This window comes from Ylistrum balloti, unplaced genomic scaffold (genome assembly GCF_031769215.1).
Source record: "Ylistrum balloti isolate Yb309-2 unplaced genomic scaffold, AGI_CSIRO_Ybal_v1 Utg369898, whole genome shotgun sequence".
Taxonomy (NCBI): domain Eukaryota; kingdom Metazoa; phylum Mollusca; class Bivalvia; order Pectinida; family Pectinidae; genus Ylistrum; species Ylistrum balloti.
Window position 1 is genome coordinate 1 of NW_026782027.1, and position 72,089 is coordinate 72,089.

A 72,089-nucleotide genomic window follows, 5' to 3' on the forward strand; every position below is an offset into this window, starting at 1 on the left:
AATGTTATACATATGTCATTTAAGTGCAATTCAAATGACCAAAATGTAACACAAGTGGGTTATTTACAGAACATATAGGGTGCGACCTATTCTACTGATAATTCTCAAGGATATTATCTTGTCAGGTTGTCAGTCAATGAGCAGCATAGATTTAGGACATACCAGATAAAAGAAATGAATGCATTAGAATTAAAGTAAAACATTTTCAAAACGATTCGGCCTGAATGTATCGGAATACAATGTACATGCTACTAAAATATATAAATTACACTATGATGACATTTTTAATTATGCGTTGTATACAAGGTAAGCGTTTATAAAATAAGTATGTAATACGAAAGCAACAATTGGATCAATCTACGTGATTTTAAGTACATATGAGAAACTTAAACATATCAACACAAAGGGTTGGCATCAATCATCTTCACCCGGATGTTCCATCAATCATGATCAAATAGTTTACATTATACTGCAGAAACGAACACATAATATCCCATTTCAGGCCCCTGCCTGCAAGGAACAACACGAGGATAGGAATTACATGGATACAATGGGTCAAATTGAAATAGATTGCTCATATCTTATAGATAAACTTTTGCTTGGGCCAAACACACTTAAATGAAGCAGATGTCATGTTAGGTAATTACAAAAAGAAATGATGATTTATATGGAATAGGCGAACAGTGTAAATATATACTATTTCCTCTCTCGTAATTAAAAAAAAAAAAAACTGTTGAAAAGAAATCGTGTACCAAAAATTGTTCCCTAACATTTATTCATGTTTATATAATTCCAACCTCCTATGTCTGTAAAGTCCGCCATTTTGTATCAAATGTTGCTGCATGAACTAGATCACTTGTGCGTTTGAAAGAGTACGCATGCAAAATATGCTCAGCCATATTAGAGCCACTAAAATTATCACAAATAACTATACAAATATTTATATAAGTGATATCTAACAGGTATGCTCAGATCCGACAGTGCGTGAATTAGACCGGGAGCTAGAAGGGTCCACCGTGTACTCCTCCTCCCCATCCCAAACTTCCGAACCAATCTTTTTCTAAAGCCGATGATGCCCTGATTACGAAAATAAATGTTAACATTACGTAAGTAGGGACGAACATCCGGTTATGATGCCATCAAGTTTGCCGCCATAGTGAAATTTACCCAAAGTGTTAAAAAACCATATACTTGTTATTTGCCGAGCAAATTTAATAAAAGAGGTATCAAAATGACCGCAATAGAATAACAAACAGATCTGTTTACAAAACAAAATACTATAAATAGCTTAATTTCAACAAAAATGAATTTATGTCGATTTTGCTGTCAAAATCACAATTTTTCTCAAAATAATTGTCGTACTTTTTATCAAATCTTTTCCAGAAAGCAAATAAACTTAATTATGATTCAGAAATGTTTTATTCATACTATTGAGCTGAATGACGACACGCTGTTTTGTTCATATACCAATTCTGTGTGTCTAAATATCTCACAAACACAGAGTTCATGTCATTCGAGGGTACATATTGTCGATCCAGATCACTGTCTGTGCTTTCACTGCACTTTGTAAGCTACACTGATCTAACACATCTGTCAGCTGGTATATAGTTTCTGAATCCACATCGTTGTCAGACTCTAGTGGTAGGCCAGCGATGTTGATGAGTTCCTGTGGCAGAATATTTCCATTGTACCACAGTGGCTCCAGCTTTCAATCCTTGACCTTCCATCCATGGTCACCCGTCACATCTGGGATATCTGTTTCGGTAATGTGGGCCCTCTTCCAGATTCCAACCTGATAGTTGACACGTCTTACGTGCTGCTCCAAACTTCTTCTGCATGGTGGAAGTGATCCCAGGTCCACATTCTTTGAAGGGTGGGGGTTTGGTCTTCTTTGGCACACAACTCCTGTATGCAGATGTATCGCAGCTCATTAACCTTGTACACTCTAGCACGACCTTATATGGCAAACGTGAATTCCTCCATTTCATCAACGAGGTCTTCGATTATGTCCCAAGTTTCCCCCAACCTGCAGAGTACAGCAGCAAACTTTGGAGTTTTCTGAAGAGTTTTCAGTAGCTTGATCTTTCCTATTCCTTTGAATGCGCTGGTAGTGTCTCATGTGGCGTATGCATGGAGACACATGGGTGCTGTGCAGTGGTTCTGTGTATAGCCCTCTGCGAGTTCGGTGATGCTTATCAGTTGATCGCATTTCCAGTGTCAAATAGAATCACTACATTTGACAATGTGAGGGCGTAGTGCTGAAGGATGTAGAAAACACCACTGTCTGGACTTTTGATCCGAATGTACTTGTATCCCATGTCCTTTTCACACATGCATTACAGAACTAATCTGAAATCAGTTTCCTCTTGGGATGAACTGTGTTCTTTAAAATATTACAAGATGCAACTTATAAATCATCTCTTGATTTTTTCTGCATAATTTAGTTTAATCAAATTTATTTTTTCATTATAAACCACCATCAATTTCGTTATATAAAATGTGCTTTTTGGCTTGAAAACCTCTATAAATACATTCGTGTTTAATAAATTATCTTGACAGGATTGACAATGGCGATAGCGCGAATTTCAGCTTGCCTATGAACAATTTATTACTACGATATTGTTTGTTCAGGTGTGATATTCAGGTGCTAGATATATATAATGAATTGTTTTATTAAAAGTTTCGGGAAACCTATTGGCCGAGAACAGATTTGTAAACGCGGATACAATACTTAGACAATCATAAACAAGCAAAAATAACAACACGAATTATCGAAAAAGTTCTAAATCTTCCATCTTTCAAGTCATACGGCCATGACAATTTAATTAGACGTATGTGTAATACCACTGAATAAGTGGAATAATAATAAAGAATCTCGTTCTTTGTGACCTTATATGACTGCCCCGTAGTGAAGAAAGTATTGTCTGCTTTACACGGAAAATTATTTGCCTATTTTTATCTATTTTACACTAACATTAGGTATACGGATTATATGATAAATATAATCTTACACATCGATGAAATCCCTTAAATAACCTGAGATGTCACTGAAGGCTCGTTACGTTTTAAATAAGTTAACCCTTTGATTGAATTCCATATTACATCAGCACTCATGTAATATAGTCCTTTTCGAAGGTACATGAAAGTATTACGGTCATTAATCATATTTCATTATCTTCTTTTCTATATGTGCATAGCCTATACTGAAACGTAATAGATTTTCGCTCTCTTAACAGTTCTACTTCTATTTAATGTCATTCTTTTGCCATTATTTTGAAACGTTCACAGTTCAATAGTCTTCAATCAATGATTCATCATAAAGGTCGCCCTTTTTCTCGTGGTTATCCTACCTCTAGCAATGTCAGCTCCCCAGCAAAAGGTTGTAGACGCAGATATGAACAGTATTTGTAAGTTCATGATTAATAATTTGTATAATTTTTTTTCTTGTCTCCCCAGGTCTTGTTTTTATTTTTATTTTATTTTTTTTTGCGTTAGCCTTTTTTGTTCTCTTAATGTAGAAACTATGTCATATGTATCATTGTATTTTCAATTTGAAATCGTTATAATGAGATATACTTCATGACACTAGTACTTCAAAATGACCTGTCACATTCGTTCGAAAAGATATACCGTCCAAGAGTATTGATTAAGTATTGTTTCAAGAAACTGAAAATAAATAGAGGTCACATCGTTATAAAGGAATTGGATTTAAATGTATTACTTTTAAATTCATCAGCGCAATCCTATAGCTAAAATACTGTTATTGTGTTTCTCAGGAAGCCAGAAAAAGGACTGTTGTGTACTCCAGTGCACTCATCTTGCTAATATACTTTATATATATATAGTATCAATGCTTCAATATTTTTATTTCTACATATACTGATAAACTATGTAATCATTCAGTTGAGCGTTGTGTATGCTATAGTTATGTTCTTGAAAAAAAAACACTACCCTATTTATTGGTTTGAATGAATTACCCGATACCTAGTGCAACTACAGGTATGTGATTAAATTTAAACATTACGTGCAGTGTACGACAACCTGAGTTTCATGCATAACAAACTCTGACTGCAATAACCGCAATAGCTAGAATCAATAGGATACCGATACCTGAGTTAGGTAAGATAATAAAAAATGGGTTTGCTCCATTGTGAAGTTCACTAATAAATTGTCCGGCTGATAGAAACGCTATATCCGCCTTGAGATTGGGCATATATTGTAATGTTCCTTGCAGTTGAGCAAATTTCTTATATTTAAACACCATAGGCATTTTTTTTAATTCCAAAGATTTATCGAATCGATGAAGACATCGCGTCATCGATGATATTTTTACTTACTCTCTTGCTTATTGTATTCTTTTATCGAGCACAGAATATTTTGAAACGTTTACTTGTTTAAAGAAATAAACATATTAATCAATTTTTTTCTTGAAAATTGAAATTTTCTCTACCAATATGAACTAGCTGCTAATCAGAAACTAATGTTTACATTATTTTGCAGCTATATCATATCAAATCTTCAAAGTAGTTACACAAATTTAAATATGTAAAGATATCAAGAATTTCAGCAACGCTCCTGGTAAACTGGCTTGAATAAACGTGTAAAGAAGTATTGATATTATTTCACTTGAGGATAACCATTCCAAAAAGACACATCCACACCCACATGCGCACCTAAATAACAAATCCAAAACACACACACAAAATCTACAACTTTTTTTGTAGTTGAACACATGAAATTATACCGTAATTTAGGATTTCGTTTTTTTTATTAGGATGACAAATTGTTCATATTCGTCTAAGGTTTATAGCACCTTTCTTTTAAGCAGAGGAACCTGGTGTAGGTGTCGGAATATGGAAAAAGTGGACGAGTTCTTGTAGCCTGTGAACGAAATAACGGACATATTATTAGGCATAATTTAGCCCTAAACTGACAACATCAACATATGCGGTTGTTTAATGGGTTGATACATTTATCTAAACTTTCAATGACTTTCTATTGTATTACCTAGGAAAATGAAATATGCCTAGTCAAAAATAGTAGCTGCTATTGACTCCCTAGCGACCAGGCTTGATACTTGGATTAAGATGACCACAAACAACTTTAAAAGGAGAAGAAAGCGAAAAAAAACCCAATTTAAACTGATAGATTAACCGTTTTACCATTTTAGCCATCGATATTCCGACCAATGCATTAATATAGCAAATCAATTCCATTAAAACAGAAGAAACTTTGGCTGAGATCAAGGAATCTTTACCAAATGAAACAGATCAGCTAAAGCCTTAGACAAACGTATAAGAGTTTCTCCAATTAAAAATCAATGATAAAACATCTGCTGGTTGGACATTATAAGGACAGTGTCTATACTACGATCAAATCATAACACAGTGTAATGACACTGTAGTATTGTTATATTTTCGAGGATATCATTTCGCTGTTTCTTAAGGACGGAACAAATATTTGAACTATAATAACCTCCTTGGCATGTATATTTCTAGCCAAAATTTGACAAAAGGAAAATTAACAATATTTTGAAATTTTGATCTCAAATGTCCGTTCGAAGAAAGCAAATACATTTTGGGATTGTAAAATCTAACTGAATACTTACGAATGACAGGCAAGAGGACAAGCATTGTGAGAAATGGTGTTAACAGATCCAGTAGAGAATTGTGTGTCAACAAGCGTGTTACATTCCTTCTCACATTCTGCCTCCCTCTCGTTGGAACCGAGCTGTTGTACTAAATCTGTGACCAGCAGTTTGAGCTCGTTAGCGTGGAAAATGTTAACTGAAACATATGAGGATAAGATTACATTTTGTTTTACAAAATTATAAGGAATAATAACGACATTTCAACAGAATCTTAATTGAAAATCTCGTCCGATAGAAATGGGTTAAGATATGAATAAAAAAAAACGATTTCCTCGCAGACATGTGAAAATTAAATAAGAAAAAGACCAGATAGTTTTAAAGAGAAAGCGTCTTCAACTTCATCGACGACACATGCTGTTCTAACCTTTGTCAATCAAACAAAGTATTGTTATGTTCCAAAATTAAGCTCTGAAGAATATCATATTATATCAGGAAAAGAGAACCTACTCATCAATTTTTCATGATGTTTCATAAGCATACGATACAAAAGAAAAATATCATGGATAAATTGTCGATCGTTGTCGTCAATCATTGGCTTCAGCTGTGTCTTGCTAATTGAAAGCGCTATACAATGTTGTTAGAACATCACATTCCAGTAAGGAACATACAAGTTTTGAATTTGAAGCAATTGGGATACAATCATCGATTGTTTTGTTTATAACGTTATCACAACTTTAAATACGCGAGTATAGTATATGGTTAACAGTGTCATTGATGTAAATGCTACTATTTGGTATACATCGAATAAGATCTAATTAACTAAGTTAACACTTAACTTACGGATGCTGTTCAGGAATGGGTTAGGTTTAGGTGTCGACATTGCCAAAGGCAGGATCACCACGAGTAACAGTGCTAATTTCATGATGATACTCGGCTGAAAAGCAAAATACGAACTGTCGGAAAATAAAAGTGTTGTAAATAATAAAGGAACATGGTAAAATACATCAAGTTTTCTTGCGGCGTACAAAGGTGTTTGTCGAAAAGAGTAAAAGTGTGAACTAGAATCTTAGTAACATCAAACATATGTTACAATGACTATGGAGTCTGAGTAGTCAAATAAGTCAACATTTAAAATCAACAAATAAATGGTAGTTGTGTCAATTATACAGATGATAAACTGTATCGGCAAATCTGTCAGTGATTAACCGTTAGAAATTTTTAAAGATAAAGTATATGAGACACAAAAATACGTGAACAGCTTCAGCAAAGCAAGATGTTTGTTATTTTGTAGTTTAAACACCAGTTAAAAGACTACAAATAAGATCTGACGCTGCACCAACTATAACGTTTATATACGTAAGATGAAAATCATGCACTCTGCGGAACGCAGTAAACACAACAAATTGGTATGTTTAAAAAACAAACGAATTTCTATCGTACGGAACAAAACCATTATTTAAAATGTCTATTTCTTTTAGCAATAAAGTTCTAAAGCAGTATTTTTTTTACAAAAATAAGAAGCTGAAGATACCCTAAAACCAACGAAATACAAAATCTAGTAAAACAGAACGAAATTTGACTTAACTCAAATTATTTAAAACCAATAGGAATGAAACTAACAGGAAACACAGAAGATAAATGTCGACAGGAAATGCTATTTTCTAAAGAAATTAATTGTAATTTTGAACATTTTGAAAATAATGTTAATGATAATGAAATACTTTGTCAAAGAAATTCATTTTGACCAGATATATCGGTAAGAAAGAGCATTATATTCCATATAATCAATGCATAAGGAACTTACCAAAGTGGTCGGTAGTTGAGGACAGGGACGATCGATGGGCGGTAAGCTGTTTATATAGAAATAAATATGTGTCTTTTCTGCTGTCTTAGATTGCTAAATAAATCCATGTGAAATGTCATCTGTACAGAATGTCATACGATTACGCAATCTGTTTTAATTTTTAATTTTCTTATCATGATCAGGCTTTTTTTGTTAGGTGTCTACAACATTTTCGAAAGAAATCAGACTGAGCGAATAGAAAATACTGAAAAATGTGAGATAAAAATATGATTAAAACAGCATTGAATCGACTACCTAATCAATTAGAGGAACATGGTTAATAATTAAAATAGTTTTTTTGAAAATATTATTGAAATACTTGTTTATCGACAGTTTATGGATTTGTGGAAGGGTGGGGGTGTGGGGTATGTGGGGGAGGGGACTGTCGGAAGGATAGGCCAAGCCACTCTCGCACTATCGAATCTGAGCATACCTGTTAAATATCACTTATATCAATATTTTGATATCTTGCTTTTTCATTTGTGTTAATCTTAGAGGTTCTGATTATGGCTGAGCATATTTTGCATGCGTATATTAACTATGATCTAAATTATCTATGACAGTTAAATGAGAAATGCAGTTTTGTGAATAAAACAAAAATAGCCCATACATTTTCTGGAATAACGTCCAAATTTGTTTGCACTATCGACTCTTTCAAACACATAAGTGATCTAGTGAATGCAGTAGTATTTTAAACAAAATGACGAACTTTACAGACATAGGATGTTTGAATAATATAAACACAAATAAATGTTAGGAAACATTTTTTGGTGCACGATTTATATTTTCAACAGTTTTATATATTAAAAAATTACGTGAGAGCAAGTAATATATATTTACACAGTTCGCCTATTATATATAAATCATCATTTCTTTTTGCAATTACCTTGTTTGACTCTAGCGAAAGTGTATCAATAAGATATTATCAATCTATTTCAATTTGACCCGTTGTATCCATGCAATTAATATAATCTTGTTGCTCCTTGCAGGCAGGGGCCTGAAATGGGATATTATGTGTTCGTTTCTGCAGTATAATGTAAACTATTTGATCATGATTAATGGAACATCCGGGTGAAGATGACCGATGCCGACCCTTTGTGTTGATATGTTAAAGTTTCTCATGTGTACTTAAAATCACGTAGATTGATCCAATTGTTAAATTCCTATTACATGCTTATTTGATAAACGCTTACCTTGTATACAACACATAATTAAAAATGTTATCAAGGTGTAATTTATATATTTTAGTAGCATGTACATTGTATTCCGATACATTCAGGCCGAATCGTATTGAAAATGTTTTACTTTAATTCTAATGCATTCATTTCTTTTATCTGGTATGTCCTAAAACTATGCTGCTCATTGACTGACAATCTGACCAGATAATATCCTTGAGAATTATCAGTAGAATAGGTCGCAATCTAGAGGTTCTGTAAAAAAAACATTCTGGTCATTTCAATTTCACTTAAATGACATACGTATAACATTACATAATCGGGACTGAATTCCGTGTTTCTAATTATTCGAATAGAACGTAATTTTATCAGAATCGACATCTTCATTTGATAGTAGGAATGGCGAGTTTGATGTAAAACAATGTCTGTCATATTTCAAAGTATAATCCAAACATCAACTAGTTTGACTGCTGTGTATTATTGACTAAACAATGTGGATTTTGTATCCAAATGCAGAACCATATGAGCTAATCAATCCGTATAATAAGGTCGCACTCAACAGCAGGTCGGAGTTCGGTGTTTCCAGATTAACTATATGGCGGTTAATTTTACGCCTCAACGACGATGACAAATGGAGATCCGGAGTAATTTTGAGAAATCTAGATCGGACGGCAAATAATATCACTGATAGCGGAAAACGTCAAATCCACCCAAAAAATATGTGCGAAATAGACTGCGAGAGTCAACATTTCTATAGTTATTATTTTACATGATTCGTTGATGATGAGTTCGTTGTTTCGATTTCACGATTAGTTCATTATACCTAAATACATTTTGATGATTTTTGTTGACCTTCCACAGACGGCATACATAGTGTTAAAACAGGGCTACTCTACGCCGATTCCTTATCCAAATCAGTAGCATGTGTGTCCACCCCTACCTACAGCCGCTGCTCTTACTCTCCCATCAATGTGTTTATTGACGTTTGAGGGATACCATTCCACTCCTGAATAAGGGGCTGAGTGAGTTGAGCGATGTTATAAGAGACGTTGACGTACTTACGAACGCTCCTGTCCAGCTCGTCCCACAAATGCTCGACTGGGGACAAATCTGGACGTGTATGGTAGACAATTAAGAACAGGGACGTTGTTTTGAGCCAGAAAGTCACGACAAACCCTAGTGAAATATGGCATAGCTTTGTCCTGCTGCAACGTAAGATGTATAAGAGGAAAGACGTGTGGTCTCAGGACTTGATCCCGATATGTTACTGCTCTAAGTTTGTCATGTATAAACACGTGAGATGTTTTCAAGCTTTGAGATATTCCCCTGCTAATACCATAACATACTATCCCCGAATATGTCGCTTTCCGTCACGCAAGCTTCAGAATATCGCTCGCAACGACGTCGATAGGCACGTTGTCGTCTATCTGACTTGTAAAGCGAACCTCGTCAGAGTGAACAGCATGCGTCTCAAATGGGCCAAAGGAGACCGAATAGGTGGATGTGCAAGCGGCCACTGCATTCAACGTTAGCGTCGCCTCTGTGGAAGTGGCACCCCAACGTGAGGACGTCGTGGCATTGCCATACTGGCCAGCAATGAGTGCCATCTCCATGGCCCACGGAAATCGGGAACGTATGTTTAGGGACGTATGCATCTATCTTGACGTCGCGTAGTAACGCTCCTGGTACAGTAACACAATCTCCTTTTGGCTCTGAGACGTCCAACTGGGGTATTGGTGCTTCATATACACCAAATTGGTGGGCTACTTTACGTTCTTAACCCCCCTGCTTTACCAGAGCTATGTTTCAAACCTCTATCGACTTCACTCATTCGTGGCATTTCGCTCTACGATCTATTAAAAAGAAATGGTGTGTAGCTGATATGTATTGTTCATGATACACGCTTTCTTGCAAAATCTGCTTAAAGCAGCTTCGAGAGTGGTCACGGTTGGCTGAATTGTAACAATTTCACAATGCACGGGGGTAGCTCTGTGTCAAATTTAATTAAATTTCTTCCATGCCACAGTTATATTACAAAAACCGAACTTGCGTTTCTTTTTTCTGCTAGTATATACATATATATGTACTGTCTAACCTGAATGCTGTATGTGATAAGTAAGTTCGAATGATAAAGAAAGGATTTAGACATAGAGCTAATGTTGGAAGAACACTTGAAATGTAGCTCATGACGTGAAGTATGGGCCTGTAAATGCGAGCTGTAATTCAGAAGGTGGTGTTATAAATTAACTACTCGTAATTGTTCTTCTTGTATTTCAGTCTACTTTGTTTGTCTTTGTTTGTGCCCTTGCTGTCCCTACTATTTTTGTTTATTTTTTTCTCACCGGTCCGATTAACAACCATAATGGACCCTATTATTGTGTATAAAACAACGAAGTTGATCACAAAAAACTACTCGTAGTTGTTCGTCTTGTATTTCCATCTACTTGATAAGAATTAAAAAGCCATAATGCTAGTTCATAAATAAGTGGTGTAAGTAGGTAAACAGTATACTTGTGGCAGTAAACAGAGTATTATTCCATGATCATACAGCTTGTGGTTTCACGACACTAGTTTTATTGGACACCATTTTTGTATTTTATCGTCCCTTTGACATATGCCGTTTCATTTTGACGATTCCTCTATAAAATGGATTTCTGTTCCCCATTCATCCACACTGCTTTACAGGCCACTTGACTGGTAAGTTCTGCATGTATGTTAGAACATTTAATCTGAAGTTAGTGTACCTTAGTACTTCAGTTTGTACTTTGTTCCACATTATTTTTTCTCAAAGTTATCTCCTTGTATGGAATCTTTTTGGGTTATGCTTCTTTCGTTTTCAAGAGTAAAGTATTTCCTTGGTACAACATGATAATAAACACATTGCTTTGCTTGCTTATTTTGTTTATAGCTACGATCTTACAGCTGATAATAATTATGTGAAAGTTTTACAGTTGTCATCGTGATCTCATTGATAAATATCCTATTTCTTTATGCGATATGCAGCTGGATGTGTTTGATGCTTGTTAATTTTTTTTGTTGGTTCCATTGTTGTATTTCTTGCTGTCATTTGCGAAAATTGACATTACTTACTTGGATTCATCAAGGTTTATATAGTGGAGTCGTCAATGAAACAAAAAACGTTTACGGAGCACATGGTGTTATTGTCCGTGAAATGTTTTCAGAAGTCTCCGTGTTAATCTTCATATACTTCATATTCTTTAGGTATTTTCTTGGATTTTCTATTCAGCAAGAACATGTTCATGTTCGAACAAAAAACTTTAAACGTTATGGATATAATTAATGTACCTTTGTATTTAATTTTGTAATATTCAACACCACATATGTGTGCACCTTGTGTTCTTTTTTATGCGAATTGCATGTTTTAGTACCTCGTCCGTTCCACTGTATAACTTTAATAATATCATGTTTATCTGGAAACTTGTTCACTTATATTTTGTCTACCAATCTGAGAAGGAATCAGTGGACTATTTACCGTAAAATGAGTTTATCAAGCGCGATTAATAAACCGTCATCTCCAGTCTTTTTTCTACATGATTGACAGAAATTAAATTAGATTATAACTAATAATTTGAATTATTTTCGCATTAATGAGAATTTTCAATCATAACTATCCTCCATGTTGCAATATACATGTACCTTTCTGCTCGAAAATTCTCCCTTAATATCTTTGTATTTAATAAATATGACAGACTTGACAATGATGAATTTCTGCTTGCCCATGAAGAGATTATCTTAGTTGATCATTGTTTTAGGTGACATGTGATAATTGGGTGCTTGGTTTTATTAAGAGGTTCGGGAAACCTATTGGCCAAGAACTGTTTTTGTAAACGTGGATGCAATAATTATACAATCCTTTACAAGTAGAAATAACAACATGAATAAAGTAACATCGAACAGGTCGGGAATCTTTCATATTTCTTTGTGACCTCATGTGATTGTCCAGTAGTGAAGAAAGTATTTTCCGCTTCGAAATAAGTCTGCCTAAAAGGGAAAGTTAATTTTTTTACCTTACATCATTTCCGGAAGGTACATAAATGTTTTAGGGCTATTAATCACATTTGATTATCTGCTCTTGTATTACAATATGTGCATAGTCTATACTGGAATGCAATACTTTTTCGCTGTGTTAACAGTTATACTTTTAAAGTCCTTCTTTTGCCACAATTTTGAAACGCTTTTACTTTTTTTCTCACAGCTCAATTGTCTTCAATCAACGATTCATCATGAAGTTGGCTATTTTTCTCGTGGTTATCCTATCTCTGGCAATGTCAGCTCCCCAGAAAAAGTCATTAAACCCATTTCTGAACAGTTTTTGTAAGCTCATAATTATATACTTTATATAAATGCTTTATTTTTCTTGCCTCCCCAGTTCTTAGTTGACTCTTTTTGTGTTAGCCTTCATGATTTGTCCTCTTAATGGAGAAACTATACCATATGTATTATTGTATTTTCAACTTTAAATCACAATAATGAAATAAACTTCATAACACTTGCTCTATCGAGAAGAGATTCCGTCCAAAAGTATTGATTAACAATTGTTACAAGAAACTAAAAAAAAAAAAAAAGAAAAACAAAGAGGACAAATCGTTATAAAGGAATTGGATTTAAATGTATTACTATTAAATGAATCAGTGCACTCCTCTTGCTAAAATTATGTTTTTGGGTTTCTCAGGAAGCCGGGAAACGGACTGGAGTGTGTAATATTTCACTCCTCTTGCTATTACACTATATGGTATCAATGCTTCAATATTTAAACTTCTACATATTCTGATAAAATATGATATCTTTGAGTAGAGCGTTGTGTGTGCCATAGCTTTTGTTCTTGAGAGAAACACTACCGTTATTGGTTTGAATGACATACAACTGGCCTTAAGTTAAAACAAAGTCATTTCTTTCTGAAGGACATGCATATATATGTGCAATAATCACCATACATTTTGTCCTCTCTTCTAGTGAACATTTTCCAAGTCAACGAGCTCAAACTCCTGGTCACAGATTTAGTAAAACAGCTCAGTTCCGACGAGAGGGAGGCAGAATGTGAGACGGAATGTAACACGCTTGTTGACACACAATTATCTACTGGATCTATCAACACCATTTCTCACACCGCTTGTCCTGTTGCCTATCATTCTTAAGTCTTCAGTAAGATGTTACAATCTCAAAACGTAAATTTGCTTTCTTCTAAGGAACACCAAGGATACCAAAAGTTATCTATTGTCCCCTTGTAAACTTGATATCAATGACCTAAATGTAACAAACTTAAAGACACAGTTCACCGCTGGAGTAGTGGATACCCTTTCTGATCTTATATTGTAACTTTATATCAATATATGATTATTTATTGATAATTCTGTAAATTTTGGTGATTGTCAATTGTACATTAAACAACATTAAACTGTATTTGTCTCATAAAGGATGTAACTGTCATTTTGCTCTTGAGCGTTTTCAAACAAAACAATTGATGAATAACTTATGATCGAGACTTATTATGAAACAGAAGGCAACTTTTAAAGAAGTTAGGAACTCCAAGTCATTCAAATCATTAATATCTCTTATCTTATGACATTCTTTTTACCGTTTTACAGGTTACAGGAGTTAGTCCACCATTTTAAAATTTCTGTACCTTCGACAAGTTCACCAGTTCTCTAAAGGAACTTTGTTTGCAAACCTGAACCGTAACGGAATGATTAAGTAAATAAACAGATAATGTTAACGGAGTTTCCATTTTGTCATTTATATTTGTGCGTTGTACAACATTAAGTGATATAACAAAATATTGATCAACAAACAATGATTGCATTCATTGTTCATTGTTCATTTCATTGTGAAAACCATTGGAATTGTAACTTTATGTTAGTTGCCAAATGCACATATAGTCATTTAAAGTATAACTTTGTGCCAACAAAACTTATGATTCAGCCATCCGTGAAATATGTACTTTATGCGAATGTAATAAATACTGAGAGGAATACGAAACACATTTTCAACATTTAGATTTAATAATGTAATAGTCACAACAAGACCGCCTTAGACCAAACTCAGGGTACCCCAATGTACACAAAACACAAAGCGGAAATAACAGTAGTTGCCAAGCCGATCCCTGATATCGTATGATTTCAAAGAGGAATGTTAATCCATTCTTTGGTAAGTGCGTTGGTCTATTTGCGGAGGTTATATAAGGTGTCGGCTGAATTCCCAAGTCTTCTCTCTAATCCATCCCACAGATGGTTGATTGGAGACAGGTCCGGACTACATGAGGCCTATCAACAGGTCGATATTCTGGGTTGCAGAAAACTCGAATGGTGCTTAATAAAGACCGGTACAACATGCGGATCTCATTTTGCTGTATTGTTTTAAAACAATAATCTAATGGGCCTAATCAACCCTTGTATCCGACAGCAAATGCAGGCAGAACTGGTATGAAGTTACTGCAAATACGCAGAAAGAAGAAAACACTTGAAGACCCCAGAAATAATAAAACAAAGATACAAATAAAAAGCCCATTCAACATGAACCAAGAATCAGACAAGGAAGAGCCAAGAGCATTAAATTGTTTCGTCCTTCAATGACTCTTCTCTTTGTGTGCCTCGTTTTCCCTACAAGGTTCTGTCATCATCATGGGGTATTTTAACGCTCGCCTCTGTGGTCATCGCATACCAAACTTTCAAAATTATCGAGGTCTCCGTCTACAACGATGTTTAGAACGATATCAGTTGAGTGCTCTGACTACTTCCTCCGTTTGCTCTTTACCATTATATGCCTATGTACACTCTGATGACGGCATTTCATCTCTTATTGATCATGTGATAATCGATTCATCCAAAATTGACCTCATATCAAACTGTTATATCGATGACCAACCTTACTTGGACGTCTCCAATCACAGACCAATCTTCTGTGATATTCTTTTTCCAACCGCATCGTCCGTAAAATCTCCCCAGCTTGAACGCAATATTTTCAAGTGGCCTTCCGATGGCACTTTTTCAGGTACTGAAGTCTATCGCGATAACCTTCATCAGTTTATAACGCAGTCCAACCTCATTAGTTACACAATATTTCATACATCAACATTTAGACGGACTTTTTGACTAAAGGTATTCAGGACATATCCCTATCGTCTCTCCAAAAGAGAAAGTTTAAGAAATTCTTGAAACCCTATTGGAAAGGAGAGCTGAAAGAGTTACATCGCGATATGTGGCAGTCGAGATGTATTTGGGACGAAGGTCGTCCTCGTGATCCTAACGCTCACTCCGTTTGCTTATACAAGGACGCGAAACATAAGTTCCGGCATAAACAACGCCAGTTATCAGAGAACCATATTATTATATGGACTTCCACATCAAAGTAGCGGCGGATATATATGTCTTTGTACATTATTTAATGCTTTCAGAAGGTTTGATTATGTACCTGTGTCACTAAAACATGGCTTGATTTGCACGTTATATATAGGTCATAATAAGCCAAGAATAACCCAAATAGCTACAGAGCGATTTCTCTCCTACCCGTTATTCTAAAAGTGTATGAAAAAACTACTCTTGATAAGATTAGAATCTATAAACCTTTTTCATGTAAATTCATTACAGCATGTTTTCAAAAACAAGCTAGTATCTCTATGACTTCATATATGGTGCAAGAAACAATCGCGTACGCTTCTGAACATGATAGAAAATTGTTCACTTGTTATTAGACGCGTCTAAAGCCTTTGATTGTGTCTGGCTCGACGGTCTGTTTTTTAAACTATCACGTTTGGCTTTTGACAGATAAATTGTTAGTATGATTATGTCATTACACAAGGATATGTATAGTGTTGTTATGTATCAAAATCTTGTGTCTAAAGTGTTCGAGATAAGCCAGGGAACACGTCAGGACAGTATTGTCTACCCTTGGCTCTACTCTATTTATATCAACAATTTCCTGACTGATCTAACTAGTTCTGTATACTCGCTAGCTATATCTGATGTAAATGTCAAGTGACCTTCGCAAGCAGATGATATCTGTCTTCTTTCACTTACCAAACACAAATAAGATATGCTTATAGCTACAAGTATAGCTGTAAATGGAGATTTAAATATAATGCCTCCAAATCAGTAGTTATTTGTCCTCAACGAAAGTAGTAATGTTCGCTCACAATCGTATCGTACTTGGTATCTAGGTGACAATGTTGTTCATGAAAGCACAAATGTTAAACACGTAAGTATTAATTTGAATAAATTTAAATCAGGTTGGCCTGACTGGAGTCCATATATATTTGTCTGTTGTACTACCTAGAGGTATGTTTGGTTGTGATGTCTGGAACTCTCTCGCCTAGATTCAGTCAATTTATGTGCAAAGTAAATGCAAAATTTCCCACTTCGTACTAGGTCTGATGTAGCATTGGGAATGTTAGATTTGTCTTCTATACATCTTTATGTAGAGCAATATAAGCTTCGTTTTTTTTCTAGGCTTTGCGTAATATCAAAACAACTTGTACTTCAAAGCAACACTTTTTGTTGCGTTTACACCAAAGACATCTTTGGAGTAAATAACGCTAAGAAAGGTTTCATCAACATTTGGGATGCTCTACACAAATACAACTTCCGAGATCTCCTACTTGATTTTCTAAATTCTTGGAAATTTTCATCCAAGATACTTGTTTACTGGTTTTGTGGGCAAATATCCAGTGAATGTGTAGGTATCATATGACCAGGCGGACAGAGATGTCAAGACAGCGGCTCTGTGGGGTGCTCCCAGTGAGGACATGTATTAATCATTTTATGACGATCCATATTTGTTTATATGTTTTATTAAAAATTGTCTCATGTTTTCTGAAAAGGCCTACAATATGACTTTTCAGTAAAGGCCATCTCATATCTAATGTTTGATGTGTTCTACTAGAAATTTCCATTATTGATGGATTTGTAATTAACATTCAATGTTCAATATCTATATACATATATTCTAGCACCTTTTTCTTCAATTTTCACCTACATTTAGCATAATCATCATTGTAATTACAATTACAATTTTTTGGAGGAAATAAAGAAATGATGACGATGATGGTAGAACATCTTTGTATTCTGAATAGTGCAACTACATGTATGTGCGTGAATAAACACCTAAATAACAAACCCAAAACACAAAATACAAAACTATGTTTCGTGTAGTTGAACACATAAGATGATACTGTAACTTAGGATTTAGTTTTTATTAGGATGACAAATGTTTTATATTCGTCTCAGGTTTCTAGGACCCCAATTTTAAGCAGAAGAAGCTGGTTGAGATGTCGGAATATGGAAAAAGTGAATGAGTTCCTGTAGCCTGTGAACGAAATAACGGACATATTATTAAGCATAATTTAGCCCTAAACTGACAACATAAACATATGCGGTTGTTCAATGGGTTGATACATTTATCTAAACTTTCAATGTCTTTCTATTGTATTACCTAGGAAAATGCAATATGCCTAGTCAATGTTAGCTGCTATTGACTCCCTAGCGACCAGGCTTGATGCTTGTATTAAGATGACCAAAATTTCTTTAAAAGGAAAAGAGAGCTTAAGACATTGCTAATTGTATAACAACACAGATACTGATAGATAAACTATTTTATTGTTTTAGCTATCGTTAAACATCGCAATCAATTCTGTTGAAACTGAAGAGACTGAGACTGGATCCAATGACTCTTTAACCAATGAAACAGATCAGCTAAAGCCTTAGACAAACGTATAGGAGTTTCTCCAATTAAAAATCAATTATAAAACATCTGCTGGTTGGACATTATAAGGACAGAGTTTATACTGCGATAAGATCATAACACATCAGTGTAATGACGCTGCAGTATTGTTATATTTTCGAGGGTATCATTTTGCTGTTTCTTAAGGACGGAAGACGTATTTGAACTTATAATTGATGAAGAAAACACAAATCCCTATCATAACCTCCTTGACATGTATATTTCTACAAGCTTCATTAACATAGCCAAAATTCGACAAAATGGAAAATTAACAATATTTTGAAATAGAGATCTCTAATGTCCCTTAGAAGAAAGCAAATACATTTTGGGATTGTAAAATCTACCCGAATACTTACGAATGACAGGCAAGAGGACAAGCAGTGTGAGAAATGGTGTTAACAGATCCAGTAGAGAATTGTGTGTCAACAAGCGTGTTACATTCCTTCTCACATTCTGCCTCCCTCTCGTTGGAACCGAGCTGTTGTACTAAATCTGTGACCAGGAGTTTGAGCTCGTCAGCGTGGAAAATGTTAACTGAAACATATGAGGATAAGATTACATTTTGTTTAATAAAATTATAAGGAATTCCAACGATATTTCAACAGAATCTTAATTGAAAATAGGGTAATATGTGAATAAACAAACCATTTACTCGGAGACAAGTGAAAATAAAATGAGAAAAAGACCAGGTATTTTTGAAGAGAAAGCGTCTTTTACTTCATCGAAGACATCTGCTGTTCTAACCTTTGTCAACCAAACAATACTTTGTTACGTTCCAAAATTAGTATATCAGCAAAAGAGAACCTACTCATCAATTTGTCATGGTGTTTCATAAGCATACGATACAAAAGAAAAATATCATGGATAAATTGTCGATCATTGTCGTCAATCATTGGCTTCAGCTGTGTCTTGATCATTGAAAGCGCATATAATGTTGTTAGAACATCTCATTCCAGTAAGGAACTTACATGTTTTGAATTTGAAGCAATTAGGATACAATCATCCATTGTTTTGTTTATAGTGTTATCAAAACTCTATTTACGCGAGTATAATGTATTGTTAACAGTGTCATTGATGTAAATGCTACTATTTGGTGTACATCGAATAAGGTCTAATTAACTATGTAAAACTCTACTTACGGATGCTGTTCAGGAATGGGTTATCAGATAAAGCTCTTTGGGGTGCCGACATTGCCAAAGGCAAGACAACCACGAGCAAAAGTGCTAATTTCATGATGATACTCGGCTAAATAGCACAAATGCGAACTGTCGGAAAAAGAAAAGTGTTGTAAATAAAACAGGAGCATAGTAAAAATACATCAATTTTTCTTGCGGCGTATAATGGTGTTTGTCAAAGCGAGTAAAAGTGTGATTTAGAATCTTAGCAAGAAACATCAAACATATGTTACAATGCCCATCGAGTCTGAGTAGTCAAATAAATAAACATTGAAAATCAATAAAAAATGGTAGCTTAGTTGCATCAGTTATACAGATGATAAACTGTATCGGCAAACATGTCAGTGATTAACCATTAGAATTTTTACAAATAAAGTTATTGAGATACAAAAAAAGCGTGAACAACTTCAGCAAAGCAAGATGTTTGTTATTGTGTAGTTTAAACACCAGTTTAAAAACTGCAAATAACATTTGAAGCTGCACCAACCATAACGATTATATACCTAAGAGTAAATCATGCACTCTGCGGAATGCAGCAATCACAACAAATTGGTATATTTAACAAACAAGCGAATTTCTATTGTACGGAACAAAACTATTATTCAAAAAGTGTATTTCTTTTATTTCAGCTTTTATTTTTGATTTACGCTGAATAGATCCTAAAACCAACGAAATCCTAAAAATCTAGCAAAGTAAAACAGAACGAAATTTGATTTAACGATCAAATTATTTAAAACCAATGAAACTAAAAGGAAACACAGAAGATAAATGTCGACAGTAAATGGTATTAAAAGAAATTAATTGTAATTTTGAACATTCTGAAAATAATGTTAATGATAATGAAATACTTTGTCAAAGAAATTCATTATGATGAGATATATCGGTAAGAAATAGCATTACATTCCATATAATAAATGCATAAGGAACTTACCAAAGTGGTCGGTAGTTGAGGACTGGGACGATCGATGGGCGGTAAGCTGTTTATATAGAAATAAATACGTGTCTTTTCTGCTGTCTTAGATTGCTAAATAAATCCATGTGAAATGTCATCTGTACAGAATGTCATACGATTGCACAAACAGTTTAAATTCGTTTTTCTTATCATGATCAGGCGTTTTCTATGTCAGGTGTCTACAACATTCTCGGAAGAAATCAGACTGATCTCATAGAAAAATACTAAAAAATATGAGATTATGAAATAGTCGCTTAACATTTTGACGCATACCTGACATATGTTATATGTTACATTATCAAGATAAGATTAAAAAACAAAAAACAAAAAACAAAAAAAAAAAAAAAACGTCCAAACCCAATATATTTCTGGAAGAAAATTATGACAATTATTTTGTGAAAATGTTAAATTTTGACATCAACAAATTCATTTTTGTTGAAAATTAATCTTTTCATAGTAGTTTGTTTTGTTAACAGATATGTTTGTTATTCTATTGCGGTCGTTTTGATACCTCATTTGTTAAATTTGATCGAAAAATAAGAATTTTTTTATTTTTTTTTCACATTTTGGGTTAATTTTACTATGGCGGCAATCTTGATGACGTCATAACTGAAAGTTCGTCCCAACTTACACAATGTTAACAATTATTATCGACTTCAGAAAAATGTTGGTTCGGAAGTTTAGTGGGTGGGGGAGGTGTACGGCGGACCCTTCTAACTCCCGGCCTAGATATAAAATACGAAAGAAAGTGTTCACGAATATTTCATATTATAAACTATATCAGCAGAGGTATTTGTATACGAAAGAAGCATAACCCAAAACGGATTCAATACATATAACGTTGAGAAAAAATAATGTGGAACAAATACAAACTGAAGTACTATAGTAAACTAACTTCAAATTAAAAGTTCTTATATACACGCAGTACTTACCAGTCATGTGGCCTGTAAAGCAGTGTGGTGCATGGGGAACAGAAACCTATTTTAAAGAGGAATCGTCAAAATGAAACGGCTTATGCCCAAGGGACGATAAAATACAAAAATGGTGTGCAATGAAAGTATTGTCTTGGAACCACAAGCTGTATGATCAAGGAATAATACTCTGTTTACTGCCACAAGTATACTGTTTACCTACTTACACAACTTATTTATGAACTAGCATTATGGCTTTTTAATTTTTATCAAGTAGATGGAAATACAAGACGAACAACTACGAGTAGTTTTTTGTGATCAACTTCGTTGTTTTATACACAACAATAGGGTCCATTATGGTTGTTAGGCGGAGTGGTGAGGAAAAAATAAACAAAAATAGTAGGGACAATAAGGGTACAAACAAAGACAAAGTGGACTGAAATACAAGAAGAACAATTACGAGTAGTTAATTTATAACACCACCTTCTGAATTACAGCTGGTATTTACAGGCAGATACTTCACGTCATGAGCTACATTTCAAGTGTTCTTCCAACATTAGCACTATGTCTAAATCCTTTCTTTATCATTCGACGCTATTTATCACATATAGCATTCAGGTTAGACACTACATATATCTGTATATACTAGGAAAAATAAGAAACGCAAGTTCGGTTTTTGTAATATAACTTTGCCATGAAAGAAATTTAATTTAATTTGACACAGAGCTACCTCCGTGCATTGTAAAAATGTTACAATTGAGCCCACCGTGACCACTCTCGAAGCAGCTTTAAGCAGATTTTTTTCAAGAAAGCGTGTATCATGGGTGCTACTGCACCATATTTGCTGGTAAATAATTACAAATGGAATTGAACAATACATATCAGCTACACAGCATTTCTTTTAAAAGATTGTACAGCGAAATCCCGCGAATAAGTGAAGTCGATAAGGGATGAGACATTGCTCTGGTAAAGCCAGGGGTTTAAGACCTATTCGGTCTCCTTTGCCCCATTGGAGACGCACGTTGTTCACTGACGATGTTCGCTTTACAGGTTAGATAGACGACAACGTGCCAATCGACGTCGTTTCGAGCGATATTCTGACGCTTGCTTGACGGAAAGCGACATATTCGGGGAGAGTATGTTATGGTATTAGCAGGAGAATATCTTAAAGTGTGAAAACATTTCACTGTTTATCCATGGCAAACCTACAGCAGTAACATATCGGGATCAAGTCCTGAGACCACACGTCTTTCCTCTTATGCATCTACGTAACCTTATGTTGCAGCAGGACAAAGCGAGGTCACATCTCTCTAGGGATTGTCGTGACTTTCTGGCTCAAAACAACGTCCCGGTTCTTTCTTGATTGTCTACCATACACTTCCAGATTAGTCCCCAGTCGAGCATTTGTGGGACGAGCTGGACAAGAGCGTTAGTAAGTACGTCAACGTCTCTTATAACATCGCTCAACTCACTCAGGCCCTTATTCAAACGTCAATAAACTCATTGATGGGCGAGTAAGAGCAGCGGCTGTAGGTAGGTATGGACACACATGCTACTGATTTGGATAAGGAATCGGCGTAGAGTTGCCCGTAGAGTAACACTATGTATGCCGTCTATGGAAGGACAACAAAAATCATCAAAATGTATTTAGGTATAATGAACAAATCGTGAAATCGAAACAACGCTATCAATGATGTTGTCTGCCGTCTTGTCACGCATAATGAACCGATCTAGACCTTCCAACGTTACTCCGGATCTTGATTTACCATCATCTAATCCTGTGGCGTTGAGGCATAACATTAACCGCCATATAGTTAATTTTTGAACATCGAACTCCGACCTTATTATCCAGATTCATTAGCTCGTATGGTTCTGCATTTGGATACAAAATCCACATTGTTTAGTCAATGATACACAGCAGTCAAACTAGTTGATGTTTGGCTTATACCAGGAAATATGACAGACATTTTTAACATCAAAATGGCCATTTCTACTATCTAATGAAGATGTCGATTCTGATAAAATTAAGTTCTGTTCGAATAATTAGAAACACGGAATACAGTTCCGATTATGTAATGTTATACGTATGTCATTAAAGTGCAATTGAATTGACCAGAATGTTTTTTTTACAGAAACTCTAGAGTGCGACCTATTCTACTGATAATTCTCAAGGATATTATCTGTTCAGGTTGTCAGTCATTGAGCAGCATAGTTTTAGGACATACCAGATAAAAATAAAGAATGCATTATAATGAAAGTAAAACATTTTCAATACGATTCGGCCTGAAGGTATCGGAATATTATGTACATGCTACTAAAATATGTAAATTACAACTTGATTTCATTTTAAATTATGTGTTGTATACAAGGTAAGCGTTTATGAAATCAGAATGTAATAAGAATTTAACATTTGGATCAATCTACGCTAATTTAAGTACATATCAGAAACTTAAACATATCAACACAAAGGGTCGGCATCGGTCATCTTCACCCGGATGTTCCATCAATCATGATCAAATAGTTTACATTATACTGCAGAAACGAACACATAATATCCCATTTCAGGCCACTGCCTGCAAGGAGCAACACGAGGATATGAATTACATGGATACAATGGGTCAAATTGAAACAGATTGGTCATATCTTATAGATAAACTTTTGCTGGGTCCAAACACACTTAAATGAAGCATATGTCAAGCTAGGTGATTGCAAAAAGAAATTATTATTTATATAGAATAGGCGAACTGTGTAAATATATACTATTTTCTCTCTCGTAATATTTTTACATAAAACTGTTGAAAACATAAATCGTGTACCAACAATTGTTCCCTAACATTTATTTATGTTTATATAATTCCAACCTCCGATGTCTGTAAAGCTGAAGCTGAAGTATTTAGCTGAATGACCACACACTATTTTGTTCATATACCATTTCTTTGTTTCTAAATATCTAACAAACACAGAGTTCATGTCATTCGAGGGTACATATTGTCGATCCAGATCACTGTCTGTGCTTTCACTGTGCTTTGTACGCTAAACTGATCTAACACATCTGTCAGCTGGTACACACAGTCCAAGTCATCTGAATTCATATCGTCGACAGACTCTAGTGGTTGGCCAGCGATGTTGATGAGCTCCTGTGGCAGAACATCTCCTTTGTACCACAGTGGCTCCAGCTTTCCATCTTCGACTTCCCATCCATGGTCAACCTTCACATCTGGAATATCCGGTTCGGCGATGTGGGCCCTCTTCCAGATTCCAACCTGATAATTGACACGTCTTACGTGCTGCTCCAAACTTCTATAAGGGGGAAGTGATCCCAGGTCGACATTCTTTGATGGGTGGGGTCTGATCTTCTTTGGCACACACCTCCTGTGTGTGGATGTCTCGCAGCTCATTAATCTTGTACACTCTAGCACGACCATGTATGGCAAACGTAAATTCGTCCAGTTCGCCAACCTTCAGCAGCAAACTTTGGACTTTTCTGGAGAGTTTTCAGTGGCTTGATCTTTCCTATTCCTTTGAATGTGCTGGTAGTGTCACATCTGGCGTATGCATGGAGACACATGAGTGCTGTACAGTGGTTCTGTGTATAGCCCTCTGCCAGTTCGGTGATGTTGATCAGTTGATCACATTTCCAGTGTCAAATAGAATCACTACATTTGACAATGTGAGGGCGTAGTGCTGAAAGATGACGAAAACATCACTGTTTGACTTTTGATCCGAATTTACTCGTATCCCATGTCCTTTTCACACATGCGTTTCAAAACTAATCCTAAATCAGTTTCCTCTTGGAATGAGCTTATAATTTCACATTTAGAGAAGGAACCGATGAACTATGTTCTGTAAAATTATATTACGAGATGCAACTTATAAATCATTTCTAGATTTATTCTGCATAATTTACATTTATCAAATTGATCTTTTCATTATAAACCATCACCCATTTCGTTATATAAAATGTGCTTTTATTAGCTTGAAAATCTCTCTAAATACGTTCGTGTTTAATAAATTAACTTGACAGACTTGACAATGGTGATAGCGAGAATTTCAGCTTGCCTATGAAGATTTTTTCTCTACGATATTGTTTGTTCAGGTGTGATAATTAGGTGCTCGATATATATAATGAATTGTTTTATTAAAAGGTTCGGGAAATCCTTTGGCCGAGAACAGTTTTGTAAACGTGGATACAATAATTATACAACCCTAAATAAGCGTAAATAACAATACGAATGGGGTATTATCGAAAAAGTTCGAAATCTTTCATGTTCTAAGTCATAAGGCCATGCCAATTTCATGAGACGTATGTGTAATACAACTGAATAAGTGAAATAATAATAAAGGATTTCGTTCTTTGTGACCTTATATAATTGCCCAGTAGTGAAGAAAGTACTGTCTGCCCTACAGGGAAAATTAGTTTCCTAATCGTTTTTACACTAACATTAGAAACACGGGTTTTATGATAAACATAATATTACACATCGTTGACATCCCTTAAATAACCTGAGATGTCACTCGCCTGAAGGCTCGTTACGTTTTAAATAATTTAACTCTTTGATGAAATTCCTTATTACATCAGAACTCATGTAATATAGTCCTTTTTGAAGGAACATGAAAGTATTACGGTCATTAATCATATTTAATTATCTTCTTTTCTATATGTGCATAGTGTATACTGAAACGCAATAGATTTTCGCTCTCTTAACAGTTCTACTTCTATTTAATGTCATTCTTTTGCCATTATTTTGAAACGTTCTCAGTTCAATAGTCTTCAATCAATGATTCAGCATAAAGTTCGCCCTTTTTCTCGTGGTTATCCTACCTCTAGCAATGTCAGCTCCCCAGCAAAAGGTTGTAGACGCAGATATGAACAGTATTTGTAAGTTCATGATTAATAATTTGTATATATGTTTTTTTTCTTGTCTCCCCAGGTCTTGTTTTTATTTTTGTTTTGTTTTTTTTATTTTGCGTTAGCCTTTGTGATTTGTTCTCTTAATGTAGAAACTATGTCATATGTATTATTGTATTTTCAATTTGTGAAATCGTTATAATGAAATATACTTCATGACACTTGTACTTCAAAATGACCTTTAACATTCGTTCGAAAAGATATACCGTCCAAGAGTATTGATTAAGTTTTGTTTCGAGAAACTGAAAATAAATAGAGGACACATCGTTATAAAAAAATTGGATTTAAGTGTATTACTTTTAAATGCATCAGCGCAATCCTATCGCTAAACTACTGTTTTTGTGTCTCTCAGGAAGCCAGGAAAAGGACTGTTGTGTACTCTTGCTAATATACTATATATATATAGTATAAATCCTTCAATATTTATATTTCTACATATACTGATAAACTATGTTATCATTCAGTAGAGCGTTGTGTATGCTATAGTTATGTTCTTGAAAAAAACTACTACGCTACTTATTGGTTTGAATGACATTCGACGGGCCTTATATCAAAATTAAAACATTTCTTTCTGTACTACATGTATGGCATGTAACACGCTTGTTGACACACAATTCTCAACTGGAGCTCTAAACACCATTTCTCACACCGCTTGTCCTCTTTGTTGTCATTTGTAAGTATTCATTTAGATTTTACAATCCCCAAATGTAAATTTGCTTTCTTCTAAGGAACATTAAAGTTACCAAAAGTTATCTATTGTCTTATAGCAAACTTGATATCAATGGACTAAACGTAACAAACTTAAAGACACAGTTCTCCACTGGAGTATTGAATATCCTTTCAAACCGCTTGCCTCCTGTGTTGCCATTCGATCGCATCGACTTTTTTATAACTTTAAGAAAATATATAAATTTCAGATATGCAACATTTGATAGGAGAACATTCTAATATATGAAAACATAAGGAAAATTTGGCATTGTTTGTTGATCTTTTATTGTAAATGTATATCAATATTTGACGTTTTACGGATAATTCTGTAAATTTTGTGATAAAAAGTTATATATTTTACGCTATCTGTCTCGTACAGGGTGTAAATGTCATTTTACCCTTGAGCGTTTACAAACATAAAACATTGATATTGTTCTAATAATTGAGACATAACGAAACAGAAGAGAACATATGACGAATCTAGGAACTCCAAGTCAGGAAAAAAATATAATTTCGACTGACAATATCTCTTTTGATATTAATTATTAATACTTTTCAAATTACTGTACCTTCGAAAACAAACTTACCAGTTGTGTAAAATAACCGTTTTCGTAAACATGAACCGTAATGCTAGAGAAGTCAAGATATTATCATAACCGGATCTTGAATTCATTACATTATGAAAAACATGGAATTGTAACTTGGTGTTAGTAGCCAAATGATGGTCTGCCTTATAATGAACGGTACAACATTAAGATCTCATCTTGATAGCTTACAGCCGGTAAATTAACCATTATTGATCACTAACGGTGTCTTTATGCAACGGAAAATTCCTTCCCAAAACATTACCGATCCACTTTTAAATCTGTAGTGATCTGCAACGCCGATACACACACTGACGACCATCTGATCTAAATAACGCAAATCGAGAAATATCCACGAAGAGAATGGACCTCCATCGTCTCTTAGTTGCCTCCTTAGAATCAAAAATGAACCCTAAACATCACTGAAGAGTCCTTGAAGGGCGAATGCGCCATTTGATGCAGTTTAATTTATTGTTGCAATCTACTGCATCTAATTCGTGGTCACCTGTGTGTCTTTTGTGCGACCTATAGAAACGAAGATACTAGCATAGTAAGTACGAGTATTCCTCACCCATTGTCATGCGCAGCAATATTAAATCCAAAACACACACAAAAAAACTTTTTTTTGTAGTTGAACACATGAAATAATACCGTAATTTAGGATTTCGTTTTTTATTAGGATGGCAAAATGTTCATATTCTTCTAAGGTTTATAGCACCTTTCTTTTAAGCAGAGGAACCTGGTGCAGGTGTCGGGATATGGAAAAAGTGGACGAGTTCTTGTAGCCTGTGAACGAAATATATTATTAGCATAATTAGCCTAAACTGACAACATAAACATATGCGGTTGTTTAATGGGTCGATACATTTATCTAAACTTCCAATGTCTTTCTATTGTATTAACTAGGAAAATGAAATATGCCTAGTCAAAAATGTTAGCTGCTATTGACTCCATAGCGACCAGGCTTGATGCTTGGATTAAGATGACCACAAACAATTTTAAAAGGAAAAGAAAGCGAAAAAAAAATTAATTCTGATAGATTAACTGTTTTACTATTTGAGCCATCGATATTCCGACCAATTCATGAATATAGCAAATCAATTCCATTAATACAGAAGAAACTGTGGCTGGGTTCAAGGACTCTTTACCTAATGAAACAGATCAGCTAAAGCCTTAGACAAACGTTTAAGAGTTTCTCCAAATAGAACATCTGCTGGTTGGCCATTATAAGGACAGATTCTACACTGCGATCAGATCATTACACATCAGTGTAATGACACTGTAGTATTGTTCTATTTTCGAGGATATCATTTCGCTGTTTCTTAAGGACGGAAGAAGTATTTGAACTTATAATTGATGAAGATAACACAAATCCCTATCATAACCTCCTTGACATGTATATTTCTACAAGCTTCATTAACATAGCCAAAATTTGACAAAAAGGAAAATAACCAATTTTTTGAAATAGTGATCTCTAATGTTCCCTAGAAGAAAGCAAATACATTTTGGGATATTAAATCTACCCGAATACTTACGAATGACAGGCAAGAGGACAAGCAGTGTGAGAAATGGTGTTAACAGATCCAGTAGAGAATTGTGTGTCAACAAGAGTGTTACATTCCTTCTCACATTCTGACTCCCTCTCGTTGGAACCGAGCTGATGTACTAAATCTGTGACCAGGAGTTTGAGCTCGTTAACGTGGAAAATGTTAACTGAAACATATGAGGATACGACTACATTTTGTTTTACATTATAAGGAATACTAACGCATTTCAACAGAATCTTAATTTAAAATCAAGTTCGATAAAAAGAGGGCAAGATATGAATTTAAAAAACCCGATTTACTCGCAGACAAGTGAAAATAAAATGAGAAAAAGTCCAGGTATTTTTTAAGAGAAAGCGTCTCCTACTTCATCGACGACATCTGCTATTCTAACCTTTGTCAATCAAACAAAGTATTGTTATGTTCCAAAATTAAGCTCAGAAGAATATCATATTATATCAGCAAAAGAAACCCTACACATCAATTTGTCATGATGTTTCATAAGCATACGATACGAAAGAAAATATAACGGATACATTGCCGATAATTGTCGTCAATCATTGGCTTCAGCTGTGTCTTGCTCATTGAAAGCGCTATACAATGTTGTTAGCACATCTCATTCCAGCAAGGAACATAGTTTTATGAAGCAATTATAACATTGCTTGTTTTGTTTTTAACGTTATCACAACTTTATTTACGCGAGTGTAATGTATTGTTAACAGTGTCATTGATGCAAATGCTTCTATTTGGTGTACATCGAATAAGGACTAATTAACTTTGTTAACACTTCACTTACGGATGCTGTTCAGGAGTGGGTTATTAGATCTACGTGTAGTTGTTGTAGTTGTCGAGATGGCCAAAGGCAGGACAACCACGAGTAAAAGGGCTAATTTCATGATGATACTCGGCTAAATAGCTAAAATGCGAACTGTCGGAAAATAAAAGTGTTGTAAATAAAAAAGGAATATGGTAAAATTCATCAAGTTTTCTAGCGGCGTATAATGGTGTTTGTCGAAACGAAAATAAGTGTGAACTAGAATCTTAGTAAGTAACATCAAACATATGTTACAATGACCATGGAGTCTGAGTAGTCAAATAAGTAAACATTCAAAATCAACAAATAAATGGTAGTTGTATCAATTATACAGATGATAAACTGTATTGGCAAATCTGTCAGTGATAAACCGTTAGAATGTTTTACAAATAAAGTTAATGAGACACAAAAAAAGTGCTTGAACAGCTTCAGCGAAGCAAGATTTTTGTTATTGTGTAGATTAAACACCAGTTAAAAAACCACAAATAACATTTGTAGCTGCACCAACTATAACGTTTATATGCATAAGAGTAAAATCATGCACTCTGCGGAACGCAGTAAACACAACAAATTGGTATGTTTAACACACAAACGAATTTCTATCGTACGGAACAAAACCATTATTTAAAAAGTGTATTTCTTTTAGCTATAAAATTGTAAAGAATTATTTTTTTCACAAAAAAGAAGCTGAAGAGACCCTAAAACCAACGAAATACAAAATCTAACAAAGTAAAATAGAACGAAATTTGATTTAACGATAAAATTAATTAGAAGTAATAGGAATGAAACTAAAGGGAAACACAGAAGATAGATTATGACAGGAAATGCTATTTTCTAAAGACGTTAATTGTAATTTTGAACATTTTGAAAATAATGTTGATAATAATGACGGAGTTTGTCAAAGAAATTAATTTTGACGAGATATATCGGTAAGAAATAGCATTACATTCCATATAGTCAATGCATAAGGAACTTACCAAAGTGGTCGTAAGTTGAGGACTGGGACGATCGATGGGCGGTAAGCTGTTTATATAGAGATAAATACGTGTTTTTTGCTGCTGTCTTAAATTTCAAAATAAATCCATGTGAAATGTCATCTGTATAAGATGTCATACGATTACGTAATCTGTTATAATTTTTATTTTTCTTATCATGATCAGGCTTTTTCTGTTAGGTGTCTACAACATTCCCGAAAGATCGAATAGAGAATACTGAAAAATATGAGATAATGAAATAGTCGATTTACATTATTACGCATACCTGACATATGTTATATGTTACATTTCCAAGATATGATTAAAACAACATTGAATCGATTACCTAATCAATCAAAGGAATATAGCAGTGATTTGGTATCAGTTTGATTAAGATATAATTAAAATAATTTTTGAAAATATTATTGAAAAACTTCTTTTTGTAGATTGCTAGTACCGTAAAGGGTGTAATAAACATTGCCTAAACATGTACCTAAAGTGTCTTTCAGAATTATCGACTGTTTATGGATTTCTTATGGAAGGGTGTGTGTATGTTGGGGTGGGGGAGGGGGCTGTCGGAAGGATAGGCCACGCCACTCTCGAACTATTGGATCTGAGCATACCTTGTTAAATATCACTTATATCAATATTTAGATAACTTAAGCATATTTTGCATGCGTATCTTAACTATTATTTAAACTATCTATGACAGTTTAATGAGAAATGCAGTTTTGCGCATAAAACAAAAATAGCCCATAAATTTTCTGGAATAACGTCCAAATTTGTTTGCAATATCGACTCTTTCAAACACACAAGTGATCTAGTGCATGCAGTAGTATTTTAAACAATTACAAACACAAATAAATGTTAGGAAACAATTTTTGGTGCATGATTTATGTTTTCAACAGTTTTATATAAAATAATTACGAGAGAGCAAATAATATATATTTACACAGTTTACCTATTCTATAGAAATCACAATTTCTGTTTTGCAATTACCTTGTTTGACCCTAGCGAAAGTTTATCAATAAGATATTATCAATCTATTTCAATTTGACCCGTTGTATCCATGCAATTAATATAATCTTGTTGCTCCTTGCAGGCAGGGGCCTGAAATGGGATATTATGTGTTCGTTTCTGCAGTATAATGTAAACTATTTGATCATGATTGATGGAACATCCGGGTGAAGATGACTAATGGCGACCCTTTGTGTTGATATGTTAAAGTTTCTCATATATACTTAAAATCACGTAAATTGATCCAAATGTTAAATTCCTATAACATTCTGATTTCATAAACGCTTACCTTGTATACAACACATAATTAAAAATGTCATCATGGTGTAATTTATATATTTTAGTATCATGTACATAATGTTCCGATACCTTCAGGCCGAATCGTATTTAAAATATTTTACTTTCATTATAATGCATTCTTTTCTTTTATCTGGTATGTCCTAAAACTATGCTGCCCATTGACTGACAACCTGAACAGATATCCTTGAGAATTATCAGTAGAACAGGTCGCACTCTAAAGGTTCTGTAAAACAACCCACTTATATTACATGTTGGTCATTTCAATTGCACTTGAATGACATATGTATAACATTACATAATCGGAACTGTATTCCGTGCTTCTAATTTTATCAGGGTCGACATCTTCATTTGATAGTAGGAGTGGCCAGTTTTATGTCAAAAATGTCTGTCATATTTCATAGTATAATCCAAACATCAACTTGTTTGACTGCTGTGTTTTATTGAATACACAATGTGGATTTTGTATCCAAATGCAGAACTATATGAGCTAATGAATCTGGATAATAAGGTCGCACTCAACAGCAGGGCGGAGTTCGATGATTCCAAATTAACTATATGGCGGGTAATTTTACGCCTCAACGCTGATGACAAATGGAGATCCGGAGTAATGTTGAGAAATGTAGATCGGACGGCAAATAATATCATTGATAGCGGAAAACGTCAAATCCACCCAAGAAACCTGTGAGAAATAGACTGCGAGAGTCAACATTTCTATAGTTATTATTTTACATGATTCGTTGATGATGAGTTCGTTGTTTCGATTTCACGATTAGTTCATTATACCTAAATACATTTTGATGATTTTTGTTGACCTTCCACAGACGGCATACATAGTGTTAAAACAGGGCTACTCTACGCCGAGTCCTTATCCAAATCAGTAGCATATGTGTCCACCCCTACCTACAGCCGCTGCTCTTACTCTCCCATCAATGTGTTTATTGACATTTGAGGGATATTATACAACTCCTGAATAATTGCCTGGGTGAGTTTAGCGATATTATAAGACACGTTGACGTACTTACGAACCCTCCTGTCCAGCTCGTCCCACAAATGCTCGACTGGGGACAAATCTGGACACGTATGGTAGCCAATCAATAACCGGGACGTTGTTTTGAGCCAGAAAGTCACGACAAACCCTAGTGAAATATGTCATCGCTTTGCCCTGCTGCAACGTACGGTTACGTAGATGTAGAAAAGGAAAGACGTGTGGTCTTAAGACTTGATCCCGATATGTTACTGCTTTGAGATATTCCCCTGCCAATACCATAACATATTATCCCCGAATATGTCGCTTTCCGTCACGCAAGATTCAGAGTATCGCTCGCAACGACGTCGATAGGCACGTTGTCGTCTATCTGACCTATAAAGCGAGCCTCGTCAGTGAACACATTCGTCTCAAATGGGCCAAAGGAGACCGAATAGGTGGATGTACAAGCGGCCACTGCATTCAACGTTAGCGTCGCCTCTGTGTAAGTGGCAGACCAACGTGCGGACGTCGTGGCATTGCCATACTGGCCAGCAATGAGTGCCATCTCCGTGGCCCTCGGAAATCGGTTACGGAGGTCGAGAGACGTATGCATCTATCTTGACGTAGCGTAGTAACGCTCCTGGTACAGTAACACAATCTCATTTTGGAATGAGACGCCCAATTGGTGTATTGTTGCTTCATATACACCAAATTGCTGGGCTACATTACCTTCTTAATCCCCCCTCCCTGCTTTACCAGAGCTATGTTTCAAACCTCTATCAACTTCACTCATTCACGGCATTTTGCTCTACAATTTACTAAAACGAAATGGTGTGTAGCTGATATGCATTGTTCATGATACACGCTTTCTTGAAAAATCTGCTTAAATCAGCTTCGAGAGTGGTCACGGTTGGCTGAATTGTATCATTTTAACAATGCACGGGGATAGCTCTGTGTCAAATTTAATTAAATTTCTTCCATGCCACAGTTATATTACAAAAACCGAACTTGCGTTTCTTTTTTGCTGCTAGTATATACATATATATGTACTGTCTAACCTGAATGTTATATGTGATAGGTAATTTCGAATGATAAAGAAAGAATTCAGACATAGAGCTAATGTTGGAAGATCACTTGAAATGTAGCTCATGACGTGAAGTATCTGCCTGTAAATACGAGCTGTAATTCAGAAGGTAGTGTTATAAATTAACTACTCGTAATTGTTCTTCTTGTATTTTAGTTTACTTTGTCTTTGTTTGTACCCTTATTGTCCCTACTATTTTTGTTTATTTTTTTCTCACCACTCCGCCTAACAACAATAATGGACCCTATTGTTGTGTATAAAACAACGAAGTTGATCACAAAAAACTAGTCGTAGTTGTTCGTCTTGTATTTCCATCTACTTGATAAAAATTAAGAAGCCATAATGCTAGTTTATAAATAAGTTGTGTAAGTAGGTAAACAGTATACTTGTGGCAGTAAACAGAGTATTATTCCTTGATCATACAGCTTGTGGTTCCACGACACTAGTTTTATTGGACACCATTTTTGCATTTTATCGTCCCTTTGACATATGCCGTTTCATTTTGACGATTCCTCTATAAAATGGATTTCTGTTCCCCATTCATCCACACTGCTTTACAGGCAACTTGACTGGTAAGTTCTGCATGTATATTAGAACATTTAATCTGAAGTTAGTGTACCTTAGTACTTCAGTTTGTACTTTGTTCCACATTATTTTTTCTCAAAGTTATCTCCTTGTATGGAATCTTTTTGGGTTATGCTTCTTTCAATTTAAAGAGTAAATTGTTTTCTTGGTACAACATGATAATAAACACATTGCTTTGCTTGCTTATTTTGTTTATAGCTACAATCTTACAGCTGATAATAATTATGTGAAAGTTTTACAGTTGTCATCGTGATCTCATTGATAAATATCCTATTTCTTTATGCGATATGCAGCTGGATGTGTTTGATGCTTGTTATTTTTTTTTGTTTGTTTGTTCCATTGTTGTATTTCTTGTTGTCATTTGCGAAAATTGGCATTACTTACTTGGATTCATCAAGGGTTATATAGTGGAGTCGTCAATGAAACAAAAAACGTTTACGAAGCACATGATGTTATTGTCCGTGAAATGTTTTCAGAAGTCTCCGTGTTAATCTTCATATTCTTCATATTCTTTTGGTATTTTCTTGGATTTTCTATTCAGCAAGAACATATTCATGTTCGAACAAAAAACTTTAAACGTTATGGATATAATTAATGTATCTTTGTATTTAATTTTGTAATATTCAACACCACATATGTGTGTACCTTGTGTTCTTTTTTATGCGAATTGCATGTTTTAGTACCTCGTCCGTTTCACTGTATAACTTGAATAATATCATGTTAAACTGGAAACTTGTTATCTTATATTTTGTCTACCAATTTGAGAAGGAATCAGTGGACTATTTACCGTAAAATGAGTTTATCAAACGCGACTAATAAATCGTCATCTCCAGTCTTTTTTCTACATGATTGAAAGAAATTAAATTAGATTATAACTAATCATTTGAATGATTTTCGCAATAATGAGATATTTCAAATATAACTATCCCCCATGTTGCAATATACATGTACCTTTCTGCTCGAAAAGCTTCCCTTAATATCTTTGTATTTAATAAATATGACAGATTTGACGATGATGAATTTCTGCTTGCCGATGAAGAGTTTATCTCAGTACATGATTGTTTTAGGAGACATGTGATAATTGGGTACTAGACATATACGACGAATTGGTTTTATTAAGAGGTTCGGGAAACCTATTGGCCAAGAACTGTTTTTGTAAACGTGGATGCAATAATTATACAATCCTTTACAAGTAGAAATAACAAGATGAACCAAGTAACATCGAAAAGTCGTGAATTTTTCATATTTCTTTGTGACCTCATGTGATTGTCCAGTAGTGAGGAAAGTATTTTCCGCATCGAAATAAGTCTGCCTAATAGGGAAAGTTAATGTTTTACCTAATATCATTTCCGGAAGGTACATAAATGTTTTAGGGCTATTAATCACATTTGAGTATCTGCCCTTGTATTACAATATGTGCATAGTCAATACTGGAATGCAATAAATTTTCGCTTTGTTAACAGTTATACTTTTAAAGTCCTTCTTTTGCCACAATTTTGAAACGCTTTTACTTTTTTCTCATAGCTCAATAATCTCCAATCAACGATTCATCATGAAGTTGGCTCTTTTTCTCGCGGTTTTCCTTCCTCTGGCAATGTCATCTCCACAGAAAAAGGCATTAAACCCATTTCTGAACAGTACTTGTAAGTTCATGATTATATACTTTATATTAATGGGTTTTTTTTCTTGTCTCTCCAGTTCTTTCTTGACTCTTTTTGCGTTAGCCTTTATGATTTGTCCTCTTAATGGAGAAACTATACCATATGTATTATTGTATTTCCAATTTTCAATCACAATAATGAAATAAACTTCATAACACTTGCTCTATCGAGAAGAAATTCGGTCGAAAAGTATTGATTAACAATTGTTACAAGAAACTAAAAAATAAATAGAGGACAAATCGTTATAAAGGAATTGGATTTAAATGTATTACTTTTAAATGCATCAGCGCAATCCTATCGCTAAAATACTGTTTTTGTGTTTCTCAGGAAGCCGGGAAACGGACTGGAGTGTGCAATATTTCACTCCTCTTGCTATTACACTATATGGTATCAATGCTTCAATATTTAAATTTCTAGATATTCTGATAAACTATGATATCATTGAGGGGAGCGTTGTGTGTGCCATAGCTTTTGTTCTTGAGAGAAACACTACCGTTGTTGGTTTGGATGACATACAACTGGCCTTATGTTAAAACAAAGTCATTTCTTTCTGAAGGACATGCATATATATGTGCAATAATCACCATACATTTTGTCCTATCTTCTAGTGAACATTTTCAAAGTCAACGAGCTAAAACTCCTGGTCACAGATTTAGTAAAACAGCTCGGTTCTGACGAGAGGGAGGCAGAATGTGAGACGGAATGTAACACGCTTTTTAACACACAATTCTCTACTGGATCTATCGACTCCATTTCTCACAGCGCTTGTCCTGTTGCATGTCATTCGTTAGTATTCAGTAAGATTTTACAATCTCAAAACGTAAATTTGCTTTCTTCTAAGGAACATCAAGGATACCAAAAGTTATCTGGTTTTCCCTTTGTAAACTTGATATCAATGACCTAATTGTAACACACTTAAAGACAGTTCACCGCTGGAGTAGTGGATACCCTTTCTGATCTTATATTGTATATTGGAATTGATTTGTGTATTTATACAGGTTATATGTTCAATGTTGTTTTTATGTAATATGTGTATACCTGCATTATCACCAAATATTCAGTTTACATGCCAATATGGGCACAGAAAAAAATTATTTGGACTAAGTTTCTTCAGGGAATTATTCCAAGAGGCTAATCAATTAAGCTGTTAGTAACTAAGGTATGGATGATTTACAAATAATGTCTCTAAATGTCAGGGGACTCCATTCAGATAAAAAAAGAGAATAGACTTATTTTATTGGATTAAAAAGAAAAATGATACTGTTGTATTCCTACAGGAAACACATAGCTGTGTAGAAATTGAAACTAAATGGGAAGATGAGTGGGGAGGAAAAGGAATACTTAGTCACTGTAGTACATCAAGTGCAGGGGTTGCGATATTTTTTGGAAACAAAGTTGAAACTAATATACATAGTAGAGAGTTAGATTCAAACGGTAGATACATTATATTAGATGTTACAATTAACGGAGCTAGAATCACTTTAGTAAACTTATATGGACCTAATAATGATGTTCCTGATTTCTTTGAAAAAATCTTTAGAAAAGTCAGGTTAATCTCAAACACAAAAATTGTAATAGGAGGGGATTGGAATGTAACACAAGACAAAAAACAGGATACTGACAATATTATTCAAGATAATCATAGATTTTCTAGAGAATGTATCATAAGAAATATGGAAGATTTAGACTTCATTGATATTTGGAGAGTTCTCAATGATGAAAAACGAAAATTCACATGGCGCAGAAAAAAACCCAATCAAACAAAGTCGTTTAGACTATTTTATTATCTCACAAGATGTTTTTAGTACAGTTACAGATGCCAAAATATCACCAGGCTATCAGACGGATCATTCATGTAAATCTATGACTTGTATGAAAGAAGAAAGTAACAGGGGTAGAGGGTATTGGAAATTTAACACTGCTTTATTAAAAGATAAAACTTGGGTTAATCTGGTAAATCAATGTATAAAAGACACTTTTAATGAATATAGGATTTCTGGGGACTCAGAAACATTAGAAAATGTTGAACTACGAATAAATGATCAAATGATGTTTGAAATAATTAAAATGAAAATTAGAAGCCTAACAATTGAATACTCTATTAAAGCAGCAAAAGAAAGAAAAAGAAGGGAAAACATTATTACAGAAAATATAAAGAAATTAGAAAAGTTAATGATTAGTCAGCCTTCCAATGAAGTATATGAACAATTAGAGGAAGAAAATAAACTATTATCAGAGGAAAGAGAAAAGAAAATTGAAGGAATTATGCTTAGGTCAAAGGTTACATGGTACGAAAAGGGTGAAAAATGCTCAGATTTCTTTTGTGGTCTTGAAAAGCAAAATTTTGTTAATAAAACGATTAATGAGCTCATCAACGAAAAGGGTGAACATTTAGCAAACATAACAGAAATATTAGAGGAAGAAAGACAATTTTATAAAACACTTTATACAACACAAAAATATTGTGATAATGAGTCTCCACTATTTAACCATGGAAAAATGATAAGTCAGATAGAAAAAGAAAGTTGTGAAGGTCTTATTACAGTTAATGAATGTAGTAAAGTTCTTCAAGATATGAGTAATAGAAAAAGTCCTGGATCAGATGGGTTTCCAGCAGAATTTTATAAGTTTTTCTGGAAGGATATGAAATACTTTATATGTAAATCAATAAACTATGCTTATAATAATGGATCACTATCAGACTTTCAATGTCAAGGAATAATAACTTGTATCCCGAAAGAATCAAAAGATAGAAGATTAATAAAAGATTGGAGACCTCTGACTCTATTAAATACTGATTATAAGATAGCTTCTGCATTAATAGCAAACAGAATAAAGAAAGTACTACCATTAATTATCAGTGATACACAGAAAGGCTTTATGAAAGACAGATTTATTGGTGAAAATACAAGGTTAGTCTGTGATATAATGCATGATTTAGAGGAAAAAAATATGTCTGGTTTATTACTATTGGTAGACTTTGAAAAAACCTTTGATTCTTTGGAATGGAAATTTACACAAAAATCTTTGCAATCTTTTAACTTTTGTCAGTCTTTGCTCAAATGGATACATTTATGATACTATAATGCAAAAAGTAGAATAATTAACAATGGATATTTTTCTTCATTCTTTGAGATACAGCGTGGTTGTAGACAAGGGTACCCGATATCGCCATACTTATTTTTAATTGGGATAGAAATTTTGGCCATACAGCTAAAAAAAAAAAAAAATCAAAACATTAACGGAGTGAAAATAAATGTTAAAGAATATATGTTAGGTCAATATGCTGATGATGCCTTTCTATTTCTAGATGGCTCTCCTAGGTCATTATCAAGTGCAATAACTGATTTCAATATTTTCTATGAAGTTTCTGGACTCAAATTAAACATTGAAAAATGTCGATTAATATGGGTTGGTAATAAAAAGTATTCTGATGAGATTATATGTCCAGAATACCAGTTCAACTGGTCATCCCAAGATTTCAAGTTACTTGGAATACGGTTTTCCTTGGACCTTTCACATATGATTGAGTTTAATTATAAAGAAAAACTTTCCAAAATACGTAAACTTCTGGGAATGTGGGCCAGAAAAAATCTTACACTTTTAGGGAAAGTTACTGTTATTAAAACATTAGCCCTTCCTCTACTCATACATCTATTCTATTATCTCCCAAATCCTAGCAAACAGATGATTAGTGAAATAAATTCAGTGTTTTTCAGATTCATTTGGGGACATAAGCCAGAACAAATTAAGAGAAATACAATGATTTTAGACTATGAAGAAGGAGGATTAAAGATGGTACATATTGAAAGTTTTATGAAATATTTAAAAATTAAATGGATTAAAAGGTTATATGAAGGGACAGGAGATTGGCAATCTTTAGCCAAATCCAACTTCAGTAAATATGGAATGGACAGAATGTGGAACATGGATAAGGAAAAAATAGAAGAAATATCAGATAATATAAAGAATCCCTTTTGGAGAGATGTTGTTTTAGCATGGAATGAGTATAAAGATGATAACATTGACCCAAATGCATTTGTTAATGGTGACCTTTTAAATTATATTCCTCTAAATTTATTCAAGCAATTTAAATCATATGAGACAAACGGGGTCAAAACAGTAAAGGATTTATTGGATGAAAATTTACAATTTTTATCATTCAATGTAATGAAAGATAAATGTAGGAACATTAATTTTTTGCAGTATTTTTCACTGACTAATAAAATAACAAGGAATAAATTAAATTGATTAAGACAAGAACTGGTCACCTTGGAAAACATAAACTATTTACAGCAATTAATAGAAAAAAAGAGATTTTAAATGTGTCTATAAATCACTAGTAGTGGAAAACAAACATTATCCTGTGGAGAAAGAAGAGAAATGGAATAGAAAATTAAATAAAAACTTAAGTGAATATGTTGATTGGAAATGTATTTATTTAAACAGTTTCAAAATGACAATGGATACAAATTTACAAAATCTCCAGTTTAGAATAATTCATAGAATTTTAACAACAAATAGTTTTCTTCACAAAATAAATGTGGTAGACAGTGATTTGTGTACCTTCTGTGAAAATGAACCAGAAACTCTAGAACCTTTGTTTTTTTACTGTATTAAAGTAAACAACATATGGAACGAATTGAAGGACTGGATGAATAGTTTTAGTAATAACGGATTAATAATTAATCAATTAAATATTGAAGATGTTTTACTCTTCTGCAAACAAGGTCCAGCTATTATCAATTACTTGATATTGATTATAAAGAATCATATTTATTACTGTCGTTTTAGAAAAATACTACCATCTTTTAGTGTTGTTAAAAACTGTATTAAGAAAATAAACCTAATTGAAAAAAATGTGGCAGACACTAATAAGGGACTGCTTAAATTTAATCAAAAATGGAATCCCCTGAACAATTTATGTAATTAGTTTTTCTCATATAAGCTGGAAATTTCCCCAGATGAACCATAATATCAAGTCCTTCAATTGCACATGTTGGTAAAACAGAAATGTCATACATAATTTTTGGTAGGATTTTTAGGTAAAATGAAATGTTAACATATATGATATTGTCTAAAGTACATAATCAGGTAATTGTTAGGTGTGTGTGTAAACTTGTTTGTTAATGTCTGATGTATTTGTATGTATCGAGAAATTATTGTGTGTATATGTAAACGTGTATGCTGCAGAGTGTATTGTTTATTTGTGTATATGAACTAATTAGAAATTTATATGAACTAATTAAGTAGTATATTATAAAAAAAATGTCCTTTTTTATTGTTTGAGTAGATGTATTTGTTCATATTTGTGGTTGTGTGAGTTTTGGATGAAAGAGAGACGAATGTATGTGATGAGTAATGTAGTTTATATAAAAGGAATTATATAAGGAATGGAATGGAGATATAAAAGGAATGGAATGGAGATAGTAGTAAAGTTTATGGTTTGTTTATATTGTCAGTGTGAATGGCAAGTGTGACGAGTGAGAGCCCTCCTGTGTGGGGACATGTGTTGTAATGTTAATGTTTATTTTGTCAATTAAATTTGTAAAAAATATATATATATATATATATATATATATATATATTGTAATTTTATATCAATATTTGACTATTTAGTGATAATTCTGTAAATTTTGGTGATTGTCAATTGTACATTAAACAACATTAAACTGTTTTTGTCTCATAAAAGATGTAACTGTCATTTTGCTCTTGAGCGTTTTCAAACGAAACAATTGATGAATAACTTATGATCGTGATTTATTATGAAAATGAAGGTAACTTTTAAAGAAGTTAGGAACTCCAAGTTATTCAAGTCATTAATACAAAGTAACTAAACAGGAAGAATTTATACTTTTTGACTTACAATACCTCTTATCTTATGACATTTTTTTTTACCGTTTTACAGCTTACAGGAGTTAGTCCACTATTTTAAAATTCCTGTACCTTCGACAACAAGTTCACCAGTTCTCTAAAGGAACTTTCTTTGCAAACCTGAACCGTAACGTAATGATTAAGTAAATAAACATAATATGATGTTAACGAAGTTTCCATTTTGTCATTTATATTTGTGCGTTGTACGACATTAAATGATATAACAAAAATATTGATAAACAAAGAATGATTGTATCATATATGTCCGAATATATTTGAGTTTTTAAAAACATTTCTCAGTAATGCTAGAGTAGTAAAGAAATTATCATAACAGGATCATGAATTCATTTCATTGTGAAAACCATTGGAATTGTAACTTTATGTATGTTGCCAAATGCACATATAGTAATTAAAGTATAACTCTGTACTCGCAAAATTTATGATTCAGCCATCCATGAAATATGTATTTTATGCGAATGTAATAAACACCGAGAGGAATACGAAACGCATCTTCAACATTTAGATTTAATAAAGTAAGAGTCACAATAAGACCGACATGAACTTAGGGTACCCCAATATACACAAAACATTAAGCGGAAATAACGGTAGTTGTCAGGCCGATCCCTGATATCGTGTGTCCATGGAGGAATGTTAATTCATTTTTTGGTAAGTTCGATGGCCAATTTGCGAAGGTTACATAAGGTGTCTGTTGGATTCCCAAGTATTCTCTCTAATCCACCCCATAGATGGTTGATTGGAGACAGGTCCGGACCACATGAGGCCTATCAAAAGGTCGATATTCTGGGTTGCAGAAAACTCGAATGGTGCTTAATAATGACCGGTACAACATGAGGATCTCATTTTGCTATACTGTTTTAAAACAATAATCTAATGGACCTAATCAACACTTGTATCTGACAGCAAATGCAGGCAGAACTGGTATGAAGTTACTGCAAATTCGCAGAAAGAAAAAAATACCAGAAGACCCAAGAAACAGTAAAACAAAGATACAAATAAAAAGCACATTCAACATGAACCAAGAATCAGACAGAGTAAAGAGCATTTAATTGTATCACACAGTTGTTTCGTCCTTCAGTGACTCTTCTCTTTGTGTGCCTCGTTTTCCCTACAAGGTTCTGTCATCATCATGGAATATTTTAACGCTCAACTCTGTGGTCCTCACAAACTTTCAAAATTATCGAGTTCTTCGTCTACAACGATGTTTAGACCGATATCAGTTGAGCGCTCTGACTACTTCCTACATTTGCTCTGGACCATTATATGCCTATGTACACTCTGATAATGGCATTTCATCTCTTATTGATCATGTGATAATAGATTCATCCAAAATTGACCTCATATCAAACTCTTTGTGTGCCTCGTTTTCCCTACAAGGTTCTGTCATCATCATGGGATATTTTAACGCTTGCCTCTGTGGTCCTCGCAAACTTTCAAAAGTATCGAGGTCTCCGTCTACAACGATGTTTAGACCGATATCAGTTGAGTGCTCTGACTACTTCCTCCATTTGCTCTGGACCATTATATACCTATGTACACTCTGATGACGGCATTTCATCTCTTATTGATCATGTGATAATCGATTCATCCAAAATTGACCTCATATCAAACTGTTTTATCGATGACCAACCTTACTTGGACGTCTCCGATCACAGACCAATCTTCTGTGATATTCTTTTTCCAACCGCATCGTCCATAAAATCTCTCCAGCTTGAACGCAATATTTTCAAGTGGCCTTCCGATGGCACTTTTTCAGGTACTGAAGTCTATCGCGATAACCTTCATCAGCTTATAACGCAGTCCAACCTCATTAGTTACACAATGTTTCATACATCGACAGTTAGACGGACTTATTGACTAAAGGTATTCAGGACATATCCCTATCGTCTCTCCAAAAGAGGAAGTTTAAGAAATTCTTGAAACCCTATTGGAAAGGAAAGCTGAAAGAGTTACATCGCGATATGTGGCGGTCGAAATGTATTTGGGACGAAGGTCGTCCTCGTGATCCTAACTCTCACTCCTTTTGCTTATACAAGGACGCGAAACGTAAGTTCCGGCATAAACAACGCCAGTTATCAGAGAACCATATTATTATATGGACTTCCACATCAAAGTAGCGGCGGATATATATGTCTTTGTATATTATTTAATGCTTTCAGAAGGTTTGATTATGTACCTGTGTCACTAAAACATGGCTTGATTTGCACGTTATATATAGGTCATAATAAGCCAAGAATAACCCAAATAGCTACAGAGCGATTTCTCTCCTACCCGTTATTCTAAAAGTGTATGAAAAAACTACTCTTGATAAGATTAGAGTCTATAAACCTTTTTCATGTAAATTCATTACAGCATGGTTTCAAAAACAAGCTAGTATCTCTATGACTTCATATATTGTGCAAGAAACAATCGCGTACGCTTCTGAACATGATAGAAAATTGTTCACTTGTTTTTAGACGCGTCTAAACCCTTTGATTGTGTCTGGCTCGACGGTCTGTTTTTTAAACTATCACATTTGGCTTTTGACAGATAAATTATTAGTATGATTATGTCTTTACACAAGGATATGTATAGTGTTGTTATGCATCAAAATCTTGTGTCTAAAGTGTTCGAGATAATCCAGGGGACACGTCAGGACAGTATTATCTACCCTTGGCTCTACTGTGTTGATATCAACGATTTCCTGACTGATCTTACTAGTTCTGTATTCTAGCTAGCTATATCAGATGTAAATGTCAAGAGACCTTCGCAAGCAGATGATATCTGTCTTCTTTCACTTACCAAACACAATTAAGATATGCTGATAGATATTTGCTAAAATTATAGTTGTAATTGGAGATTTTAATATAATGCCTCCAAATCAGCAGTTGTTTGTCCTCAACGAAAGTAGTAATGTTCGCTCACAATCGTATCGTACTTGGTATCTAGGTGACAATGTTGTTCATGAAAGCACAAATGTTAAACACGTAAGTATTAATTTGAATAAATTTAAACCAGGTCGGCCTGATGTCGGCGATGTTATCCACAAACTGCGAGGTCAGTGTTTCGCTCTACTGAATTGTTATTTATTTGGTCCCAGTATCAATCCTTGACTGGAGTCCATATGTATTTGTCTGTTGTACTACCTTGAGGTATGTTTGGTTGTGATCTCTGGCACTCTCTCTCCAAATCTGATTGGCGTCGCCTAGAATCAGCCAATTTATGTGCAAAATAAATACAAAATTGCCTACTTCGTACTAGGTCTGATGTAGCATTGGGAATGATAGGTTTGCCTTCTATACATCTTTATGTAGAGCAATGTAAGCTTCGTTTTTTTCGAGGCTTTGCGTAATATAAAAACAACTTGTACTTCAAAGCAACTCTTTTTGTTGCGTTTACACCAAAAATATCTTGGGAGTAAATAACGCTAAGAAAGGTTTCATCAACATTTGGGATGCTTTACACAAATATAACTTCCGAGATCTCTCACTTGATTTTCTAAATTCTGGGATATTTCCATCCAAGCTTAGCAGGAAATATCTTGTAAAGAATGTCCTTCTCTGTAAAGAATCTGATGACTGGCGTTTACGTTCGTTAGAATTTTATAGATTCAAAATTCTTTATCCTGATATGGTTCCTGATGTAATTTGGTTATTTTCTAAACGCCATTCAAATTTTTGCAGGACATGTAAAACTGTGGCGAAAATGTGGATTCTCCTCTCCTACGTGTGAACTTTGATGTGCTAGATGGAAAGGCACTTTTGAAGACGCAGTCGCCCATTGTTTACTTGCCTGCAAAGAGCCCATATTAAAGTTTCTGCGAGATACTAGTTTACTAGTTTTGTGGTCAAATATCCAGTTAATGTGTAGGTATCATTTGACCAGGCGGACAGAGCTGTCAAGACAGCGGCTCCGTGGGGTGCTCCCAGCGGGGGCATTTATCAATCATTATATGATGATTCATATTTGTTCACATTTTTTTTTTAAAATTGTCTCATGTTTTCTGAAAAGGCCTACAATATGACTTTTCAGTAAAGGCCATCTCATATCTAATGTTTGATGTGTTCTGCTAGAAATTTCCATTATTGATGGATTTGTAATTCACATTCATTGTTCAGTATTTATATACATATATTCTTGCACTTTTTCCTTTAACTTTCACCTACATTTATCATAATTATCATTGTAATTACTCTTAAATTTTTTGGAGGAAATAAAGAAATGATGTTGATGATGATGGTAGAACATCTTTGTATTCTGAATAGTGCAACTACATGTACTTGAGTGAATCAACACCTAAATAACAAACACAAAATACAAAACTATGTTTTGTGTAGTTGAACTCATAAGATAATACTGTAACTTCGGATTTCGTTTTTATTAGGATGACAAATGTTTTATATTCGTCTCAGGTTTCTAGGACCCCAATTTTAAGCAGAAGAAGCTGGTTGAGATGTCGGGATATGGAAAAAGTGGACGAGTTCTTGTAGCCTGTGAACGAAATAACGGACATATTATTAGACATAATTTAGCCCTAAACTGACAACATAAACATATGCGGTTGTCTAATGGGTTGATACGTTTATCTAAACTTTCAATGTCTTTCTATTGTATTACCTAGGAAAATGCAATATGCCTAGTCAACGTTAGCTGTTATTGACTCCATAGCGACCAGGCTTGATGCTTGGTTAAGATGACCGAAAATTTCTTTAAAAGGAAAAGAGAGCTTAAGAAATGGAGAAAGAGATTGCTAATTGTGTAACAACACAGATACTGATAGATTAACTGTTTTATTGTTTTATCGTTATTCCGACCAATGCATGAACATCGCAAATCAATTCTGGTGACACAGAAAAGACTGAGACTGAGTCCAATGACCCTTTAACCAATGAAACAGATCAGCTAAAGCCTTAGACAAACGTATCAGTAATTATCTAATTACAAATCAATTATAAAACATCTGCTGGTTGAACATTATAAGGACAGAGTCTATACTGCGATTAGATCATAACACATCAGTGTAATGACATTGTAGTATTGTTATATTTTCGAGGATATCATTTCGCTGTTTTTTTTAAGGACGGAAAAAATGTTTGAACTTATATTTGATGAAGATAACACAAATCCCTATCATAACCTCCTTGATATGTATATTTCTACAAGCTTCATTAACATAGCCAAAATTTGACAAAAAGGAAAATTAACAATATTTTGAAATAGTGATCTCTAATGTCCGTTCGAAGAAAGCAAATATATTTTGGGATTGTAAAATCTACCCGAATACTTACGAATGACAGGCAAGAGGACAAGCATTGTGAGAAATGGTGTTAACAGATCCAGTGGAGAATTGTGTGTCAACAAGCGTGTTACATTCCCTCTCACATTCTAACTCCCTCTCGTTGGAACCGAGCTGTTGTACTAAATCTGTGACCAGCAGTTTGAGCTCGTCAGCGTGGAAAATGTTAACTGAAACATATGGGGATAAGATTACATTTTGTTTAATAAAATTATAAGGAATTCCAACGACATTTCAACAGAATCTTAATTAAAAATCAAGTTCGATAAAAATAGGGTAAGATATGATTAAAAACGATTTACTCGGAGACAAGTGAAAATAAAATGAGAAAAAGACCAGGTATTTTGGAAGAGAAAGCGTCTTCTACTTCATCGACGACACTTGCTGTTCTAACCGTTGTCAATCAAACAATACTTTTTACGTTCCAAAATTAAGCTCAGAAGAATACCATAGTATATCAGCAAAAGAGAACCTTCTCATCAATTTGTCATGGTGTTTCATAAGAATACGATACAGAAGAAAAATATCACGGATAATTTGTCGATCATTGTCGTCAATTATTGGCTTCAGCTGTGTCTGGATCATTGAAGGCTCTATACAGTGTTATTAGCACAAAAAACTCATTCCAGCAAGGAACATACAAGTTTTGAATTTGAAGCAATTAGGATACAATCATTGTTTGTTTTGTTTATAACGTTATCACAACTTTATTTACGCGAGTGTGATGTATTGTTAACAGTGTCATTGATGTAAATGTTACTATTTGGTGTACACATCGAATAAGGTCTAATTAACTATGTTAACACTTTACTTACGGATGCTGTTCAAGAATGGGTTATCAGATAAAGCTCTTTGGGGTGCCGACATTGCCAAAGGCAGAACAACCACGAGTAAAAGTGCTAATTTCATGATGATACTCGGCTAAATAGCACAAATGCGAACTGTCGGAAAAAGAAAAGTGTTGTAAATAAAAAAGGAATATTGTAAAATACCCCAATTTTTCTTGCAGCGTATAATGGTGTTTGTCGAAACGAATAAAAGTGTGAACGAGAATCTTAGTAAAAAACATCAAACATATGTTACAATGACCATTGAATCAGTGTAGTCCAATCTGTAAACATTGAAAATCAACAAACAAATGGAAGTTAAGTTGTACCAATTATACAGATGATAAACTTCATCGGCAAATATGTCAATGATAAACCATTTCAACACAAAAAAATAAAATAACTGCGATGAAGATAAAATGCGTGAACAGCTTCAACAATGCAAGATATTTGTTATTGTGCAGTATTAAAACCAGTAACTGCAAATAACATTTGAAGCCGCACAAACTACATCTTCTATATATATAAGAGTAAACCATGCACTCTGCGGAATTCAGTTATCACAACGAATTGATATGTCATACAAACCAACGAATTTCTATTGTATGGAACAAAATCATTATTTAAAACGTGTATTTCTTTAAGGTATTTTTGGAATCAAAATTCTAGTAGAATTAAAATGTTATCAATCGATGTTTCAAAACAAGAAATTGAAAAAAAAGCTTAATAGGCGCTAAAACAAAACAAAAAAGGAAAAAAAAGAAAAAAAGAACAAAAAATCTTACAAAATAAAACGGAACGAAATTTGATTAAACAATGAAAGTATGCAAAAAGCAAAAGGAATGAAACCAAAAAGGAAACACAGGAGATAAATGTCGTCAGGAAATGCTATTTTCCAAAATAATAAACTGTAATTTTGAACATTTTATAATAATTTTATTAATAATGATAGATCGTGTCAGAGAAATTCATTTTGAGAAGATATATCGGTAAGAAATAGCATTATATTCCATATAATAAATGCATTAGGAACTTACCAAAGTGGTCGGTAGTTGAGGACTTGGACGATCGATGGGCGGTACGCTATTTATATAGAGATAAATGCGTGTCTTTACTGGCTTAATGGCAAAACACACCCATGTGAAAAGACATCTGTACACAAAGTCGTACGATTACGTGATCTATTTTACTTTCCGTTCTTATCATGATCAGACCCATTTGATATAAATATATGAGATAATGAAATAGTCGATTTACATTACGCATACCTGATATACGTTTTGTGATATATTATTAAGATCAGAATTGAACAACATTGAACCGATTGCCAAATTAATTAAAGGAAAACAGAGAGTACTTGGTATCAGTAGTATGATATCGTTACAGTTGTTTCACTCTTCAAGGAATCGTCAGTGATGCTAAATTACTATTTTTTCAAAACCTAGAATAATAAAGACTGATCGAAGAGATGTCATAATCTAGAACGTCTTTGTACTCTAAATAGTGCAACTACAGGTATGCGATTGAATTTAAACATAACGTGCAGTGTAAGACAACCCGAGTTTCATGCATAGGAAACTCTGACTGCAGTAACCGCAATAGTTAGAATCAATAGCATACCAATACCTGACAAAGGTATGATTATCTAAAGATTATAAAAAATGGGTTTGCCCCATTGTGAAGTTCACAAATAAATTGTCCGGCTGATAGAAACGCTATATCCGCCTTGAGAATGGGCATATATTGTAATGTTTCTAGCAGTTGAGTAAATTTCTTACACTTAAACACTATAGGCAGTATTCTATCTTTTACATTCCAAAGATTTATCGTATCAATGCAGACATCGCGTCATCGATGATTTTTTTTTCACTTATTTTCTTGCTTATTGTATTCTTCAACGAAGAAAGGCTACCTGCTATAGAGCACCGAGTATTTTGAAACGTTTACTTGTTTGAACAAATAAACATTTTAAACAAACTTTTCTTGAAAATTGAAATTTTCTCTACCAATATGAACTAGCTGCCAATTAGAGACTCATTTTTACATTCTTTGCAGCTATGTTACATCAAATCTTCAAAGCAGTTACACAATTTTAAATATGTAAAGATATCAAGACTTTCAGCAACGCTCCTCGTAAACTGGCTTGAATAAACATGTAAAGAAGTATTGAGATTATTTCACTTGAGGATAACCATTCCAAAGAGAGACACCCTCACCCACATGCACACCTAACTAACAAATCCAAAAAAACACACAAAAAACTACAAGTTTTCTTGTAGTTGAACATATGAAATAATACAGTAATTTAAGATTTGGTTTTTTATTAGGATGGCGAAATGTTCATATTCTTCTAAGGTTTATAGCACCTTTCTTTTAAGCAGCAGAAGCTGGTGTAGGTGTCGGGATATGGAAAAAGTGGATGAGTTCCTGTAGCCTGTGAACGAAATAATGGACATATTATTAGGTATGATTTAGCCTAAAACTGACAACATAAACATATGCGGTTGTTCACTGGGTTGACACATTGATCTAATCTTTCAATGTCTTTCTAATGTATTACTCAGGAAAATGCAATATAACTAGTCAACGTTAGCTGCTTTTGACTCCATAGCGACCAGGCTTGATGCTTGGATTAAGATGACCACAAACAATTTTAAAAGGAAAAGAAAGAGAAAAAAATATATACTGATAGATTAACTGTTTTACTGTTTTAGCCATCGATCTTCCGACCAATGCATGAATATAGCAAATTAATTTCATTAAAACAGAAGAAACTATGGCTGGGTTCAATGACTCTTTTCCTAATGAAACAGATCAGCTAAAGCCTTAGACAAACGTATAAGAGTTTATGTAATTAAAAATCAATGATAAAACATCTGCTGGTTGGACATTATAAGGACAGAGTCTATACTGCGATCAGATCATTACACATCAGTGTAATGACACTGTAGTTATATTTTCGAGGATGTCATTTCCCTGTTTCTTAAGGACGGAAGAAGTATTTGAACTTATAATTGATGAAGAAAACACAAATCCCTATCATAACCTCCTTGACATGTATATTTCTACAAGCTTCATTAACATAGCCAAAATTTGACAAAAAGGAAAATTAACAATATTTTGAAATAGTGATCTCTAATGTCCCTTAGAAGAAAGCAAATACATTTTGTGATTGTAAAATCTACCCGAATACTTACGAATGACAGGCAAGAGGACAAGCAGTGTGAGAAATGGTGTTAAGAGATCCTGTAGAGAATTGTGTGTCCACAAGCTTGTTACATTCCGCCTCACATTCTGTCTCCCTCTCGTTGGAACCGAGCTGGTCTACTAAATCTGTGACCAGGATTTTAAGCTCGTCAGCGTGGAAAACGTTAACTGAAACATATGAGGATACGATTACATTTTGTTTAACAAAATTATAAGGAATACTAACGACATTTCAACAGAATCTTAATTTAAAATCAAGTTCGATAAAAAGAGGGCAAGATATGAATAAAAAAACCGATTTACTCGGAGACAAGTGAAAATAAAATGAGAAAAAGACCAGGTATTTTGGTTCTAACCTTTGTCAATCAAACAATACTTTGTTATGTTCCAAAATTAAGCTCAGAAGAATATCATATTATATCAGCAAAAGAGAACCTACTCATCAATTTTCATGGTGTTTCATAAGCATACGATACGAAAGAAAATATCACGGATAAGTTGTCGATCGTTGTCGTCAGTCTTTGGCTTCAGCTGTGTCTTGCTAATTGAAAGCGCTATACAGTGTTTTTAGAACATCACATTCCAGCAAGGAACATACAAGTTTTGAATTTGAAGCAATTAGGATACAATCATTGTTTGTTTTGTTTATAACGTTATCACAACTTTATTTACGCGAGTGTAATGTATTGTTAACAGTGTCATTGATGTAAATGCTACTATTTGGTGTACACATCGAATAAGGTCTAATTAACTATGTTAACACTTTACTTACGGATGCTGTTCAAGAATGGGTTATCAGATAAAGCTCTTTGGGGTGCCGACATTGCCAAAGGCAGAACAACCACGAGTAAAAGTGCTAATTTCATGATGATACTCGGCTTAATAGCACAAATGCGAACTGACGGAAAAAGAAAAGTGTTGTAAATAAAAAAAGGAATATGGTAAAATGCATCAAGTTTTCTTGCAGCGTATAATGGTGTTTGTCGAAACGAATAAAAGTGTGAACTAGAATCTTAGTAAGAACATCAAACATATGTTACTATGACCATTGAATCAGTGTAGTCCAATCTGTAAACATTTAAAATCAACAAACAAATGGTCGTAAAGTTATATCAATTATACAGATGATAAACTATATCGGCAAATGTGTCAATATGAAATTTATGAAAAAGAGTTAATGAGAATAGCAATGCGTAAACAGCTTCAGCAAAGCAAGATGATTATTATTGTGTAATGTTAAAACCAATAAAAAAAACTGCAAATAACATTTGAAGCTGCACAGACTATTTCTTCTATATACCTAAGAGTAAATCATGCACTCTGCGGAATGCAGCAATCACAACAAATTGGTATGAATTTCTATTGTACGGAACAAAATCATTATTTAAAAAGTGTACTTCTTTTATCAAACAATTTTTCGAAAAGAAGAATCTTTATTGACATTAAACAAAAAAAAAAAAAAAAAAACGAATTCTAAAACGGAACGAAATTTGATATAACGATCAAATTATTTGAAACCAATGGGAATGAAACCAATAGAGAAACACAAAAAATAAATGTCGACAGGAAATGCTATTGTCTAAAGAAATTAATTTTAATTTTGAACATTTTGAAAATAATGTTAATAATAATGATAGACAATGTCAGAGAAATTCATTTTGACAAGATATATCGGTATGAAATAGCATTATATTCCATATAATCAATGCATAAGGAACTTACCAAAGTGGTCGGTAGTTGAGGACTGTGACGATCGATGGGCGGTAAGCTGTTTATATAGAGATAAATGCGTGTCTTTGCTATCTTAATTGCAAAACACATCCATGTGAAATGACATCTGTTCACGTTACATGATCTATTTTGCTTTTTATTTTTCTTATCATGAGCAGACACGTTTTCTCTGTTGGGTGTCTACAATATTCTCGAAAGGACTAATCGAAAAGAAAAGTTCTGAAAAATATGAGAATATGAAATATTCGCTTTACATTACGCATACCGATATGTATATATATTTGGTTACATTAAGAAGGTAACATTAAAACAACAATGAATCGATTGCCTAATCAGTTAAAAGAGTACCGCGATGCAGTTATGTGGTATCAGTTTAAGATATAGTTAAATCATTTTTGAAAATGTTATTGAAATACTTGATTTTTGTAGATTGCTATTCCCGCATAGGGTGTATTAAAATTATATCTAAACTCGTTGCTATAGTGATATTTTCAATGAAATGAAGTTCAAGGATTTCATGTTTTGCGATAAGATTACAGTTATTAAATATGTCAAGAACAGTAAAGCTGCATCTTGTAGTGCTCAGTTTTCATACTTGAAGATACTGAAAATGAAATGTTTAAATAGTGATTTAAAAGTTTCATTGGATTATGACCTACAACAATCAAGAAAATACCAACATATTACCATAATCCTAAAACATGGGCAAAATATGAACAAAAGAAAAAAATAACTTGGAGACTCCATTTAAAGTACGATGAGAATAAGACCAGGTAGTCAGGAAGAGTAAACGTCATGTCATAATTGTGTATCAGATACATAATTCAGTAATCTTTGACTGATTGGTTGTAGGATTAATTTTGTGAATATGTAACATCTGGTAGACTGGGTGTAATTTTGAATGCACACAGATATTTCGTAACTGTATTTACAGTGGGACAGCACTGATATCTACTTATCCCGGTTAACAAGTATTAGGCAAATTAATGGCAGTCTAACAAACTGAAGTCCAGGATAGAGCCCCATGGACAGAGACCTAGAGAGAGCCCTATGGACAGACCGGTTACACCATGATGAACAGTATGAGGAGTGGGTATTTTAGAGTATACCTTAGAAGTACAGTTTTTATATAGGGACAGTTCTGATACGAGACTCATCGCGAAGTACCAGTATGAGTATATGAACTCTGTATGTTGATGAGATGTTTCTTTTGTACATGTAACATTATCATTATTCAACATGTAATAAACATGGCTATTACCAACAAGTACGTGTGTTTAATCCTACTGTGTTACACTTTTGAGTTATACAGAACATACGATCCTTGGATCAACAATACATGCCGGTTGTTTTATCATCTTTTAAGAAATTTAATATTGTTTTTACTATTGCTCCCCGGATTAAAGCTACATTTGATATGAGTTTTAATCCACGGTTGCATGTGAATTTCTTGAATTTTCTAAGTCCTGAAATATAAGTTACCTTTCAAGGTTAGTTGACCTACTTTGATTTGGGTGTTAGCAATTTTTACAGAGAGAAACTGTATTGTTTTCAAACTACGTCTACCTCTTTGCTTCCATCACTAACAATAAGCTTTTCATGATATAAATGTTTTGTTTAAGTTAGGTAATTCATATAAAAATAAAATAAAATAAAATATGGAAAAAAAATTTCGTGATTAAAGCAAAGAAACATGTGAGAATATTACATTTATGGGAAAATAAAGGTTTTAATAATATACATGCATTCATTTATTACAATAATTATATAATTTACAAAAATCCGAAAAAAAAGTAAAAAAAAATCAATTAATATATAAAAATGATTCTTAGATAATTCATTCAAATTTGAAAGTACAGGTTTAACTAATATACTTGTATCACAATAGTTATATGATCATTTGAAAATATAAAAATACACACTTGTCATATACCATACTAATTATAACTCACACAAATTTGAAAATGTTTAACAAAACAATGAATAATTCTTAGTATAAAATCCCCATTCAATCAGCAAAGAAGCTATGTACAGACAGAAATATGATAATTCTGCAAAATGTCCTGCTGTTTTATACATTATCCTTTTAACAGCTTGGGAACTTTAGCGATAAATTTACTTAATTCTGAAAACTGTTCCAAATATCAGTTATCATTTTGCAATTATTAGCAAGTTCAAGTTAAGGATTGTATACATATCTTCATAAAAACCATGACATTATTGAACGAGTGTTATTCAAAAATACATTGCCATCCAATGTTGACATATACAACATATAAGGAGATGTATATCTAAATTCACCAATGGAATTAGATATTTATTTTTGACAAAAATTAGTTCTACGATACATGCTATAAAATTATCAAAAAGATATTATGCTCGATGAGATTATCTGCTGTGTACGCACACTAATATAATACCATTATTACACTATATCTAAACAGTTGGTGTTATTTTTTTGCAATCGGACATCTTAACATACATGTATTTACAAAAAGTATATTGACGCCCTACTTATGTTTTCTAATTCACTGTTTAACTCAGATATTTATTTGCAAGTAACCTTCATTATAATTTTGGCATACTTTCATTTATATTGTTTGGATTACATTCTTTGTAAGTTTACCTAGAATGTCTTTGTGACGTCGTTTGGCTTATTTAGAATAGTCAATGCTCGGTGAGTTTTAATCTGGTTGTAGTTGTTATTGTTTGTATGCTTGCAACTGTTTATGAGTTGATGTATGAACTAATGATTCGTGTCCTGATGAAAGTAACAGGATGACTTTTTTTTTAAATAAATGCAAATGGCATTCTTTGTGTGGCGATTTTCATTAAATAATGTCATATTTGTTATCCATCATTATTTTAATGTTACGGTGGGCATATATATATATATTTATATGGTCAAACGTTTCGAAAACTATCGATTATAAGCAGTAAGTGATCATCTGATTAATTATCAATAGTTAATTTACCTGTACAATTAACCTGTACACCATTTGTGCAAACTTTCATCACAAGTGAGCAACCTCTCTTTGCGAAGTCAGCTTTTCCTTCTAATGAAGAGAAGGCGTGTCAGTATTGAAAACTATTTTAATATTAATCGTTTATATTAGCTATGTACCAAGTTTATTTTTATTGTTTTTTGAGAGCAACATTACGATGCTTTCATGTTTCACTTTTTTTTTCAGTTGTTATGATTTTAGTAAATGCAATTCATGTATCTTATATGACATTCGATATATTTAGGGTTTTATCACGATTCCGATTATTGGGGTTGGTCGACTTGTCGGTAGGATAGGCCAAACCACTCTCGCACTTCTCCCACTATCGGATCTGAGCATACCTGTTCAATCTCAATGTTTAATTATTTAGATATCTTGCTTTTTAAATTTTGGTATTGATTTAAAGCTATAGCTGAGCTTATTGTACAGACGTATTTTATCATGTAAACAATAATCTAAACTATCTGTGACAATTAAATGAGACGTTCCATTATCATTATTATTGCAGGCTAGCCATTAATGATTATTCACATATTAATGTATTTAAAATGCAGTTTTGTCATAGAAATGTTGATGTTTTAAAGTAGTGTACCATTGGCCAGGGGGTTAAAAGTTTCATAGCTGAGCTTCGAACCCCAGACAAAACCGGGGCCGTTTTCAAAACTATAATGTATCATCAATTATTGACTTTTTGCTCATCAGTACGTAAGCAACCAACCTATAGATAGTCCGAGTTGTTTAGAAGCTTTCCAATACTGACTGCTCTGGCGCACGACGATGCATTTAAACAAAACACAGAACGTAACAGATATAGGAGGTTGGAATGAAGTAAGCACATATAAATCTCTGTGTTAGGGAACAATTTTCGCTACACAATTTATGTTTTCAGCAGTTTGATATCACCAAATTATGAGAGAGCAGTAAAAATGAAGACATATATGTATCTTATATGTGTATATAAAATATTAATGCGTAAACCGTTCACCATGTGTAGGGTATTTCACAGTTTGCCTATTCTAAATAAATAATGCCTTCTTTTGATAATTACCTAAATTTGTCATTGATGTACGTCCGATGGAAATCGTTATACAACATATTTTTAATTCTATAACCTGAAAACACCTCGGAGCAACAGCATATATTGCCGATACACTATCTTACATCGATGAGATCATCGCAACTCCTCCATCTTTCAACCGCAAGCCAGGAAGCAGACAACGGTTGAACGTGATTTCAGGAAAATTCAAAAATGGTGATTTATAATGAAAAGAAATTTAGTTGACGGTACACAAATCGTTTTTATGAATTAGACAAAATGGAGTAAACAATCGAAATATTAGTTAAGAGAGTTTATCTTTTGAGCATGTTCGTGTAGAAACTGTGCAATACTGACTCTTTTAAACGTTGAAATGTTACAGAAAACCGCACTAGCATAGCGACAGGGACAGCAACCGACACATGAATATTATACATTAAATAACGTATTGTCGGCAAGTAAACTTTGTACATGATAAAGTTATAGGCAGAGTTAGTGTTCAGGTAATCCACTCATGTATGAGGGACACAAAGTGATACCAATAATGTAACCTCTACATATAAGAATGTCGTATAGGTTTAACTTTTCTATAACCACCACAGAGTATGTAATAAAGAACGTTATATTTCGCTAGTTATATTAATCTGGAGCTCGCCAACTCTCAATCATGCCATGAAATAAGAACATGACATGCAATGTTTAATTTGTCAAGAAAATATCACACAGTAAAAAATTGTAAAATAAAGTAAAATAATAAATTCTATATAAATAATATATTCTAAGGGCATGATATGTGTTTCATATAAGCGTGTTTGACCTCAGCAAAAGTTTTATCAATAAAAATATGACCTTGGGAAATTTCAATAGAAGTTCGCTAAAGATACACCCACTCGTGTTACATTTTGGTCATTTGAACTGCACTTAAATGACATATGTATAACATTACTTAATCGGGACTGAATTCCGTGTTTCTAGTTATTCGAACAGAATGTAATTTTATTAGGATCGATCGACATCTTCTTTTGATAGTAAAAATGGTGAGTTTTGTGTCAAAAATATCTTAGTATAATCCAAACATCAACTAGTTTGACTGCTGTGTATTTTTTGATAAACAATGTAGATTTTGTATCCAAATGCAGAACTATATGAGCTAATGAATCTGGATAATAAGGTCGCACTCAACAGCAGGGCGGAGTTCGATGATTCCAAATTAACTATATGGCGGGTAATTTTACGCCTCAACGCTGATGACAAATGGAGATCCGGAGTAATGTTGAGAAATGTACATCGGACGGCAAATAATATCATTGATAGCGGAATAAATAATATTCATCTACGGACAGGCATTGTCGTTATGGACTCCACGCAGTTTTAGAGACACGGGAAGGGCACACATGACATTCAGAACTGACCTGACAATTGCCATTATTTCAACTTCCTGTACCCTAATTTATTGTGGCCGGATGAAGTCCTCATATGTTAAAAAGGTCCAATAATCGAAGTTAATCATATATACTATTTAAACAAACCGTAAAGTTGAAGTTGGGTTTCTTTTTTCTCTTCGTGTAAAAATGGTATTTTAATTTGAGTGAAATATTGTTACGCGCATGCTTGTTGTCAATTTTTAATTTTGTCAATTTTATTAATCCGTCAAATGACGTCATAACGAACTATATAATGAGGGATGTGTGTGATTTCTCGTTTTGCATACCTGTATTATCGGCTAAATAATTGTACTTAAAATGAAATATTTTTATTATTCGGCATTACATATCTTATCGAGCATTCCATTTAGACAGTGCATGTTTGTACATTAAATTAAATCAATAGATTCTTAATTCAATCTCAAATTCTATGAAACGAGGATGAACAAGGATACCATCAACTGAACAGCCCAGTATGGTATCACTTCGAATGTTATATTGCACAAGCAAATATAATATTCTCCACTGAAAATATTGTAAGGACCATAAAACTTCCCTTAATAGTCATCAATCTTAATGTCTCGAATCTGTAAGTTTTAAACATATCTGTATTCTGTCGACATTTTGCACACAAATTGGCGATAATTCCCTGATTATCAGATTACCCTCGACTTAAAAACAGAAAGGTGAGAGATACAGGAATTTTTAATATCTAGAAGCTGGATTTTTTTTTCAACAGAGAAATCAAAATCATTAATCTTGTCATATAGTTTTCCGTAAAGATTTCACTGGTTCCATTGTAAGAAATTATCGAGATATGTATGACTGACTTAGTCAACAACCCTCTTCTTATTTAGACACAAGACATCATTAATATTCAAAATGTAAAAGGACTTACCATATACTATATGTTTTATTCGTTATGCTATGTTATTAACGAATTCAGCTTAATATGAAAACAAAAGCAAATTAGTCAAGAAATTGCCTATAGTTTGTAGGAGGTTCTCCGACGAAAATCAGCCAGAACATTCGGTTATTGAGAATCTGGTACAGTTTATACAGATGTTACGAACACAAAATGTTGAATCTCATGGATTGAACCGAGACATATCAAAACTGGTCGAAAGAACAAACAAGAATAAGTGCAACCAAGACAGAATGTTCTAGCGATCCTTGTGGTGATATATGTATATATTATATAAAACTGAGGGACACCGCGCTATCGATAAAGTTCTATTTGTAAATAAAACTAGTATAACTATGATTATAACTATTATACACTGCGTTTATAGGAAACCATTAACGCAAATCAAAATGATACTACGTAATAATAACATATACAAGCAACACGGTTATTTTTTAATGTAAAAAAAAGAGTACGAGACATAGCACTGATAACATTAAGTCTCATTAGATACCCATCAAATATGTTTCTGAGTAGAATTATTTATGTTTTGTAATGAATATTAAAACATGAGTTAATCATATTTTATTAAGAAAAACAGACAAACGTATCTGAGCTGAGAAACGTTCATATTTATGTATGCATCATATAATAAAACTAGATAAGAAATAATCAAGAAAAAGTACGCAAACATTTTCTGAGTTGTCTCCCTTTTGTCGTTTGTGGGTCAAGCATGTTAACGTTTCGCAAACATGCATTTTTTTAATCTGTTAAGGACAAGTAAATAAATCGTTTCATTGGTGAGATTTTCCCCTTTTTGTATGTCTGGTTGATGATATTGAATAGATGATGGATATTATACAAGTACAAACTGTAGAAATTGATATCTTTCCTTAAAAGGCTTACGGTGTTTTAAGGAAACAGTATAGTATCATGTTATGTTTATTAGGAGAAGTGCATTACTAATAGCACAACATAATCAAAGATGTATATATGTGATGCGTGCTATAATGAAAACAATTTTGATGAGATATAGTAAAAGATTTAATGTATAAACAAATATTAATTTTCTGGCCATGGGAAAGGCACTTTAACATTAATTATTGTGGACGACATGCGCTATGTTTCCAGCATGCGTTAAGTAAGTTGGTCACGAGCTACAACATATAGACCTCGCCTCTAAAGGACCTTGGCTGTTCACCAGGCTATCGCAGGAGTTGAATCCTGGGCATGTTAGTCAGTATGGTATGAGTATTTCGGTATCATGCTATCGTAAAATAAAAAAAAAATAAAAAATGTGAAAAAACAGTATTGTACTAAATTATTATCATTAAGATATCCCAGCATGTTTCAATGACTCAATGACCGTAATTAGGTATATTTTCAATTCAGACTAAATATTCCATGCATGTGGTTCAAACGTGTTTGTAAAGGGACTTGTTATGAATGTTATACCGATATAATTCAGAACTACACAAACTTAACAGTTACAGTACAAGGGAGTTAACTCTAAGTTTATGTTTGTTGAACTCACAAGGAAGGAGATTAAAAACTTGTTGATAAAACGTTTGTGAAAAGATTTGAAGACCCGTGTCATCACCTCTCATTGACTAGCCCCTAATCACCACTGGCATTTAAGTCAACTGTAAACGATTTGTCGAAATGTATTTATACTAAACAAAATAAGAAAGTTTAGTATGTTTTCTTACTTGTAAGAGGGGGCCGGCCACAAAGATTAACGCTATTTTCCAAATATTGTAACGTGCAAGCGAAAGTTAGTCGCGTCAGCAGGACTTCCCTGTGAATAATATATCAGTGTTAGATTGGCCATTGAATTCAGAAGGTTTGTCACCAATTACTCGATACTCAAGGGATTACTGTCACCGTCGCTCTCTGCACCCTTGAAATATTTCATGGCAAACTCGATGGCACACGCCAAGTAATTTGAATGGTCTAGAACTGGTTTTCGGAAAAAAAATCTTACCAATCACAGACTGATACGCTCCTTTTGAAGATTACACACGAGCAATACTCAACTTCAAAAACAGTATTACATACCATTATGCGACCTAGAGATTCGTTTGATTTCCATCAAACTAGTCTTCACGTCTTATCAACATGGTGTCGCATATGGAATCCCTTGAGTATCGGAGATGTAATTACGTATTTTTGTGATTTCTAGGACAAGTGTGTAAGAACGTTACATTCGCCGTCAAACTATGGAACAACCTATTTTCTCTATTCAACCAGTGGTTAACGAGTTCCTCTTTGCAAATGGTGTTAATACAAGTTGCTAATTGTGTTACCTGTTACAAAGATCCCAGAAGTTCCTTAAAATAAAACCAGCTGAACAGACAATACCAGTAATTTTATCCCAACTGATTCTTACACGACTAATACAGATTTAAAAATGGACTAACTAATTTATCGTAACATGAAGTAAAGTTAAAGATCCTTTCTGGTCAGGTAAATTTATGTATGTATGTATGTATGTATGTATGTATATATATATATATATATATATATATTACATTAGGTATGAATGTTGAAGGTGGATTATATTGTCGGGGAAAAATAATAGGTCAGTGTATATTTTATAACGTTAGCCTGTCTCACCAGTAAATTATGTTTCTGTACTCAATCTTTACCAGTCTATACCATCAGCTTAATATTAACAACGAATACGATCATACATCACGTAGTTTTAAATCGCGTATTAAAGACGTATGACACAGAAATATTGGACAGAAATGTATAGATAGATCTCTCACTCGTGTAAGATCACGAAAAATAGCGCTATCATTTCGGATCAATTCGTAGCAGGTTCCACACAACCATGATTTATAGGGTTATTAATATCGATCTGTGGACTTATGAAGGACCTCCATACCTTAATGCATTAGTGAAGGTGTATGTACATTATCATACGGCACTCTATTGGTATCATTGAGGATAGTTCCGAACACCAACGGATCGACATTTCTTGTATGTTTGTTAAGTTAAAAGGTTTGCCGAATGTCAATACGTTCACTTTTGTTTTAGAATACATCCGCATTGATGTTGTGTGCAGTATAATTGTCACCAATATATTGAAGTATCTACCAATAAACTTCCTGTTCTAATAGTACAGATAAGATAAGGTAATCGGATGGCGCAGTGGTAACGCACTCGCCTTTCGCCTAGTCGTCCGGGTTTCTATTCCCGGAACGGAGATAAAGAGGTATGGGGTCACCTGCCTGAACACGTGGGTTTTCCCCGGGTACTCCAGTTTCCTCCCACAGTAAGATCCCCCGCACGCTTCCTTCCGGGCCAACAAGAGTGACTGATATCAACTGATAGCTTGTTTCGTAATTATTCTGAAATAAACAAAGTTTATATGATATAAGACATTTTTTGAAAAGTGACTTGTTTCATACGTCTTCCTTGCCGCTTGTTCTAGATTGCTGTGTCCGCGCTAGTGACTGACCCAAACAGGTCCCCTGACCAGCATATACTGCCCTCTATTGGTCGAGAGGTAGATAAGAGTTATGTATCTGTACTGAGTGTAAGTTGAGCCATTTGGGATTTTGCTATTGTGTCAAGGTAATTGCTCGTCGGTGCAATGATATTTTAAAGCAGTATGGGGTGCTTTCATTATCAACGGAAACCAATGATTTATAACCATCCTAGATGTTATTCGGTTTTATTCCCGTGCCGATTTTTAAATAATGCATAACGGTAGCTATTTGCTAAGTTTATCGCTCCGTAAACAACCATTTCGCTACAAGGCCTCTTTGCAGTTGTTTAATGCATGAACATCACTGAAGGAAATATGTGCAGCTCGTCAGTTGCCGTCCAAAGTAATCAGGATAAAGTGTCTTGTCCAAAGACACAACCACGTCAGTACAGACCAGTCCCTTTCTCAGCTTCTCGAGAAATACAAATTACCATCGTTAAGGAATGTCAAACCACGCACCTCAGATCTTCACCCGAGGCAACGGAGGCACAACGTGGAGTTGGCGTGGCACCCTGTAATGATAAATATTGAAGGCATGTGGAAAGGAATAAAATATCAAAGCACAGACACCAGAACGCTTTTGTCAATCAGAACCCTCCATACTTTACACCAGACACAAATCGATACCTGGCAGATCCGATACTCGATAATGTACGGCAGGAAACCAATTAGCCAGTTTAGCGTGCAGGTATACTTGTAAAACGTAAAGCAATAAAGGACACAATGACGATGAGTAATATATTTCTAGGATAAACTATACCAACTGCACGAGGTCTGGTGTGACAAACTTTCCCTTAAATCAACAGATACACCATTCAGTACGCGTTAATGGATTAAATTATAATTATCTCAATTATTTAAATGTGGGATATGTCGTAAACATTAAACGATAATACTGGGATATGACATACGATGCTGCGTGACAACTGGGGTGGGCTATGGTAATTGAAATACAGATAACTCATCGTTTATTTGGAATAGGGCTTAGGACATTCCCCTCCCTCTTTTTAAAGCATCGGAGCTCTTGTATTTTTGGCTACTTCACGTGCAATACAAAAATAAAAAGCATGAAATGCTTGAGTAACATCAAGGAGAAAATCGCGAGTACAATGTGAATGAGTCTAGGTGTTATTCTTCTGGATACAAGTTGTGATATTTCTGTGTGATGACACTATAAATCGTCTGTCAATGACTTCATTCTCCTTGGACACTGTGTTCATGTGACATTTGCTGTTTAAAGGACGTAACAAACAAACAAACATCCAAAAACAAACAAAGAGTCTTGCTAGTTTATTGATTATAAGAAATATATACGACAGCTGAATTAAAAAGTTCTCTGATGAACTCTTCCTTTAAATTGGTTCAGTTGAACAGAGTGTGTTGTAGTCATACAATATAAAGCGTTAAATCATGTAAAACGTTTCAATTAGTGGTCATTTATGTCTCATTTCTCGGACAAGGGTTATCTATATCAACCATTTTCTCTTTATTGGACATCATTAATCAAATGACCAGTGTACAATACATTGAAAAATTGAGCCTTAATCTATAACTTATCTGCCTCGGTTATATCAATCAACATTTCGCATATATGCTCACATGTCAGTGATACGAGCAAGACCGAAGTAATTGAAGGTATTATCACAGAAATAGCACCATGACCGTCCCTTGGTATGTGTATATAAGTCATTTATGACAATATCCTCTATTGATCTCTTTATTGGTTGGGGCTTTAATGGATTATGATAAGGGCGGGAATCCCTTGTTAGATAGAGATATCATACATGTATATTCTCCATACTTTCAATCTGAATCAGTCAAAAGTTCATGTCAAAGAAGTTTCTAAATTTTATCTCATTTTAAGTAGGTTGACAGAATTTTTCGGCATTTTTCAATTTCATGGTATTAATATCATGCTCGTTTCTGTTTTGTTTTCTTTTTTCTTTCCTCCTTTTTCTTCTTATTCGTTTACACCATTTTGTGAAATTCTTGTTTTTGTTTTCATGAATTGAATTGCAGGAGTTCTATTTTTACACTTACAAACAGATCAGCATTTGATTTAATACTAATCTCCAACTATACATAACATCTTGATTTGATCCCTCGCTCAGAATCATGATTCCTCTAGTAAGTATAAGTACCATTTATAATGGTTTCACATGTCTAACTTGTAGTTATTGCATAAAACAATTAGAGTATAGATAAGCAAAGTGTATCCATGCTACACACATAATGGTTCCCGATCTAGATACAAAACTCTAGGTAATGAATCTTAGAAAACGTAATTATCATTGTGCCCATGATATTTATTCATATGTTAATATTCATAACCTATTTTGGTGATAGTCGTCCATACTTGCCATTAAATACACAAAATCATAACTTAGTGTTAAAATGCATATCAGCCATCTAATGCGTTCTATTGTTGTTGTGGATAACGTTACAGTTACATTTGCACAATTTCAATAATTTGACAAACAGTTGACCCAGTACAATCACCATCACTTTTCCAAATTTTTGATTGTCTGAAATGTACTTGTACTTTACTTTAACATATTTGTTTTTGTGTTATTTGCTTCTGTTGTTTTTTTCCCAATCTGTCAGATCAGTAATAACGTAATACATAGTTTATTACTCTAGCTACGCATTGTGTTTGGGACTTGTGATATTGTCTACGACAACCCAGACAACGAAAATTGGTGGAAAAATTACAAATTTAGTCGATAGGATGATAAAGACATGATAAGCAAGATGCGTTTCTATTGCGCATTTTCACTTCCTTCAATGCAACGTTCCTGCTCTCCGAAACTGTACTTTTGGGTTTCCCACGTATAGTTCATTGTACTAGCTTTCATTTAATTGTTTATAGTCCATTAGTTTTAAGCACCATCACTTAATTCATTTCTAAATTAAAATGCCATGTTTTCAATTGAGATATATTTTGATTTGTTCTGTTCAAACTGTCCAATACATGATTATATAATTGATTAGTGTTATTTGCAATAGTTATTGTGTTCAGGTTTTTAAAGGTACACAACAACCCTGATATATATGCTTCCTCTGATATCGGCTCCTTATCCTTTATTCTGCATTATCAAGTCATGAAACTATTACGGTATACAATAAAATCACGCTATGCTGAATAAAGTTTGCTCACAAACCGAAATTGTTCGATTATTGCCTGTCTTTTGGTAGCATGCGGTATTAAATATCATTGTTATTATTATCATTGGGTTTTTTTTTTGTTGTTTTTGTTTTGTTTTTTTGTTTTTTTTTTTTTGTTTTTTTTGTTTTTTCTAAACAAGTCTTCCGAACAAAGTTCTTTTGAAATTTAATCAGGATATTTGTTCTTATATAAAGAATGATATAATAGACATAAAAATTGCAGTATTTTGGCGTATTATTATCTACAACGATGCCGTTTCCATACACGGTAAGGACAATGGAACTAATGCTCGTGACCAGCCGCACTGAGAGTAAGTAATAATACCAGGAGGGAGATATTGGCAGTTGTTATCGTGGGGTTGTGTGTATGCTAACCATAGAACGTAGTCTATCCTCTATGTCATCACAGATCACGTATTGTGTACATTTATTGCAATAGGAGTCGATTTAAACTGTAAACCACGTACAACAAACTGGATTATTGGTTCCTGTCAGGACTTTAAACATCACCATTATACAAATACGGATTGTGTAGCGCGTGTACAGGATATATCGTATGTGACAAGAACATTGATGACCAGGTGAAGTTACCAGGTGTTGGGGAAAGTAAATTAAGACAAACCATGACAAGTGTGATGACTATTCTTAATGATGCATCGATTGCTAAGCATTGGAAACATTACTAATCAAGTTAAATGAACTATAATCATTGTGGATATATTCAACTCAGATTGATTTACGGGAATTGATACAATTGTAGATGGGTCACGTGGCTAAAATGAAATAATTCCGGATACAATTGTGAATATTTTCCCTACTAGTGTAGGTAACGAGAACCGAATGTCGAACAATGGTTTTCAACACTGAATTATGTATGTTTCACAACACAATCCTGGATTAAACATGCCGTAGTCTCGAGATTGAAATTGTTTATTGATCAACAAGACAACATCTCATGTCACAGTTGATGGTTAACACAAAGTCTTAAGAAACGACTAAATTATTCAAAGGATGTCATATATGTTTGAAAGAGCCAATCTTTATTGTTTGTCAAATTCGATTTGATTGCTTTGAAATAATCAATCTTGCAAATGAAAATTTTTGTTATCAACTGTCCTCAATCAACATAGATATGATGGCAGCATGAATTTTGTATAAAGTGAGACTTGTCATGTTTGGAAATATCGATTTTTCGGTGTCGTATAAACAGTGAAGCATGATGAAATATTATCACGTTACAGCTTATTATTGCTAATAAAATGTCATTTCCACGATGGAAATGAGTTTGGATCAGCAGATATAGATGTTTGTTGATATACCGGAGCAGTATAAAAGTTTTAAAGAGAGAACATATCTACGAAATGGAAGGTGGAACTACGATATTCTAAGTGTGGAAAATCATACATCTGTATACAGACAATGGTAAATCTAAAACTTTGATCATGTAGAACATACACCGTGAAAATGACTGCGAGAAGGAAGCCGACCAATTACAGGTAAGAATGATGGGGTACAAACAGTATAATGATAACATTTTCAACACAACAATATAATCATGCTTAGTTGTCAGATGCCTTTTATAAAAGAAAAGTTATTTTTCTCTTCAACTTTGAAAAACTTTGAAATACTATGTATTTGTACTATATAAAGAAGAAAGATTGGGAGGGTTAGAGTATGAAACGCTTAAAAACCCTAAATTTTAAACGTTGCTGATGGAGTATGAAACTGCTCAATATCCAAGCTGAATGACTTTTGATAAGTGGAATTGAATGTAAAACATTGGCAAACAAGGGAACGATAAGTTATCAATATGTTGAAAGCAATGCAATTGGACAAAAGTGTTTTAAGACAATGGACGCGATGGCACAAATCTCGGAACATGGACGTGGATTTATCTATTTGATCGTTTTGGTTTTTATTTGGTGAACGTGTATCTCTGACAGGGTGTCATCAATCTATTTCTATCATGTTTACAATATGTCATAAATATTTCTGAATTCTTTGTTAAGAGAAATTAAGTTCTTAAAACTAAAACACTGTGTGGCGTCAGGTTCCATCCAAGGAATTGGTTTAAAAAAATCCCAGATCAAAATTTGCGAATGGTTCCATTGAAAAGGACCAAGTTCTCTGACCCCGTGGTGTCACTGTCTTTGCTGCACTTAATCTTTCATCAACAAGACATTTTTTGATACGTCATAATTCTTAGAGTATTAAAAGGTCTTATTCTTAAGTTCCTTCGATTTGAAAAATGCTAAGTTATTCTTTTGCCTTTGGCCTCGTCTTGGAAATACCGCCATCGATCTGCTGTCGTAGTAATTTGATCGTTTATCTTAACCTCCAGTGGCGTAGCGAAACATTTTTAAGAGTGTATACTTTCAAGAGAGGATCCAAGGGCGAAGCCCCGGTTAAGGGGGTCTATGGGCGCAGTAAGGTTAAAAAAGTAGGGCAAATATATCTCAATGGAATTCGAGTGTATGTTTAAGCATACAAGCATACATTATTGCTACGCCTCTGACCTCTTTGTTTAGTACTTACTAACTTGTTTCCTTCTGCACTTGATACACTTCTTGTACCTATATCGTGTTTTGCTTGTTTGGTGCATAGACGTTTTTCGCTCAACTATTGTCTGTATGTGTGTCTTTGTATCTGTGTGTCTGTCTGTCTGTCTGTCTGTGTCTATATGTCGGTCGGTTGATCGGACATTTTCTTAGCGCAGATCACAATTATCATTCTTCATGAAAACTTTCATGGCAATAGTCAAATATTGAAGAAAGAAATGTACTATTTTCGCGATGTAAAATTAACGTGTTTTTATCAGAGGTTAACTACGTGTTTGAGTACTGTGTCTTTTCTCATTATTTCTGATTAATTAGTCACATTCCGAAATGAATTTTTACAACAATGAATGAAGTGTGGAACAAGGCTAAATTAAAGAACATGTACCACTGTTTTGCCATTCGCTTCAGTTTTGATAGATAAACTAGTACCTGATTATCATATTGGGTTTGGTAAACTGTGTTAAACGACCAAAGTTTGGTACATTTGTAATTATTACCATCTACCTCCACATTGCTTTGCTACTTTTCACATAACTCATCAATGATTAATTTTAAAATTATACAATTAAGTATCCATTTGAAATAAATTATTCGCTTTTAAGTGTTTATAAAATTCCTTTCAAGAGAAATTGGACTGACTTTCAACGTTCTAGTACCTATCAGAGACTGCGGTTTTACGCCTTGGTGTGGTAAATTCATAAATGAAAAGGAGTACTTATCCGAGTTCGGGAATTATATTATTCACGCTCTGTTCACTATAAAGTACAAAGGCGATTGACTCCGGAAATCTCAAGAACTGCCGTCTTATCGCTAGAATTTGTTAAGCCTTGCGAACACCTCATTTATGTGTTATTAACAGTAGTTTTCATAATTCATTGCGTTTAAATTGCATGAACTTTATGTAGAAATTTCTATAGATTTCTGAGAGGCGATGTTTGTTGTCTTTTTCACACCATTGTAACATATTTGAACAGGCCAATAAAAGGCAAACAGGCCAATATTTACCAACATCTTCTTCATGGTCTATAAATAGCTAGTGTAAATACTAGCTGTTGTCATCGACCGCCATTGTCCAGTAAGTAATCCCACGGACGTGATAACAAAACCTGGACGAGTCCATGACAATGGTGCCTAACGATACATTCACCAACCAGATTAAGCCGGATAATCAAAACACTAAACAAAGACATCTCAGAACTTTAACTTGTAGTATCACACGTTTTAACTTTGCCAAAAAACGTGTACATTTAGTATGTAAAATGACTTCATTTGCGTTTTTGTGTGTGCTTGTGTGTGTATGTGTTTGTCAAGAATTTAAAAGGGTATTAGTGTTTTGATTTTATGTATAATTAGCTTTGTCCGTGTAGTGGATCAAAGAGGTCGAAAACCTTCATCAATCATACCATTGATCCTGTCAGGCATAAAAAAACCCACAAGATGATGCTTTGTCCCTGTTTGAAAGGCTCTTTCATACATAAATGTTATTTTGTTTCAGCAAAATCACCGATGAATATTTTATATCTACTCTGTTTATCATATAATAGTATATATAAATGGTATATGTTTTAATTGTTGTCGTCAGCAACCGTTTCAGTGTATTTAACAAATAGGCACTCTTGCAGTAACTGAAGTTGTCCTCCATGAACATCATGCGGGAGGTTTGCCGTGTGTAGATTAAGACATTCGCACTCAATGTCGTCTTTAGCATATATGATATCGGACTTCTCAGTAAGTGATACAAAATAGCAATGCCATATTAATTTATCGCTTGCTCCACAGATCCTTGATAATGTTATTTGATTTCACGCCAAAACATCGGGTCGATCAATAGTTGGTGTGACATTGACAGATCGGGAACTCAGTCACATTCGTGATTAAAGCATGGTTAGTATGGCAGAAATAACAAACTGGCAAAGAAAATAGACAATAAAAAAGACATAATTTTTCCGTGTTTAAAAATCTGTAGAAGCAGCAAGCATGTGTTACATACTACGTAGCTGAGACTCCATCCGGATCCCCATTGATATGAGAAGCCGGGGGTTGGATTCTTCATCTGTTGCAGGAGAATAAACACGTCAGCTGTCAGTAACTTTCTCTATCAAATCTACTCTTTCTTCCAGTTGATCATCAGGTCTCTCGTTTTTCTTCAGCTTCACTCATCCAGGGGTTACACGCACGTTCGCTCTCTGCACTTCTGGAACATGTCGAGGCAAAATTGATGGTTCCATGTGCGAAAAGTCTCGTTTGATCCTTTGATACACATCAAACGAACCTCGAGGTCGCATAACGATATATCGTAATGGCTTTGAAGTTGGCGGTCGCTACTTCAGTAGCTTCAAAAGAAGCGTATCACCCTGTGATTGGTCAGTTTTTTTTTATCCTGGAACCAAACAAATTATTTCGCTTGTGCCTGTTTTCGATGCAGCCAAGTGTGCGGGGAAAAAGGTGGTTGGATACTGTTTGATGTTTACTGTAACGTAAGATATTTCGTTGGGCTCAATTTTCATGGACACTTGATTGCAAGAATTTTACTTTAACTAATTCTAGCAGCTCACGGACGTATAAGATTGTTGATTAAGTGTATCCACAAAATGACAGCAAAATAAAAACCTCACGAATTTTAACGATTATACAGTAAGCTCAATTATATGTTTAATAAAATTAGTGGGATTGGACACTCGGTAAAGTCTGTTAGTGAACATAATAGAAACCCTTGGCACATTTTTCCATTTTATAGCATTCAAACTGATTTCGAGAAGTCAAGCTACATCACAAGCTGTTATAAGATAAAACATTTCAGTCCCTATACTTGGCGGACTTTAAGGGAGGAATGATTATAAAAGTGTCATTTTACTGACTTGTAATTTGGATATACTCATCAAATATACACGTGTTTGCTTTATCATATACAAACATCTACAATCAGTTTTGATAAAAAGAAGTGTGATGACAAATGCATATTACGCATTAAGTGTAAGTGTGTAGATTTTAAAAAATAGAGTTTTTTATCATCGACATCCAAATAATGAAACCGTACAATAGGT

General features: G+C 34.0%; 6 protein-coding genes across 6 annotated transcripts; 1 reads left to right on the top strand and 5 right to left on the bottom strand.

The window, feature by feature from the left end:
* Positions 1–4,820: 4,820 nt before the first annotated feature.
* On the bottom strand, positions 4,821–6,512 carry LOC132546600 (uncharacterized). The gene is made up of 3 exons (XM_060210324.1): positions 6,431–6,512; positions 5,609–5,786; positions 4,821–4,881 (listed from the first exon to the last, which is right to left on the bottom strand). The coding sequence occupies exons 1-3, from the start codon at positions 6,510–6,512 to the stop codon at positions 4,821–4,823; spliced, it is 321 nt and encodes a 106-aa protein (XP_060066307.1).
* Positions 6,513–17,865: 11,353 nt separating this feature from the next.
* Positions 17,866–19,573, bottom strand: LOC132546598 (uncharacterized). Its single transcript, XM_060210322.1, has 3 exons — positions 19,480–19,573; positions 18,697–18,874; positions 17,866–17,926 (listed from the first exon to the last, which is right to left on the bottom strand). Exons 1-3 carry the CDS (start codon positions 19,571–19,573, stop codon positions 17,866–17,868), a joined length of 333 nt encoding a protein of 110 aa, XP_060066305.1.
* An 8,662-nt stretch (positions 19,574–28,235) lies between these two features.
* LOC132546597 (uncharacterized) lies at positions 28,236–30,019 on the bottom strand. The gene is made up of 3 exons (XM_060210321.1): positions 29,920–30,019; positions 29,115–29,292; positions 28,236–28,365 (listed from the first exon to the last, which is right to left on the bottom strand). The coding sequence occupies exons 1-3, from the start codon at positions 30,017–30,019 to the stop codon at positions 28,305–28,307; spliced, it is 339 nt and encodes a 112-aa protein (XP_060066304.1). The 3' UTR covers positions 28,236–28,304.
* A 6,397-nt stretch (positions 30,020–36,416) lies between these two features.
* On the top strand, positions 36,417–42,500 carry LOC132546608 (uncharacterized). Its single transcript, XM_060210331.1, has 3 exons — positions 36,417–36,507; positions 37,134–37,311; positions 42,434–42,500. The coding sequence occupies exons 1-3, from the start codon at positions 36,417–36,419 to the stop codon at positions 42,498–42,500; spliced, it is 336 nt and encodes a 111-aa protein (XP_060066314.1).
* A 4,326-nt stretch (positions 42,501–46,826) lies between these two features.
* On the bottom strand, positions 46,827–48,601 carry LOC132546599 (uncharacterized). Its single transcript, XM_060210323.1, has 3 exons — positions 48,508–48,601; positions 47,685–47,862; positions 46,827–46,887 (listed from the first exon to the last, which is right to left on the bottom strand). The coding sequence occupies exons 1-3, from the start codon at positions 48,599–48,601 to the stop codon at positions 46,827–46,829; spliced, it is 333 nt and encodes a 110-aa protein (XP_060066306.1).
* Positions 48,602–50,881: 2,280 nt separating this feature from the next.
* Positions 50,882–52,592, bottom strand: LOC132546595 (uncharacterized). The gene is made up of 3 exons (XM_060210319.1): positions 52,499–52,592; positions 51,717–51,894; positions 50,882–50,953 (listed from the first exon to the last, which is right to left on the bottom strand). The coding sequence occupies exons 1-3, from the start codon at positions 52,590–52,592 to the stop codon at positions 50,893–50,895; spliced, it is 333 nt and encodes a 110-aa protein (XP_060066302.1). The 3' UTR covers positions 50,882–50,892.
* Between the last annotated feature and the right edge of the window lie 19,497 nt (positions 52,593–72,089).

Excerpts from the sequence above, each read along its gene's own strand:
- LOC132546600 (XM_060210324.1), bottom strand. The coding sequence starts at position 6,512 with ATGAAATTAGCACTGTTACTCGTGGTGATCCTGCCTTTGGCAATGTCG. Across the intron at positions 5,787-6,430 it reads CCCATTCCTGAACAGCATCC|TTAACATTTTCCACGCTAAC; the intron begins GTAAGTTAAGTG and ends CATATGTTTCAG. Across the intron at positions 4,882-5,608 it reads TGTCCTCTTGCCTGTCATTC|GCTACAAGAACTCGTCCACT; the intron begins GTAAGTATTCAG and ends TTTCGTTCACAG.
- LOC132546598 (XM_060210322.1), bottom strand. The coding sequence starts at position 19,573 with ATGAAATTAGCACTTTTGCTCGTGGTTGTCTTGCCTTTGGCAATGTCG. Across the intron at positions 18,875-19,479 it reads CCCATTCCTGAACAGCATCC|TTAACATTTTCCACGCTGAC; the intron begins GTAAGTAGAGTT and ends CATATGTTTCAG. Across the intron at positions 17,927-18,696 it reads TGTCCTCTTGCCTGTCATTC|GCTACAGGAACTCATTCACT; the intron begins GTAAGTATTCGG and ends TTTCGTTCACAG.
- LOC132546597 (XM_060210321.1), bottom strand. The coding sequence starts at position 30,019 with ATGAAATTAGCCCTTTTACTCGTGGTTGTCCTGCCTTTGGCCATCTCG. Across the intron at positions 29,293-29,919 it reads CCCACTCCTGAACAGCATCC|TTAACATTTTCCACGTTAAC; the intron begins GTAAGTGAAGTG and ends CATATGTTTCAG. Across the intron at positions 28,366-29,114 it reads TGTCCTCTTGCCTGTCATTC|GCTACAAGAACTCGTCCACT; the intron begins GTAAGTATTCGG and ends TTTCGTTCACAG.
- LOC132546608 (XM_060210331.1), top strand. The coding sequence starts at position 36,417 with ATGAAGTTGGCTCTTTTTCTCGCGGTTTTCCTTCCTCTGGCAATGTCA. Across the intron at positions 36,508-37,133 it reads CCCATTTCTGAACAGTACTT|TGAACATTTTCAAAGTCAAC; the intron begins GTAAGTTCATGA and ends CCTATCTTCTAG. Across the intron at positions 37,312-42,433 it reads TGTCCTGTTGCATGTCATTC|CTTACAGGAGTTAGTCCACT; the intron begins GTTAGTATTCAG and ends ACCGTTTTACAG.
- LOC132546599 (XM_060210323.1), bottom strand. The coding sequence starts at position 48,601 with ATGAAATTAGCACTTTTACTCGTGGTTGTTCTGCCTTTGGCAATGTCG. Across the intron at positions 47,863-48,507 it reads CCCATTCTTGAACAGCATCC|TTAACATTTTCCACGCTGAC; the intron begins GTAAGTAAAGTG and ends CATATGTTTCAG. Across the intron at positions 46,888-47,684 it reads TGTCCTCTTGCCTGTCATTC|GCTACAAGAACTCGTCCACT; the intron begins GTAAGTATTCGG and ends TTTCGTTCACAG.
- LOC132546595 (XM_060210319.1), bottom strand. The coding sequence starts at position 52,592 with ATGAAATTAGCACTTTTACTCGTGGTTGTTCTGCCTTTGGCAATGTCG. Across the intron at positions 51,895-52,498 it reads CCCATTCTTGAACAGCATCC|TTAACGTTTTCCACGCTGAC; the intron begins GTAAGTAAAGTG and ends CATATGTTTCAG. Across the intron at positions 50,954-51,716 it reads TGTCCTCTTGCCTGTCATTC|GCTACAGGAACTCATCCACT; the intron begins GTAAGTATTCGG and ends TTTCGTTCACAG.